Below are 60948 nucleotides of genomic sequence, written 5' to 3'. Positions count from 1 at the left end.
AATGTCTCGACGTAATTTGGGCCAATATAGGTAAAAAAATGGGTGTATATTTAAACCTATTAAAATTATACCACCAAAAAAAAATGGATTTGGTTAACGTCCAAAAACTATAATGCGGGTTAAATACGATTATATAAACGTACCCGGGTTATAATATTTTTATATTAATGGACGAATAATACGTAAATATTTATAAAATTATAATTGGGTTTCGGTCCCGGGTGTTTATTTACGTTAAAAAAGGGGCCGCCTTAGGGGCCGTATAACGACGGTTACCGCAAGGCCAAAATACGCGGAACGTATTTTGGTTCGAAATTAACGGAATATTATTTATTAACGTATATAGGGTTTCAAATATTAACGCCGCGTTAAAAATAATATATAATACCGTGCCGAATGGATTCACGGTGTTAAACGGCGATTTTAACGTAACGGTTATTATATATTAACCGGGCCGCGTAAACGCACGCGGAAAAAATTAATTAACGGTATGGGCGTAAATCCAGGGGATAAATTTTACAGAAAATATCGGCATGTCCACCCACCGCGACGGGGGTTTATTAAATATGGTTTTTTCTAATTTTCCTAATACGGTAATTATGGTTAATAATAATTTTTATACAGGTTCCGACCACGAATTTTTTTATACCACGTTACGGACGTACGGCGCCCCCCGCCCGGAAGCGGTTAACGTTTCGGTTAAGGACGATCGGTTATTAAAATTCGCGGAATTATTTATTTTTAATATATAAAATATACCGAATTCGGGATTTGCGGCCGATAATTATATATTGGACGCGTGGGTAATTAAATTTATAATTTTATGGAAATAAATAACGTGGATCGTGGGTACGCCGGCGGGAAAAAAGGGCAATTCGGCTTTTTGGTGGACCGAAAATTACCAACGGTTTTGGGCCAAATTTTAACGGATTAAACGGAACGTTATAAATAAAATAAACGTTTTTACCGAGGAAAAAATTTACACGAAAAGAATACGGGCCGCAAAATGGAAATATTGGAAATATCGGATTAACCAATTACGCGACGATAAAAATTTGTAAAATATGGTGGATTGGTTGAAAACCGGACCACGTTTCCAATTCCCGCCGCTAATTATTAACGGCGAATAAATAAACGAATTTTTAATAAAAACGGAAATATTATAACGGGAAATGTTTGGCCAATTTTCGGCGGAAAATAATTTGCAGGGAAATTTTTTGGAAATCTGGTCGCCGGACGAGGTTAAAATCCTTTAAAACACCCAAATTAATACGGAAAAAACGGAACGTTTTTATATTGGGGTTACGAATATATTCCCGGATATCGACGGAATAACCGTCCGGTTATTAAAAACCGGATAAATTTCGTTGGCCGAACCGGTGTACAGGTTTTATTAACGTTGTTTAAAATTCGAATATTTTCCAACGTTTTGGAAAAAGGCCAAAATTATAATATTACCGAAAACGGGGAAAAAAACCGGAATAATGTTCGATTTTAGCGGTTTATAACCTTTTTTTTTTATATTGGAAAAGGTTTCGAAAAATTCGTTACACGCCGGATAATTTGGGCCATATATAATAACGGGTTTTTTAATTATATTTACGGCGGTGCCTTATCCAAACGATCGGCGACGGATTTGGTTTATATTTTCGCCCATAATATCGAATAGGTTTTAATTCGCGGGAAGAAAATTATTTTTATTATATACGACGTTTAAAACGTTTTCGACGCCCTTTTTTATAGGCGATTAATACGAAAAATGCGGAATTTCGGGTTTAGTAAAATATTTTTTAGGTTCGTAATTAATTTTTTAAACGGCCGCCAGGCCCAAATCCGGTTGGAGGGTATAATTACGGGTTTTAAACGGCTTGGATGCGGCACCCCGCAAAAATTTCCCTTTTTCCCGATTTTATATATGCTATATTTGGCGTATTTCGTTAAAAACGGTGCAAAATGGCGGTTGGTATACGTAAACGACGTATTTATATAAAAATCGTTATTTTCGTTGGAAAAAAGCGTACGTTGGTTGGAAAATAAATTCCGGGATATGCACGAAATTACGGCGGAAAAGAAAATCCATTTTATAGCGGAAAAAATAAAAATAATCCATATTATTAAAAAAAAACACGGTCGCAACCCGGAAATCCGGATTAATGGTAAAATGGTTACCCCGGTCCAATTACCGGGCGATTAACGCGGATAAAACGCCTTCAGGGCCGAACGCTACCCGGACATGCGTTGGTTTAATTTTTAATTTAACCGACGGTTAAACGGGCGCCGTTATATAGCCGAAAAAGCTGTTAAAATAATGGCGGTCGCTGTTTATTTTAAAAATTTTAAGGCAGTAAAATACGGACCGTTTACGGTTATATTTCGTAAAATAGCGGTGGTATACGTGGGTTTTTCGGCCATTTACGCAGCCGAGGTATAGTATAATCCAACGTACAGGCAAAAAGGATTTTTTAAAATATTAAACAAACCGTTAGTTTTAGCGGTACGGGTAATTTTTCCGGCGTATAAAACCATCCTTTCGTCCATTATTTTTAAAAACGTAGGATTATTTTCGGTTCGCGTCGCGTTAGTTTATATCCGTTTAAAATACGGCGTCCGATTAAAGTTCGCGGATAAAAGGCACCTTTTTATTAACCGTTTACGTAAAATATTTCGTGCCCGCAATTCGGGTTATTCGGCCACGATTTTATAAACGGTTATATAATTTTTTCCGCGGATCCGGAAATTAAAATTACGCGTATTTTGTAATGCCCCGGATTTTCGTATTAACCCCACCGGAGAAATCCCAAAAAAGGAAGCGGTCCGCCGCTTTATTAAATGGTTGGATATAATATTATTTAATAATATTATAATATATACGGATGGTTTGGAAAAATATAAGAATAATTACGTTTAAATAAAGTACGGATGGGCCGTTTTTAGGGCGGGTTTGGAATTTGCCGCAGATTTCGCATTTATTACGCCGGAAAACTATATTTTCGACGCCGAGGCGATTAGCGTTTTAAAAGGGTTATAAGCGGTAGTTAAAATCCAACCAAACGTCCGGATTTGGATTTATGTGGATAATATTTCGGTTATTTGGGGTTTTAAAAGCGATGCGCCGCGTTCGTCCCAATGGGTTTTTTTAAAATTTTATAATTTTATCGATTTATTCCGAAAATAAAATACCGAAATTCGGGTCCGTTAATATTTTGGATACTAGGAAATCCCGGAAAATAACCGGGTTAATAAATTAGCCAAAGCCGGTTCCGCCGGATTACCGGGTTTAAATTCGAAAATTTAATAAATTACGTATAACGGTGCCGGTACGGTTTTTAAAACTATTTTTTCGAATATAAAAAAAGATTGGTGGCGTAAAAAATTTTGTAAACGGTTTTTCGTATATAGGGAATAGAAATTCCAATATACACCGAAAAAAAAACCCGAAAAATTGCGTTTGCCAAGACCTTTATTGGGTTATTATTTGGCCATAAGGACCGGCTACGGCGATTTTAAAGTTTATTATAACCGTTTTAATTATTAGGATGTAAATATTTCGTATATTTGGTGTTGGAAACGGACCTTCCCTAAATACCCGGTATATTACCGCTTTTTGCGGGCGATGTGGAAAAATTAGCCGTGGTTTAATAACGACCGGCCGGTCGGACCGCCAAACCGCGTCCAACGCCGTAAATTCTTCCAAATAAATTTCGGGTAATCGAAAAATTTTAAAACGTTTTCGATAATTACCAATTATTTTAACGTTCGCCCCAAAACGGCCCGCCAACGTCCCGCGCGCCACGAACGCATTTTACGTTTAAAAATACCGATTGTAAACGATTCGAATTTAAACGAGGAATAAATTTATTGTTTTTTTATTTATATTTTACGGTATAAGCCGATAAACGAACCCTCCGTGCACCCCAGGTACGGGATCGCGTTAATAAACTAACCCCCCAAACAGGACCGGGCCCGAATCCGGTTAGGTACGATCCGCTTTTACCCTCCTTATTTACCCCCTGTATAAATAAAGAAGATAAAACGCGCGCCAAAATACCCCTCGGGAGGTTGCTAACGGCCGGTTAATACGCCGGGCCGAGCCCGGCGTTAAATAATATTATTATTACTACTACTATTACGCCTAAGGACATTAATTGTAAACGATTTAAATTCGGACGAGGAATAGACTTATTACCTTTTCACCCATACTTTACGGCACCAGCCGTCAGACAAACCCTCCGTACACCCTAGGTACGGTATCGCGTCAGTAAATTAACCCCCTGAGCAGGACCGGACCCGAACCCGGTCAAGCACGATCCGCCTCTGCCCTCCTTATTTTTCCCCTGCGTAAATAAAGAAGACAGAACGCGCGCCGAAATACCCCCCGGGAGGTTGCTAACGGCCGGCTAACAAGCCGGGCCGATCCCGGCGTTAATTAATACTACTACTACTACTAGTCACCCATGGACTTTTGGGGCTTTCTTTTTGAGAAAAGACGATAGAGAACAAAAACAAGCCGACAGTTACGACATCTGCGACATCTACAAATGATGATGCATACCAAAGTCCAGTCCTAGTCAAAGGATTAGCAGCCGCCACAACAGACAAATAATGAACAAACATACCACGTATGTGCTAGAAATGATGCCGATACCTACCTGCAGCCTGCAGAGCAGGGAATAGTCGACGTCGTCTTCGAACGTCTCTGCGCGCGGCGTCTGGGCCCAAGACCACACATGTCCTTGTTGTCGTTGCTGTTGCGCTGATGTTGGAGAAAAGCAGCAGTCGCTATCCAGCCCTATCCTGACGATAAAGCCTCCTATGGTCAACAGCGTGTAATAAACCGCCACCTTTTCTACCTTTCGGTACCCGCCCCGGCAATAGGGCCAAAAGATAAACATGCAAATAACGACCGACAGGCACGAGACCGTGAGGATTAAGATCTGCGGTCACGGGTTCGTCGTTTCGTCTCGGACCAGGCGCGTATGCCGTTGCGCATGGGAAGCACCTTGGTGCACCTTGGTGGCATCGAACATAGTTAAGACGGTAGACATCACGGCTACGACGATCAAGCTGCAGCTGAAGCTGACTCCGCGCAGCCCAAACTTGGCCATCCGGACTTCTACTTTTATCTTCTGCCTGCAGCAGAAATAGGAATATTAGCTTTCGATGCAACGATCAAAAAGTAAAGAAGGCATTAATCACGCCGTAAAAAGTCTTTGGCCTGCATCTTGGCTGTCCTAGACTCCATATCCTAGATTTTTCGTGCTGACATCTGTTTATACCGATCGAGTTACCACCGTCGCTTCGGTAGGGCTGCTTATGGTGTCGGCTTTTGGCGGTTGCTTTTGGGGGGGGGAGATAGGGAATTCAGGCGCTTTTTTATGTGGTCTCTTGTCCGAACTTTCGCCCAGACCAGCGTGTCCAAAACTGGGATTTATGGGACTCAAATGTGCAATACTAAAGAGACAAAATCCTTCAGCTGTTTCAAACAGCAGTAATTATTATAAAGAAGTTAATTGGTGTACATGACCTGATGGGTCGAATCACCCGTCCCATGCCGAAAATCACCCCAAGACTATTTATATTTCAGCTGGCAGCCCACCGGTGGGAGCTTTTCCCAGACGTCTGGAAACGTATAATTGTTTGTTATGGCCTATCGCTGTATAATTACCAGCGTACAGAACGTTTGCTGGCGTTAGCGTCGTCCGAACGGTAAAACGAGTTTATTTCCGAAATTGGAAACCCTGGATATACGAGTTGGAACCCTTTGGAGCACCTAATAGCATTTTTAATAGAGATTAAAGGAAATATTACGATTTATCCGATTTAAATGCGCATTATAGTAAAAATAATTAACCCCCCTGGTCGGCAAAATTTGATTATATAATTTAATATGGACGAAAGAAAATTATTTTTTATCGTTTTTTTAGTCGCGGCATCGTTTACTGTTTTTAAAGAAAAGTTAATTCGGGTGGTTATTATAAAACCCCAGTCCAAACAAATGTTCGAAATATTGGTTGCAAAGTTGGGCGGTTTACAAAATATTACGATCCGTCAGCTTCTTTTTTCACGAAACCTTCGTTTAGACGCTATTAACGACGTTACAATTGCTTAAAACCTGCAGTAATACGTTATTAAAGGTGAAATTTTGTTACTTTAGCCAGAGCATTTTTTCTTTTTTAAGCTGATGGGACAAAAGTGTTTTATCTATTAATTCGAAGAATGTTTTTGGAAAGGTGCTATTACAGATATAAAATTTCTTTAAATCCTCGTCGCGGGATATAGTGGATGAGAGTGATGAAAATTATAGTGTTAAATTTGAGTTAATTTACACCATGGGAGAGCAAAGATTTATTGCATTTAGCCTTGGAAAATGGTTATTTGTCCACCAAATTCTTAATATTGTCCGGTAAATCTGCCCTTCTATCGCCAAAACGATGCCAAAATCGATTAACCATTTTAATCGGTAAAACCGGGATCTTTCCCTTTTGTTCGCGTTTTGGGAAATAATGGTTAGTATTTATTTGTGTGCGTAATCGCCCAGAGAATTTGCGCTATTGGTCTGCCTAATCTGCCCGTTATTCGCCAAAACGAAGCATTTAAGGCGGCGGTATATACCTATATAACGTTGCGTACCCCCTGTTCGGCACCCCCCCTGTTCGGCACCCAAAAATAACAACACTTTTATTTTTATCCTCCAACTTCTATTATAAATATCTCGATGAATCTTTCACTTTTGGATTTACTTTTTTCTAATCTTGATTCTCCATTTTCCAATGAAGCAATATACTGAAAAACAGCTTATATTTGCAATTAACGACGTCAATAATGGCAATCCAATTGCAAAAACCTCCCGAAAATGGGGAATACCTAGGTCTACACTTCAAAGTCGACTTAAAGGTTCTCAAGCTTATAAAAAAGCACAAAGCCCTTTTCAAAGGCTTTCTACGGAACAGGAAAAGCATTTGGCTGATTGGGTACTTACCCAAACAGCTTTAGGGCTTCCGCCAACGCATTAAGAATTACGCTTTTTTGCCGAACGAATTCTTCAAGCCGCCGGAGAGACAAAAGGCCTTGGAAAACGTTGGATAACTCGTTTTTTGGCTCGTTATCCAATCCTTAAGACCCAAAGGCCCCGTCGAATAAATAACGCCCGGGTTAATGGCGCTACTACGGAGGTAATTAAATCTTGGTGGCTTTATATTACGAACCCGGTTATTAACGTTATTAAACCGGAAAACCGTTGGAATATGGACGAAACCGGTATAATGGAAGGTAAAGGATCTAACGGCCTGGTATTAGGGCTTAACGGGATCCGGCCGTTGCAACGGAAAGAGCCCGGAACGCGGGGTTGGACGATTATAATCGAATGTATATCGGCTACGGGCGTTGCCCTCCCTCCCCTTGTTATATTTAAGGGAAAAAACGTACAATAACAATGGTTTCCGACGGATTTAAGCCTTTTCGATAATTGGAAATTTTACGCAACCGAAAACGGGTGGACAAATAACGAAACGGCTATCGAATGGTTAAAAAAAGTGTTTATTCCGTATACCCAACTTTTAACCCCTGAAAAGCGGTTATTAGTTTTGGATGGCCATGGATCACATATAACGGACGAATTTATGCTTTTTTGCTTGCAAAACAATATTTAATTCCTATATTTACCCCCTTATTCGTCACACGTTCTCCAACCATTGGATTTATCGGTTTTTGGGCCGTTAAAAGAAGCTTATCGACGTCAACTTGGATTTGTTAGCCAATTTTGCTGTTCAACAATTATTGGAAAACGAAATTTCCTACTTTGTTATCGAAAAGCCAGATTAAAAGCATTTATAGCAAAAACCATTCAATCTGGTTGGCGTACAACGGGGTTATGGCCGGTAAACTTGGTTAAACCACTTTTAAGCCCTTTTTTGTTAGAAAATAGCAATGCCAACGTTATAAAAGATAAAAACAACGGTTTGCAAAGGGATAAAACACCGGAAAGCCCAGCCCAAAAAATTAACGACCCGTCTTTACTTATTTGGAAAACCCCTAAAACGACCCGAGATGTCCGATTTCAACTGCAAAAACTTTCCCAATCCAACAAAACCAACGCTACTTCACGTCTTTTATTTGCAAAAGTCCAAAAAAGCTTCGAAGCTAAAGATACCCTTTTGGCTAGCGCCCAGCAAAAAATCAGCTTATTGGAAGCACAACTGGAGGCAATACGGCCGGTTAAAAGGAGGAGGGTGGTTCCGGATCCAAACGAGCTTTTGGTTAACAAACAGAACATTATTGGATTGCAGGAAAAGGATATAGAAAATTTGGAACCTTTAGCTGATGAAGAAGAGGTTAATGAACCGGAGAAGCGTGAAAACGATTGTATTTTTGTCCGTTGATAATTTTATATTTAAATCAGCTTATAAAAGTAGGCATTTCGTTGTTAGATTTTCAGGGTGCCGAACAGGGGGGGTGCCGAACAGGGGGTACGCAACGTTATATAGGTATATACCGCCGCCTTAAATGCTTCGTTTTGGCGAATAACGGGCAGATTAGGCAGACCAATAGCGCAAATTCTCTGGGCGATTACGCACACAAATAAATACTAACCATTATTTCCCAAAACGCGAACAAAAGGGAANTAGTGGGCCATTAATAACGCCTGTAGCGCAAACTCTATCATCGTTATAAATAACTTCCAGGAAGTTTAATTAATTACGATAAATTTAGTAATCAACCTCTTACAAGCATCCTCCACCATTCATGGGTCAGACCCACCTTTGTTAGCGATTCACACCCAAACACACCAATAAGCTTAACAGCTGAAGAATTTTCGCCCTCCGGGCGCCGGTCGTCATGGCCTCACCAGAGGTCTCAAACCGCCGCGCGCGCCCGCAGAGCACGCCGCAGGCTTTGCCGCAGGGCCAGGCCGAGTCGGGACACGTATCTCTCGACACGCGCACCGCTAACGCGCCTCAGCCGGCTGGCCGCGGAAGGTACTCCAGCCTCCCGGCCCTGGCCATCAAAACACTGCAGCAGGAGTTGGAAAACGTGGAAACAGTCGGCAGCTGGCTCGAAGAGGTCTTTGCAGCCAAGCTCGAAAGTTTACAGGCCCCGGAGGACGCCGCGCTTAGGAGAATTGTTTTTGAACTTGACGACGTGATTAGCGGCTGGTTCCTCAGTCGCACCCTCCCTGAAAAAGAGCGTTCGCGCTCCCCGTCGCGTTCGCCGACCAGCTCCAGCGAAAGGCGCAGCATTTTAATTACAAGGACGGGTACGGCGTCGTCGGCCTTTAAAGGCAAAGGCACGCCCACTAACAAATCGGTCACATGGGCCGAGCGAGCCGCCACGCCACCAGCGGCGGCCCCAACGCAAATTTTAACCCCGGCCACGCGCTCGTACCCGATACGTACGACGCCCGGCAATGCACCTGACAGCTCCGCAACTCCCTCCCAATCGGGCCGGGACCGCTCCCAAGCCCCGAAACTTTTGACAGAACAGCCGTCCAACCGCATCCTGATCCGCGTAAATGACAAATTGCGGATGGTGACGAGGGAGCCATACGCGGTAACGACCAAACTGGCCGAACTGGTCTCGGTGCCATACAGTGAAATCCCAAACGCCAAGCGTACCCCCACGGGCTGGGGTGTTACGGTGGCCTTTGAGGAAATACGGCAAAAACTCCTTAACCCCAGCGCGGTTAAGGCTATTATGGACGCATTGGACGCGCGGGAAGTTACTGTCCCGACAACCTGGCATATATACGCCGTTTCTGGAGTGCCCCGAACGTTCAATTGCCTGGACGGAAGAAAGGACGTATATGAGGTAATTCAGGAGGAGATTACCGTGGCAGCAGGCCAGTAGCCAGTCAATTGGTATATTTCCAAACATGGTTACGACCCACATACGGCTGAGGGCACGTGGATAGTGTCCTTCCTTTAACCCGTAAAGCCCTTTCAGCTTTTTGGAGTGTCGAAACGTGCGCGGAAGGTTGAAAAATCACGCAAAATTACACACCACCACGACGGTTGCCAGGGATATTGCGAAATACGTCGCTGCGTACGGCAAGCGCGTTGCGGCATATGTGGTGAAGCAAAACATGCGACAGAGGAAGAGCCGTGCAAGGCAGCCCCCAAATGCGTCAATTGCCACGGCCATTTCCCATCCGGACATGAGAACTGCCCTGCCCGACCTTTGGTGGTAAATGGGAAGCTTGAACGACCTTTACAGCGTAAACTAAAGGGGATCCGCAGAATCGGACGTGCCAACCGTGCCGCGATTATCAACGACCGGGCTGAGGCGGCCCGCCGAGAGCCAGCACCTGCAATCCCGGTCCTAAACACCTCATCGCAGCATTCGCAAACCTCGAGCTCCCGATCGAGCATTTCAAATAAAAGAGCGCGGCCATGCGAGGCGGCAGGGGCGGACATCCGCAACTTCCTGCAGGCTGAACAGGAACGTGTGTACGACGAAATCGTTTGGGCAGCCGAAATGGAGGAAGACGCAGCGGCTGCCGAAATCTGCCCCGCTGATGTGATAGACTTGGAAGCAACCCATCGATCGATATGACGAAATACCCGCTCGGCAATATGCAGCGGGAATGCCTCGACGTAGTTTGGGCCAACGTAGGTAAAAGGATGGGTGTGCATCTGAGCCTATTGGAGTTGTGCCACCAGAGAAAGGTGGACCTGGTTAACGTTCAAGAGCCATGGTGCGGGCTAAATACGACTACACAAACGCACCCGGGCTATGATGTTTTTGCGCCAGTGGACGAATGGCACGCAAGCACTTACGAAGCCATGACTGGGCTCCGGCCTCGGGTGCTCACCTACGTCAAAAAGGGGGCAGCCCTAGGGGCCGCACAACGACGGTTACCCCAGGGCCAAAATACGCGGGACGCACTCTGGCTCGAAATTAACGGAATATTGTTTATTAACGTATATAGGGCTCCGGGTACTGAGGCCGCGCTGGAAATGGTATGCAATACCGTGCCAAATGGACCCACGGTGCTAGGCGGCGATTTTAACGTAACGGCTGCTGCATACCAGCCAGGCCGCACAGACGCACGCGGAGGGGATCAACTGACGGCATGGGCGCAAGCCCAGGGCATGCATTTTACAGGAAATATCGGCGTGCCCACCCACCGCGACGGGGGTTTACTGGATATGGTTTTTTCCAACCTCCCCAGCACGGTAACTGTGGTTGATAGCAGTCTTTACACAGGCTCCGACCACGAATTTCTTTATACCACGCTGCGGACGCGCGGCGTCCCCCGCCCGGAGGCGGTCAACGTTTCGGTTAGGGACGACCGGCTACCAAAGTTCGCGGAGCTACTTGCTTTTGGCATGCAAGATATGCCGGACCCGGGATCCGCGGCCGATGGCTACGCATTGGACGCGTGGGTAGCTGAATTTACAATTTTATGGGAGCAAGTGACGTGGGTCGTGGGTACGCCGGCGGGAAAAAGGGGCAGCTCGGCTCCCTGGTGGACCGAAAATTGCCAACGGCTTTGGGCCGAATTTCAGCGGGTTAAGCGGAGCGCTGTAAATAGGGCAAACGCCTTTGCCGAGGAGAAAGCTTACACGAAAGGGGTGCGGGCCGCGAAGCGGGAGTACTGGAGGCACCGGATTGACCAACTGCGCGACGATAAGGATTTGTGGAATATGGTGGGCTGGCTGGGAGCCGGACCACGCCTCCGGTCCCCGCCGCTGGTTATTAACGGCGAACAAGTGAGCGAGCCTTTGGCAAAAGCGGAAGCACTGCAACGGGAGGTGCTTGGCCGATTTTCGGCGGAGGATAACCTGCAGGGAGACCCCTTGGAGGCCTGGTCGCCGGACGAGGCTAAAATCCCTTGGGACACCCAGGTTAGTGCGGAAGAGGCGGAGCGCTCCTGCATTGGGGTTACGAGCACGTCCCCGGGCATCGACGGAATGACCGTCCGGCTACTAAAAGCCGGATGGGCTTCGTTGGCCGAGCCGGTGCGCAGGCTCTACCAACGTTGCCTGGAACTCGGACATTTCCCAGCGCCTTGGAAGAAGGCCGAAGTCGCGATGCTACCGAAAACGGGGAAGAAAGACCGGAGCAGCGTTCGATCCTGGCGGCCTATAGCCCTCCTTTCCTGCATCGGAAAAGGCCTCGAGAGGCTCGTTGCACGCCGGATAGCTTGGGCCATACACGACAACGGGCTCCTTAGCTGCACCCACGGCGGTGCCCTACCCAAGCGATCGGCGACGGATCTGGTTTGCGCCCTCGCCCACGATATCGAGCAGGCCCTAGCTCGCGGGGAGGAAGTTACCCTTGTCGCATGCGACGTCCAAGGCGCCTTCGACGCCCTCCTCCATGGGCGATTAATACGGAAAATGCGGAGCCTCGGGTTTAGTAAAATGCTCCTCAGGTTCGTGATTAACTTTTTAAGCGGCCGCCAGGCCCGAGTCCGGCTGGAGGGTACGACCACGGGCTTTAGGCGGCTTGAGTGCGGCACCCCGCAAGGGTCTCCCCTTTCCCCGATCCTATATATGCTATATTTGGCGTACCTCGTCAAAAACGGTGCGAAGTGGCGGCTGGCATTCGCAGACGACGTGCTTACATGGAAATCGTCACCCTCGTTGGAGGAGAACGTACGTTGGCTGGAAGATAAACTCCGGGATATGCACGAAATTGCGGCGGAAGAGAAGATCCATTTTGCAGCGGAAAAGACAGAGGTGATCCATATCACTAAGAAAAGGCACGGTCGCAACCCGGAAATCCGGATTAATGGTAGAACGGTTACCCCGGTCCAACTACCGGGCGGTCGACGCGGACAAAGCGCCTCCGGGGCCGAGCGCTACCCGGGCATGCGTTGGCTTGGTTTTTGGTTCAGCCGACGGCTAGACGGGCGCCGCCACGTGGCCGAAAGGGCTGCCAAAGCAATGGCGGTCGCTGCCCACCTCAAGAGCTTTGGGGCAGTAAGATACGGACCGCCTGCGGCTGCACTTCGCAAGGCAGCGGTGGCATGCGTGGGTTCCTCGGCCACCTACGCAGCCGAGGCATGGTACAACCCAGCGCACAAGCAAAGAGGACTCCTCAAAGCACTGAACAAACCGCTGGTTTTAGCGGCACGGGCAATCCTCCCGGCGTATAAAACCACCCCCTCGTCCACTGTTCTCAGGGACGCAGGACTACCCTCGGCCCGCGTCGCGCTGGCCTACACCCGCCTGAAATACGGCGCCCGACTAAGGCTCGCGGACAAGGGGCACCCCCTTGTCAGCCGCCTGCGTGAAACACCTCGTGCCCGCAACTCGGGCCATTCGGCCACAACCCTGCAAACGGCTGCACAACTTCTCCCGCGGATCCGGAGACTAGAGTTGCGCGCACCTCGCAATGCCCCGGATTCTCGCACTGACCCCACCGGAGGAGTCCCAAAAGAGGAAGCGGCCCGCCGTTTTATCGAATGGTTGGACATGGTATCACCTGACGATATCGTGGTATATACGGATGGTTCGGAAAAATACGAAAATAATTGCGTCCAAATAGGGTACGGATGGGCCGTTTTTAGGGCGGGCCTGGAATTTGCCGCAGGCTCCGCATTTATTACGCCGGAAAGCCACGTTTTCGACGCCGAGGCGATTGGCGCCTTAAGAGGGCTACAGGCGGTAGCTAAGGCCCAGCCAGGCGCCCGGATCTGGATTTGTGTAGACAGCACCTCGGTTATTTGGGGTTTTAGAGGCGACGCGCCGCGTTCGTCCCAATGGGCCTTTCTGGAATTCCATAACCTTGTCGATCTATTCCGAAAACAAGGTACCGAGGTTCGGGTCCGTTGGTGCCCTGGGCACCAGGGAATCCCGGGAAACGACCGGGCTGACGAGTTGGCCAAGGCCGGTTTTGCCGGACCGCCGGACCCAGACCCGAGGGCTTAGCAAACCACGTATAGCGGTGCCGGCACGGTTTTCAGAGCCATTTTTTCGAATATAGAGAAGGATTGGTGGCGTAAAGAATTTTGTAAACGGTCCCCCGCATATAGGGAATGGAAATTCCAATACACACCGAGAAAGGAGCCCGAGGAATTGCGTTTGCCAAGACCCCTACTGGGCCATTATTTGGCCATGAGGACCGGCCACGGCGATTTCAAAGCCTACTATGACCGTTTCAACCACCAGGATGCAAATACCTCGTGTGCCTGGTGCTGGAAGCGGACCTCCCCTGAACACCCGGTGCACTGCCGCTTTTCGCGGGCGGTGTGGAGAAACTGGCCGTGGCCTGACAACGACCGGCCGGTCGGGCCGCCAGACCGCGCCCAACGCCGCAAATTCTTCCAGACAAGCCTCGGGCAACCGAAAAGCTTTGAGGCGTTTTCGATAGCCACCAACTACTTCAGCGCCCGCCCCAGAGCGGCCCGCCAGCGCCCCGCGCGCCACGAACGCACTTTACGCCTAGGGACACCGATCGTAAGCGACTCGAACTTTGACGAGGAATAAATTTATTGCCTTTTCACCCACACCTCACGGCATAAGCCGTCAGACGAACCCTCCGTACACCTTAGGCACGGGGTCGCGTCAGTGAACTAACCCCCTAAGCCGGACCGGGCCCGAACCCGGTCAGGCACGATCCGCCTCTGCCCTCCTTGTTTTCCCCCTGTGTAAATAAAGAAGATAGAACGCGCGCCGAGATACCCCTCGGGAGGTTGCTAACGGCCGGCTAACAAGCCGGGCCGAGCACGGCGTTAACTAATACTACTACTACTACTATATAATCAACCTCTTATATTACTTGAAGTTTAAACTGAAGCCGTTGTGGCTTCATAAATAACTTACACTCCATCCAGCCAATGATTATCTTTTGGTTCAGCAACTGTTAACAGTATTCTTTTCCTATCTTTATCATATTTAAAAGCTATTACTACATCAAACATAAAATGCGCGCTTCTTCCACTTTTCTCGCCGTTATTTTGGCGTGGGCGTCGGCTGTTATAGCCGCCCCGTCCTCCAACCAGTATCAACCACCTTATCAACCTGAAAAGACAAAGCCTAAAGAAAAAGTCGCTGGTCCATTTGAATCAACCAAATTCCCTCCGCCTTTACCTGGCTTTAAAGCTCATCAAAGACCTTTTCAGCCGGACGACCAAAAATAATTTTGCCATTTCCCAAAACTTATTGTTTTGCCCCGATTTCCACCCCACAACGGAAGGGTAACTTTTGGTTTAGGAGCCGTTAAAAGGACAATTTTGCTTCCGCGGGGGTGAAAAACGTTATTCAGGGCCAGTAAAACTCTTGGTAAAAATAAAAATAGTTTGTTGTTTTTAGTTTTGATTCCATTAAAACAATTCTTTTGGGACTGCGAATATTATTTTAAACTTTGAAAGGTGAATGTTTTTCAAATCTGTTATATTACGAATTCGTGCCTATCATATAAATCCCGGTCAATCGATAACACGGAAGGTAGTAAAGGACCTATAACTATTATATATGTACAACATAGGAGGGATTGGACTCTATCGCTTCTTTACTTCTCCTCAACGATAATAATAGCTTTATTTGGGCGTTTGACGGTCTCCTCGCTATACGCCTACCCTATAATAGTATTAAATCCGTTGAAGATTTCTTAACAGCAGAAAAGGTTTTATGTGCTATACAGTCATGCCGTAATGGCCCAACCCTCCGTCTTAAATAAATAAATTCATAAAAAAGCTTTAAATCCGTAATAAACCGGGTATTTGTAAAGCCATTGTTAATTTTATCTGTCGCGAAATTTGGGATTAAATTATCCGTTTCTTTTCCCAGGTCCAATATGTACTGGTCAATTACTTTCTCTTCGCTGATCTCCAACTTTTGACCATTGGGTCGACGGTCGGCCAAAGACTTGACCCCGTTTATTCTGGTTTGAAGCGTCGATCGGCGCACATTATAAAGAAGTGCAACCTTCCTAATGCTTTTCTTTTTTATTTGATCGAAACCCGTCCAACGCTAGAATTATTTGCGCTTTACGATTTGGCATTTCGATGGTTGATTGTGCAAGAAACACGTTTTTTCAATGAAAGTATGGTGCTGGGCCGAGAAGTGGCCAGGGCACTGTCCTGGCCGGGGTACTGGACATCCACGCTGTATAAATACTTCACAATATATTTCGTGTCACGTTGTGAATAACTTATAATTGTGGGAAGTTTGGGATTCAATTTTAACAACCCGCCAACAATAATTTAAGTTACATATGTTTGCGACCCGAATTAACGGACGAATGTAAGACCCTTAGCACGGGGAGTACCTGGTCTCGGGTCGAGGTGCTTGCAGTCCACAAAACATTGAGCAAAGTCGTTATAAACATATGAAGCCTTATCTGCGTTTTTCCTTTTGCAATCTTCCAAGCAATCTTTCCACTCTTTTTCTTTTTTCTGATGTTCTTGTCTAGACAACGGTTTTTTTGAAACTGCAGGATTAAAAGCAGGCTGAGAACTGCTTGAAGCCGCAACATTAAATAGTAATATAAAAGCAGTAAAAGTCGTGAAGGGGCGCATTTTTGTATGGTGGGAGGATTCCAGTAGTTGAATTTTAAAATCAAATAAAAGTTGAAGGTAATGTGTGCATGTATAATGAGCAAGCAGTACTCTATCTCGGAAACTGAGACGGTAAATTCGACTTGGTTTATGTAAAACAAAAAAGTATAAGTTACGTTTGTTTGTTTGGAAATAAATATAGCAGACTTTTACTGACCAAAAGTAACTTCTTAATAAGTGAACGTTTTAAAAATAGTTGTAGCATAAAATAGATTATTAACCTAATTAAACCTTATTTGTACTATCAATAACTTATTTAACAGCTACTATTTTTAAAATTATCAGCATAATAGCCAGCATGAATGCTTTGAATAAATTCAGACTAATTGGTTATTAGCTTTTAGAATAAAACCCTTATCTCAGCGCATAATCAAACAGGTAGTAGAATGTTAAGATCAAGGTATCGGGGTAACCTGTTCTTGTGGTAAAGTACAGTGGCTGGAAGCAACTGAACGTTTAACTGGGTAACTGGGTATTTCTAATAACTGGGGATAGAATTATAATCGGTTTTAAGTGAATATTGAGTTTAATTAAAGTTTCATTGGTGCCAAGGGTTAGGGTTTTAATTAGCGTTCTTATTTATACTAAGCTATTTTGCTAGTTGTTTTGTCGTTCGAAGGGAATAAAATAGAAAAATAATAATCGAGGAAATAAAACCGTAAAAAAGAAAAAAGAAAAATATTTTTAACGGGGGTTGTTAATAAAAATGGTGAAAAATAAAAGCAAAAATAAAAGCGAAAAAACAGTGGAAATAAAAATAAAAGCAGGATAGAAATAAAACCTAACCCAAGATAAAGGTAAAAATAAAATAAAAATAATGACAAAACAAAAATAATAATAGAACAAAACAAATAAAACAAAACAAAACAAATTAAATAAAATATTACCCATTACGCACGAGGCCGGTCTTTAGCCTTTCTTCTTCCTTTACACTTAGCTTTAGATCTTCGAATAGGATCGTCCCTATATTGCAGCCTTGTCTCTTTGGGATTACTTTCGTGACACTAGATTACTTAGTAATAAATATAAAGTAACATTTTTATTATATATATTGATAATATTAATAAAAAAGCTTTCTGCCTACCTCCACGCTAGCTGTTAGCTTCTTAGCTTCCAAAGGTAATTTAATTCGTTAATCCTGATGCCTGTTTTTATGCAGACCTTCGCTCTGCTCGCAACATGGAGTGCCGCCGTCATTTCCGCCAGTTCCGTCCGCGTCTCCAAGTACGACCCACCCACCTGGAACGGACCACTGTCGATATACAAAACCCACGCCAAATATGGAGTCCCCATTTCACCGGAGCTTTCGGCCGCTGTGAGACGCGCTGGTTTCGACACCGAAAAGTTAAACAAACGGCAGCAGCGACAGCAACAGGGCAGCGCCACCGCCTACCCATACTATGGTGACACAGAGTGGTTAATGCAGGTAAAGGTGGGCACCCCGCCACAGTTCTTTAATGCCCAGGTGGACACGGGCTCGTCCGAGTTTTGGGTGTTTTCCGACCAGCATCCGACCGCCCGAGAAGCCGGCCATATCGTTTACAGCCCTTCGAGAAGCTTAACCGCGGCCTTTATCCCCGGCCTGTCGTGGAACCAAACGTACGCCAGCGGGAACAGCGCGTGGGGTAACCAGGTGTATAATAATGTTGTGCAATTGGGCGATGTTGTCGCCCAATCCCAGGCTGTCCTTCCTGCGACCGCCGCATCAGAGGGGTTTGTCAACTCAGCCTTCGAAAGTCTGTTGGGCCTCGATTTGTTAGAATACACCGCGACGCTACCGATTGAAGCCCGGGGGCCACCAAACTTTTTCGGGACGATAAAATCGTCGCTACCGTCGCCGCTATTTAGTATGGATCTTAAATATAAAAAACAAAGCCTTTTCGATTTTAGCGTCGTACCTTCTAATCGTTACCGCGGCCGGGTTAGCTGGGCGCCAATACACCCCGTCCGCGCTAAAGGTATTAATTATTCGCGGTGGAATATAACGGCGTTCGGGTATGGTATCGGCGACGCCAAAACGGTTCCCCTTAAACCCAGGACGATAACGGGCGTTGTAGATACGGGTACTACGCTGTTATACTTAAACAAACCCATCGTGGAAAAGTATTACAGCAAAGTGCCGGGCTCCCGATATAATCCTCTCAAGGCTGCCTGGTTTTACCCCTGCAAAATTAGCCATCTGCTTCCCGATTTTTCGTTTGGGGTCGGCCCGGTCGGTAAAGCCGTTACTATTACGATCCCGGGTAAATATTTTAATTGGTCGCCGAACGAAGTGGAGAACAATGAGTGTTTTGGTGGCCTCCAGGAGTCGATCGACTTTAAAGGGGGGAAAGCCTCTATATTTGGGACTGTGGCTATAAAGGCCGTGTATGTTATTTTTGAGGACCCTCGCCCGGCAGCAAATCCAAGGATTGGCTGGGCTGCCAAGGATGTTTAACTCTGGGGGTTAATAGATAAGCTCCGCTTAATACATGACAATTATAACCAGAACTTCTGTTGAGTTGTTAACAACAATGCCCTGCCTTGAACAAAACGAAGTGGTTTGGGTGAAGAATTATCGGAGGCCAATATACTAAAGTCAAGCTTTAATGGCAACCGATTAATGGCAGAGCAGATTCTTTGGAAATAATCGGGCATCCATATATCGTAGACATTTATGGTCGTAATAGGACTCACTGCCCTGCCGATAATTTGTATTGGTTCGGGGTTAGGGTTAATTATTTATACACTCTATCGCCAGTTAGACTGGGCTGCCAATATAGTAATAGTACAACAGTACATTTTCCCTGAAAACCCCTGCACGAACCTCAAATCTGCACAATGGGAATTTATAATAGTGGCAGAATACTTGATAGCATCTAATATACTCCTGTAATGCCCACGCTGTCAATATAAGTTAACAAACGAGTAATATTTCGGAACGATGGTTGGTACGAAATTTAATTCTATTTTAACCACAAATCGCTTGTATGGCAATGTTTGTCAACCTTGCGCAAGCCAAAATGGTCTCATACCTAAATCACCCGTTGTGCCAAGCAAATAATTTGCGGTGCCAAAGTGGGGTTTAAGCTCCCGCTTAATCCGCTTATTATTCCCCAGTCGAAATCACTACTTTAATTAACTCTGCAAGGCCAGCCAACCGAGTGGCGCGTTTGCTCCCCGCCTCGCTAATGGAGGGTTTCTGCATTTGGAATGCTCGACGGCGGTGGTAAATGCCTGGCGAAAACCTTTGCACTTTCATAGAACTGCCACCATGATTTGAGATTCCGTTAGGGCGTCCATCACGATGCAGGAGGCCCTCCATTACCGTGGCACGCTATTTTTGGGGTGGCAAAATGCGGGGTCCAGCGTTACATGGTGACGCGTGGCGAAATTAATTAACTAGAGGTTAATCATCGAACGACAACAACGCATTTCCACATGTCGTACGGCCTTCCCGTATAATTATCTGCCTGCTTCCATGTTTTAATAAAGCGGTCTGCAACGATAGGGTCTATGGGCTCGCTCGGCACTGGTGGCACGGGTGGTAACTCGTACTTTAGTACTCCCGGCCCTTGGCTGGTCGCGCGGTGAGCGTAGGTCGCATTTCCGTCCCTTTCCGGAGCAATTTGCGGGTATGTTTACACCTCCCGTGTTAGCCTGCTTCCGGGCATGGCTGTTGTGCTTCTTCCTGGTTCGTGCGCATAAGCAATACCTGGATCCGGGACTGGATAGAAGATGTTTTGTGCGCGCTGCGGCTCTGCGGGTGGACTTTGGTACCCGTTATGTTCCACAGACTGGAACACAATTTGCGGTGTTGTGGCTGTCGCGCGCTGGCCTTCTCCCGCTTGTTCCTCCTCATCTTGGAGGAATCGCACGAGTTTGTCGTTGATCCTTCTCCCTTGGATAAGTCCGCATACTTCTTCTAACAGATTTACGTATGCCTTGCGGATCTCGCGCGATACTTGGTCGAACTGGTAGCTTGTCCATCCCTCAAGCTCTTCTTGGAAGCGTTCGCGCAGCCGTTGCTTTGGGGTTATTTTTCCCGCTGCTTGTGCCTTGCGCACGCTGACTACTGCTTCATAGTATGACTGCATAAAGTATGTAGATTTGGTTCCAGTGGCTGCGTGAGGTCGGGTGGTGGTTGATCCCAGGCGTGCGAGTCGATATATCTTAGCCATTGTGTATCGCTGATCCCGCTCGCTTCGATCATTTTCATCCAGGCTGGCGTGCGCAGCAACCTAGCGATAGGTAGCTGTTGTTCCTCGAGTTCGTGATGATCCTCGTCGCGCGTCTCTGGTGTGTTGCTTGTTGATGCCATCTTTGCAGTGGTTGGTTGCTTGGATGGAAGCTGAATAGTCTTCGCACGACAGCGTGCAATCTAGTTCTTTAGTACAAGGGCGCTAGATTCGTCCGGTCCTTAAATCTCTGGTTTTTCCAATGGGAAAGCATCCAATCTAAATCTCGGGCAGTAGCATAAACCGGACTCCGGCGTTTAAACAACCAATGGGCTGGGCCTTCGTGCGCGCGGCTTATCTCTTCACGTAGCCAATCTGTGAGCGTCGTACGACTGGTTGCCGTACTTCTACTCACTGATCAGTGTTCGTAGGCTCGCAGGCCTACTAACAATGCATTGTGTGGTAGGCTTAATCAAATGGGTGAGAACGTTATACCTCTGCAATTCGGGTATATTCGGTCTGTCTTCTATCTAAGTCGTGCGACTACATTTCAGTATTCACCGCAAGGTGAAAAGTCTTTATGCGGTCCGTGCCCCTTGCTTGGTCACCCAATCGCCGGGGTCACAACTCCGGCCCGTCTTTACCTCCTTTCCGCCGCGCGCGCGAGTGAGGCTATTCCAACACTTTCAGAAATAACTGTTTAAAGGAAATGCCGCGTTCTATCCAAATTAAACTGCTCGTAACCGACAGTGTTTCAAACAAGGCATGGGCCGAAAACCTTCAATTTCCACCATTTAAATCCATGCATATTTCTCGCAAGATTCTCGATCTATGCAGCAAACGTAGTATTTTCTAGGCTTTTTATAGCAAAAGGTTGTGTACGGGTGAAGTGAGCATCCTGGCCCTTCTCCACCAGGCTCTTCGACGACGCGTTTGCAGTCTTCCTCGGCAAAGATTAAAGGTATAAAACCAGAAACCGCTAAAAGGGTGATTGGAATGTTCTTTAGGATATGCATCGCGTTAGTTGTAATACAGGAGGCTGAAAGAGATTGTTGTATGTTTTATTATAATTAGCACTGGAAGAGCTGATGGAGGAGGGTGGATTTAATATTCAGCCACCGATACCCATGCATGTTTAAAAAAGTAAAAGTAGTTCAATAACAGTTTTACAGTTTAACGGTTGATTAAAGTTTTAATTTGCTGGTACTGTTATGGCATTATTTAATAAAATGTCTTTCTGCATATATATTTATGCTCAAAAATATACCACGAGACCACGCAACAAAAAGCTCACTTGCCATCGTGTATGTTTACGTCGGCTTTTTACCAAACTTATAATCCGCGGGAGCTTGAAATATTTACTAAATGATAAGTTTATGGTTTTAATAAAAAAACCATCGCCAAAATCGGAGGCATTTACAAGGTTTAAAACACTGTCTTAACTGTTAACGGGGTAAGGGGTTCCCGGCACCGCTACATAATATTCTGTTATTATTTCCTAATCATTTATATCAAATTAAAACATTTATGCACTATTTTAATATCCCGTTTGTATTGGGTGCCTTTCTCCCTTTACATTTAGTTTTAGATCTTCAAATAAAATCACTCCTATATTGAAGCCTCGTCTTCTTGGGATTATTTGCGTGACGGTGTGGTAATTCACTGTATTTATTTAGCTACCATGTTTTAAAAGAAACATTTGCCTCTGTTTTATAATAATGTACCAGACATGCTATTCAAAAAAACGCTTTTGGAGTAACAGAACATAATCGGATTAAAAACGAAATGAGGAACAAAATTGTAAGATATGAAAAATGCCTATCAATTATTACCATAATCCCCGACCATGTCGCATTACTAACCGTTATCGTCATCGCTGGCACCATTTTAATCAGCGCCGTTGGCATTGTTTGCTAAGGGCGGCGAACCACGTGAGGTATTATCGAACCAAGTAAACCCCGAATGGAAAAAGACAATCCAGGTCCATAATACATACTTACCCTTGAATAAATGTGCCAGTGGGTCTATACTGGGGGAGGTATTCGAATTCCTGCATCTACACGTAAATTAAAAAGCCCCACCAAATATGTCGTTGAACTGTTTTATATCCTAATTATAATCAAACTATAAATTTCCAATTTATCTGAATTACACTAAATTTTCACCAGCATGTTCATTCAGGGGTATGTATATAATCCTGGGCTTAATATAGCTTAAACGCAATTAAAAATGCATGGCAAAGCCACCGCATTATAATTATTACAGCCAGGGTAAACATATCATAGAACGTAGCCCATTGGTGTTACGGCCAGGTTAAAAATAGCGCGAAAGCCAAAGTATTGGTACCTATCGACGAACATTTTACTCTGAAAGTAAAAAAAAAAACAACATCAAAATCTTGGTCAATAAATACAAGCATCCTCCACCATTCATGGGTCAGACCCACCTTTGTTAGCGATTCACACCCAAATACACCAATAAATTTAACAACTAAAGAATTTTCGCCCTCCGGGCGCCGGTCGTTATAGCCTCACTAAAGGTCTTAAACCGCCGCGCGCGCCCGCAAAATACGCCGCAGGCTTTACCGCCGGGCCAGGCCGAATCGGAATATATATTTTTCGACATGCGTACCGCTAATACGCCTAAACCGGCCGGCCGCGGAAGGTATTCCAATTTCCCGGCCCTGGTTATTAAAATATTGCAATAAAAATTGGAAAACGTGGAAATAATCGGTAATTGGCTCGAAAAGGTTTTTACAACCAAATTTGAAAATTTACAAGCCCCGGAAAACGCCGCGTTTAAAAAAATTGTTTTCGAATTTAATAATATAATTAACGGTTAGTTTTTTAATCGCATTTTCCCTAAAAAAAAACGTTCGCGCTCCCCGTCGCGTTCGCCGATTAATTTCAGCGAAAAACGCAGTATTTTAATTATAAAAACCGGCACGGCGTCGTCGGTTTTTAAAAACAAAAACACGCCTATTAACAAATCGGTTATATAGGCCGAACGAGCCGCCACGTCACCAACGGTGGCCCTAATGCGAATATTAACCCCGGTCACGCGTTCGTATCCGATACGTACGACGTCCGGTAATATATTTAATAATTTCGCAATTTCCTTTTAATCGGGCCGGAACCGTTCCCAAATTTTAAAACGTTTAATAAAATAACCGTTTAACCGTATTTTAATCCGCGTAAATAATAAATTACGGATAATAACGAGGGAATTATACGCGGTAATTACCAAATTGGCCGAATTAATCTCGGTACCATATAATAAAATCCCAAACGCCAAACGTACCCCCACGGGTTAGGGTATTACGGTAACTTTTAAGAAAATACGGTAAAAATTTCTTAACCCTAATGCGGTTAAGGTTATTATAAACGTATTGGACGCGCGGGAAATTATTATCCCGATAATTTGGTATATATACGCCGTTTTTAAAATACCCCGAACGTTTAATTATTTGGACGGAAAAAAGGACGTACATAATATAATCCAAAAAGAAATTACCGTAATAATAAACCAATAACCAATTAATTAATATATTTCCAAATATAAATACGACCCGTATACGGTTAAAAACACGTGGATAATATTTTTCCTTTAACCCGTAAAGTTTTTTTAGTTTTTTGGAATGTCGAAACGTGCGCGGAAAATTAAAAAATCACGCAAAATTATATACCACCACAACGGTTATTAGAAATATTGCAAAATACGTCGTTACGTACGGTAAACGCGTTACGGTATATATAATAAAATAAAATATACGATAAAGGAAAAGCCGTATAAAACAATCCCCAAATACGTTAATTACCACGGCCATTTCCCATCCGGATATAAAAATTGCCCTATCCAACCTTTAATGGTAAATGGGAAATTTAAACGACCTTTACAGCGTAAATTAAAAAGGATTTGCAAAATTGGACGTATTAACCGTACCGCGATTATTAACGACCGGGCTAAAGCGGCCCGCCGAAAACCAACACCTGCAATCCCGGTTTTAAACACTTTATCGCAATATTTGTAAACCTCGAATTTCCGATCGAATATTTTAAATAAAAAAACGCGGTTATACGAGGCGGTAAAAACGGATATCCGTAATTTCCTACAGGCTAAATAGGAACGTATACACGATAAAATTGTTTGGGCAGCCGAAATGGAAAAAAACGCAGCGGCTACCGAAATTTGCCCCGCTAATATAATAAACTTGGAAATAACCCATCGATCGATATAATAAAATATTCGTTCGGTAATATATAACGGAAATACCTCGACGTAATTTGGGCCAACGTAAATAAAAAAATGGGTATATATTTAAACCTATTAAAATTGTATTACCAAAAAAAAATGGACCTAATTAACGTTTAAAAGTTATAATACGGGTTAAATACGATTATATAAACGTATCCGGGCTTTAATATTTTTACGCCAATAAATAAATAATACGCCAATATTTACGAAATTATAATTGGGTTCCGGCCCCGGGTATTTATTTACGTTAAAAAGGGGGTAGCCTTAAAGGCCGTACAATAACGGTTACCGTAAGGCTAAAATACGCGGGATATATTTTGGCTCGAAATTAACGGAATATTATTTGTTAACGTATATAGGGTTCCGGGTATTAAAACCGCGTTGGAAATAATATATAATACCGTACCAAATAAACCCACGGTATTAAGCGGCGATTTTAATATAACGGTTATTATATATTAACCGGGCCGCGTAAACGTACGCGGAGGGAATTAATTAATAATATGGACGTAAATTTAAGGAATAAATTTTACAGGAAATATCGGCGTGCCCACCCACCGCGACGGGGGTTTATTGGATATAATTTTTTCCAATTTTCCTAATATAATAATTATAATTAATAGGAATTTTTACATAAATTCCAACCACGAATCCCTTTATATTACGCTACGGACGCGCGGCGCCCCCCGCCCGGAAACGGTTAACGTTTCGGTTAAAAACGACCGGCTACCAAAATTCGCGGAATTATTTACTTTTAGCATATAAAATATACCGGACCCGGGATCCGCGGCCGATAACTACGTATTAAACGCGTAAATAGCTAAATTTATAATTTTATAAAAATAAATAATATGGATCGTGGGTACGCCGGCGGAAAAAAGGGGCAATTCGGCTTTTTAATAAACCGAAAACTGCCAACGGCTTTGGACCGAATTTTAACGGGTTAAACGGAACGTTATAAATAAAACAAACGCCTTTACCGAGGAAAAAACTTATACGAAAAAAATACGGGCCGCGAAACGGAAATATTGGAAATACCGGATTAATTAACTACGCGACGATAAAAATTTGTAAAATATAATAAGCTGGTTGGAAACCGAACCACGTTTCCGATCCCCGTGTTACGATCAAGGTATCGGGTAACCTGTTCTTATGGTAAAGTACAGTGGGCTGAAGCAACTGAGCGTTTGACTGGGTGACTGGGTATTCTCAATGACTGGGGTGAAGTTATGATCGGTCTCAAGTAAGTATTGAGGTTAACTAGAGTTTGATTGCTGCTAAGCAATCCTAGAATCGAATCTATCTACATGGTAATGAGCGTGTCTTATATAGACTATGTTCCAAGTGGGATCATGGTGATCACCCAGTGATCCCAATGATCACTACTGTTGTGATCTCCCCTGATCACTTAAAGATCCAAATGATCACCTTTCCCTGGTAATCACGTGATGTCACGTGATTGGTCCCTTACGTAATTCTGTCTCCTGCCGGTCGGTGTTTCCTCTAACCGAGTGTCGTCAGGAGGGGTGTGACCCCACCTGGCCTTTCTGGTACCGGCCCAACTGTCTGGTCGTAACACCCCGCCGCTGATTATTAACGGCGAATAAATAAACGAACCTTTAACAAAAACGAAAATATTGTAACGGGAGGTATTTGGCCGATTTTCGGCGGAAAATAACCTGTAAAAAAACCCTTTGGAAACCTGGTCGCCGGACGAGGTTAAAATCCCTTAAAATACCCAAATTAGTACGGAAAAGGCGGAACGCTCCTGCATTGGGGTTACAAACACATTCCCGGGTATTAACGGAATAACCGTCCGGTTATTAAAAACCGGATAAGTTTCGTTGGCCGAACCGGTACGCAGGCTCTATTAACGTTGCCTGGAATTCGGACATTTCCCAACGCCTTGGAAAAAGGCCGAAATCGCAATATTACCGAAAACGGGGAAAAAAAACCGGAATAACGTTCGATCCTGGCGGCCTATAACCCTCCTCTTTTATATCGGAAAAGGCCTCGAAAAACTCGTTACACGCCGGATAATTTGGGCCATACACGATAACGGGCTTTTTAACTGCATTTACGGCGGTACCTTACCCAAACGATCGGCGACGGATTTGGTTTATACCTTCGCCTACGATATCGAACAGGCTTTAATTCGCGGGGAGGAAATTACCCTTATCGTATACGACGTCCAAAACGCCTTTAACGCCCTCCTCCATAAGCGATTAATACGGAAAATGCGGAATTTCGAATTTAGTAAAATACTCCTTAAATTCGTAATTAACTTTTTAAACGGCCGCCAGGCCCGAATCCGGCTGGAAGGTACGATTACGGGCTTTAGGCGGTTTGGGTACGGCACCCCGCAAAAATCTCCCCTTTCCCCGATCTTATATATATTATATTTGGCGTATTTCGTTAAAAACGGTACGAAATGGCGGCTGGTATACGCAAACGACGTACTTATATAAAAATCGTCACCCTTATTGGAAAAAAACGTACGTTGGTTGGAAAATAAACTCCGGAATATATACGAAATTACGGCGGAAAAAAAATCCATTTTACAACGGAAAAAATAAAGGTGATTTATATTACTAAAAAAAAGCACGGTCGCAATCCGGAAATCCGGATTAATGGTAAAACGGTTACCCCGGTCTAATTACCGGGCGGTCGACGCGGATAAAACGCCTCCGGGGCCGAACGTTACCCGGGTATACGTTAATTTAATTTTTAATTTAACCGACGGTTAAACGGGCGCCGCCATATAGCCGAAAAGGCTGCCAAAATAATGGCGGTTATTATTTATTTTAAAAACTTTGGGGCAATAAAATACGGACCGTTTACGGCTGTATTTCGCAAAGTAGCGGTAATATACGTAAATTTTTCGGCCACTTACGCAACCGAAATATAATATAACCCAACGTATAAACAAAAAAAATTCCTTAAAACATTAAACAAACCGCTAATTTTAACGGTACGGGTAATTCTTCCGACGTATAAAACCACCCTTTCGTCCATTATTTTTAAAAACGTAAAATTACTTTCGGCCCACATCGCGCTGGCTTATATTCGCCTAAAATACGGCGCCCGATTAAAGTTCGCAAATAAGGGGCACCTTTTTATTAACCGCCTGCGTAAAATACCTCGTACCCGTAATCCAGGCCATTTGGCCACGACCTTACAAACGGCTGTATAATTTTTTCCGCGAATCCGGAAATTAAAATTACGCGCACCTCGCAATACCCCGAATTTTCGTATTAACCCCACCGGAAAAATCCCAAAAAAAAAAACGGCCCGCCGCTTTATCGAATAATTAAATATAATATTACTTAGTAATATCGTAATATATACGGATAATTCGGAAAAATACGAAAATAATTACGTCCAAATAAAGGACGGATGGGCCGTTTTTAGGGCGGGTTTGAAATTTACCGCAAATTCTGTATTTATTACGCCGGAAAACCACGTTTTCGACGCCGAGGCGATTGGCGTTTTAAAAGGGTTATAAACGGTAGCCAAAACCCAGCCAAGCGCCCGAATTTGAATTTGTATGGACAATATTTCGATTATTTGGGGTTTTAAAAACGACGCGCCGCGTTCGTTCCAATAGGTTTTTTTAAAATTTTATAACTTTGTCGATTTATTCCGAAAATAAAATACCGAAATTCGGGTCCGTTAATACCCTGGGTATTAGGAAATTCCGGGAAATAACCGGGCTAACGAATTAGCCAAAACCGGTTCCGCCGAACCGCCGGACCCAAACCCGAAAACTTAGCAAACCACGTATAACGGTGCCGGTACGGTTTTTAAAACCATTTTTTCGAATATAAAAAAAAATTGGTAACGTAAAAAACTTTATAAACGGTCCCCCGTATATAAAAAATGGAAATTTTAATATATACCGAAAAAAAAGCCCGGAAAATTACGTTTGCCAAAACCCCTATTGGGCCATTATTTGGTTATAAAAACCGGTTACGGCGATTTTAAAACTTATTATAACTGTTTTAATTACCAGGATGTAAATACCTCGTATATTTGGTATTAGAAGCGGACCTCCCTTAAATACCCGGTATATTACCGTTTTTCGCGGACGGTGTAAAAAAATTGGCCGTAACCTAATAACAACCGGCCGGTCGGGCCGCCAAACCGCGCCCAACGCCGCAAATTCTTCCAAATAAACCTCGGATAACCGAAAAGTTTTAAAACGTTTTCGATAATTACCAATTATTTTAACGCCCGCCCCAAAACGGCCCGCCAACGTCCCGCGCGCCACGAACGCATTTTACGCCTAAGGATACCAATCGTAAACGATTCGAATTTAAACGAGGAATAAATTTATTGCTTTTTTATCTACACTTTACGGTATAAACCGACAAACGAACCTTCCGTATACCCCAGGTACGGGATCGCGTTAATAAATTAACCCCCCAAATAGGACCGGGCCCGAACCCGGTTAGGCACGATCCGCCTTTACCCTCCTTATTTACCCCCTGTGTAAATAAAAAAGATAAAACGCGCGCCGAAATACCCCTCGGGAGGTTGCTAACGGCCGGCTAACAAGCTGGGCCGAACCCGGCGTTAAATAATACTACTACTACTACTACTAGGCCTGGAAAACGACCAAAGCAACGGGGATAATAGCGGCAGTGAATCGCATTTTGGCTGTGTGAAGAATTGTTTGTTGGAGCGAGTAGAAATAGGTGCAAGGAGCTGAAGTTTAATATAGTTGGTTAAGTTGATGTGCAATAAATCATTCTTCAGCCGAAAGTAATAAGTTCAAAAGTGCGATTTATATATTGTTATACAATTAGGAAGAGCAAAAAATTCAACTAGGCAAATGCTTGATATGTCGAGCTGCAGTGTTGTAAGTAATTTTGCATTAAATTAAACTTTGTTTGTTAAAGCTTAATATATTAATAAAATCGACCAGTCTTCCATAAATAGGGGGTTCCGTAAAGCTTTGCTCGTGTAGTCATACTGTAAATGACTTTCTCGCTTGTCACATTTGCACCAAAAGTATGCTACCTGGGCAAAACCATAATAAAGGGCTTAAAACTGGCCCTTATTGCTTTACTGCATTAAAAAAGCCATTAATATGCTTTGTAAATCCAATTTAAAAATTTACAAAATGCTAATTATATCACTTGATTAATATAACGTTAGAATTAAAACGATAAAAATAAAAATCAAATAAAAATAAAAGCAAAAGCGAAAACTAAAACAGAAAGTGAAATAGAAAGTAAAAAAAGAAAAAGAAAAAAACCAAGAAATTTATGTACGAGGGCGGCTTTTGGCAATAGAAATTGCTGCTGTCGTTCTGGACCGTAACAGAATTAACGAAATTAATGTATCCAACCAATGGGCTGCAATAGGACCTATTAACTTTTGAAGTTGTTTACAAACCTGTTGTTACCGAGTGGCGTGGGCGACTGCCAACCGTGACTAGCTCCACCTCACGTGACAAGGCGCCAGGGTTCGTTTGTTGTTTGTTCGCTTAAGCGCGTGTACGCGATTGGCACTGCGTGCCTTTCTACTTAAACTAGGCTTTAAATCTTCGAATAGAATCGCCCCTATACTGCAGCCTTGTCTGTTTGGGATCGCTTTCGTAACACACTAACTCCGGATTTAAGCACGTCTCTTCAGCGCGTCGTTAACTGTAATTTCTCTCTTCTCTTCAGTTCAAAATTTTCGTCAATAGCGTCTAATATAAGAATGGTGGAGGATGTTATTATGGGATGTGCCCAACGTTAAAAAGAGTATTAAATTAAAATCACCAAGGTCTAAAAGTTTCCAAGGCCTTGGCATGCTATATCGTATTTGAATTTTATACCCAAAAACCACCCTAATCAAGCAGTTACTCCGTGGAGTATTTAAATGAAAGTTTATGCATTGACCTTAGAAATTTGGAGTTTCCACTCTTGGTTTTCAATTGTCCCTGTAAGCGTTTGACTTTCAATAACCCTGCAGTCGGCGCTTGTTTTAAAATCAAGCTCATAGGATGCGGTCTTGAAGCGGCCGGGCCGGCCAGGCAGAACATAGACCGCCGGTTGTAGTGAAAACCACGAGCTTATATAAAGTTAATTTTTGGCCAGTAGTTCGACCTTACAATAAGGTGTAGCGCTAGCGTGTAGGGCAAACAAGCCAAGTGAAACAGCAATTGTGTTAAACTGCATATTGACAATTGCGGTAATTTCGAATAAAAAGGTAAAATATATTGTAATAAAAAAGGAACGGTAGGAAAAGTAGGGGGAAAAGCCGGGGAGAAAGAATTGTTTGGTGGTTTAAAAATTGGGATTAGAATGGCGGTCAAGTCGAATATTTGTATTTACTTGCTGTATTTATTAATTAATTTAAAAGTAGCCGGTGCTAATTATAGCAAAAGAAGATTGTATATAATATTATATAACAAGAATATCAATTAGTCTTTTAGGTATAAACTGGGTCCAACGCAATAATAATGTAAGTTTATATAAATATAAACCTAAGTAATGGGTGCATTAATAGACTAGGATATATTTAAATACTATACGTTAATTACTTATACTTTTATATTAACGGTATATTAACGTGAATAATAACACTTCGCTTTGTAATATAAAATAAAAATAAAAAATAAAATTAATGCGTATAATTATTTTATAAATTAGTGTAAAAGCGCATTAAATAATTCCTAAATAAGTGAGAATATAATAAATAATATGGATAACAACGTGTTAAAAGGATAATTTGGATGTACAATACCCTGGCCACTTTTCCTATACAACACCATGCCTAACTCCAATTGCAACGTTTACATTGTTTATTTTACTTTGATGTAATCGGAAATATATAACGTGGTTCATCAGGACCCCGGACATATCAGGACCCCGGACATTTTTCCTGCACAATACTACTTCCAATTTCAATTGCAACGCCAGCGTTATTTAATTTACCTTAATGCAATCGGATATATGTACATTAAATATTTTTGCATCCTCCTAACAGGTGCGTGCATTATATCCAAGCTTACCGCAATTGCCGCAACGTCGTTTAATCGCCGGCTGCGCACTATTCCCCTCCCCATTTTCATCTTTTTTTTCGTATATTAAACCATCGGCACCATTTAATTAAAGCAAATTTTGACCCTTTTATATGGTAAATAACCCTTTTTCGCGGATACGTATTTTTTAAACCCTGCGCCGTTTGTTAAACGTTTCGTTGGCCTTCCGAAAACTGCGGTTCTCCGCTTCCAAAAATATGGTTCGATAAATAATCGATTCCAACCCTTTTACTAACTGTTTTACAATATTAAAAATAAACGTTGGCGAGTTTTCCTAATAACAGCTAATTCGACTTTTAACAAAAGTAAATTAATTAACGGTTTTTATCGGGTTGTGCGGTGTTTAAAAAACCCAAATGTCGGTATTGGAAAAATCAAGTTTTTTAAGTGACGGCGTCCGTAGCCTAACATCCAGTTTAAATATAACCATTTCCGGGCTATGGGGGATAATTTCCGCCCCTCGAAAACCCCCGGCCATATTTTCTTTTATTATTAACTTTTTGTAAACCGCTGCAAAAGCTAAAAAAAATTCGACTTTACTAATATTGGTAATGTGGGCCCGGATAAAATCGTTAATTTTTTAACCGTACGTCCGTTTAAAAACGTTAAACATTTCGACATTAAATGGCTGGGTTAAATAAAATAAATAAACAGGCAGGCAAAATGGAATAATATTGTAATTTTTGCAATAGCTTTCGAATTTAAAGGATTAATAATTGCCGTGCCCATCGAACATTAACATCCGATATACGCCTTTTATCCGCGATTTTGTATAGTTGTCGAAATATTAAACCCAATCGAGGCCAATCTCGTTATCGGTCCATCCATTAACGGTGGGTTTAAAACGCCACGTATCCGGAAAACCGCTTTTTATATACCAATTGGACAAATGGTAAACGCCTTTAACGATAATATACGGGGGAATATCGTAACCGTCGCCATTAATGTAACAAATTGCAGTTGCCCATTCTCGATTGCCAGGTTGTATTTTTTTCCTTTTTCCGCGTTTTTCGGACCCAATTACGACCATTTTAACGCAAATCTGGCCTATTATAAAGCCGGTTTCGTCGAAATTATACATATCGCAGTTTTGAATACTATATTTGGCCTTTATATTGGCCACTAATTAAAACCACGCGTTTAACGCGTTAGGATTTTCGCAAAAAGCTTTTTGGAAATCGTAAACGCGAAAAAAACGCGTTTTTAATTTTGTACGTCGTTGTACGAAGCGATAAACCCATTGTTTACCAACCGGTCGCGCGTTCCGCGCGGCGAAAAGATAATCGGCCATTGCGGCCATATTAGCGATCTGGGTTAGAAACCCTCGGAAATCCAGGTCCAATATATATTGGATAATTATTTCCTTTTCCTTTTCCGTTAATTTTTAATTACCTAACCGATAATTGGCCAAAAAAGCGATGCCGTTTATTTTGTCGTGTAATGTCGATTTTGGGATATTATATATTAATGCAATTTTTCGTATGCTTTTTTTTTTGCTTGATCGGAACTTATTTAAAGTAAAAATAATTTGCGTTTCGCAATTTGATGATTTTATTATTGTTGGGGGAAAGAACACGTGTGGAAAATAAAGGATGAAACTGGGTTGAAAAATGTCCGGGGTCCTGATATGTCCGGGGTCCTAATGAACCACGTTACTATAAATATTTCTGCATTTTCCTCACAAATACGTGTATTATATCTTATATTGCCACAATTATTACAGCGCCGGTTAATCGCCAATCGCGTATTATTTCCCTCCCCATTTTCACTTTCGTTATCCATTATTAAATTATTTGCGTTTGTTAATTGCAACGAAGTTTGAATTTTATATACGGTGTATAACATTTATTTACGGATACGTGTTTTTCTGGCCCTTCGTCGTTTTCTAAACGCCTTATTAGCTTTCCGAAAACTGCGATTCTCTGCTTTGAAAAACGTGGACCGATAAATAATTAATTTTAATTTTTTGCGCCAATTGCTTTATTACTTTAAAAATCGGTGAAAGAAAACTATTTTGGTAAAGGCCAATTCCAATTTTAACAAACGTTAATTAATAAATAACTTTTATCGGGTTGTGCGGCGTTTAAAAAACTTAAAATTATCACGGCCAGGCATACATTGGAGAACCTCAGTGTATTAAGCGTTATCGACGAAAATTCTAAATTAAAGAGAAAAGAGAAATTACAATCGACGACGCGCTCAAAAAACGCGTTTAAATCCGGAGGTAGTGGATCCTTGTCCGATCCCTGGCTCGGTGTGGAGCCGAGTCGTGATTCTAAGGGTAGGTCTAGGGGCCTAATCCTCACAGCGTGATCCGTTTTAAATAACATTTTATGGCAAACCCCCACCTGGAACCTTCAATTTCAGTGAGCAACGCAGTTCGACTAATGGCGAAATCCCGATTATATCCGACCCGCTGGCCCCAACGTTATATTGGGAAAAAACCCCGGACTTTTTACCGCTATCCTCAAAATATAAAAATAAATGGGTGTTTATTATAGGTGGTATGGCCCAGGCTCGGGAATAAATCAAAACACTAGGCTTCGGAAAAGTTCTAATATCCTCGGATTTTGTCAAAAAATCGGCAAACTTTCACGTTTAGCAAACATTAGCGAACATTTACAACGCCGTTGGTATACCAAGGTTTTTTACCGAATAATCATATCCCATTGCGGCAATCTTCGTCCTTAACGCGCCTGAAAATTAAATTTTCGATTTGCACATTTTTCTCGCTTTACTTTCCCCAAGGGATGGTAAATCAGGCTTTAATACAACCATCCGTGGCAATATTTAAAACTTCAACTATCGGTACAACGGCAATCCCAAACTATATTGCAAAAACAACCCCAAATTTGAACGTCCAACGTCAGGTGGTACCATTTTGGCAAAAGGGGTATTCTTGTGTGCACTTAAAGCTGTTTGGAAAGATAAAATAATTCGAATGGGTTTTAACCTGGGGTAAAACTAAGCAATACACAAAACCGGAACAGGCCGGTGGGGGGTGGTTTAATTTGTTTAAAATATATTACAATTCCAAATTTTATTATTTGCTTACATTTAAATTAGTGCTAAACCTGTAGCATATTGGTGCGTAGATTTTAAAAGGATAAATTGGGGTATTATTCCGGTATTTAACTGGGTTGGAATCCTTTCCAAAAAATGTGGTTATTTTGGGGTGTCCAATTATATAATTCGCCCGACAAATATTTCATATAAAAAGTTTGATAAACTTTTATTAACCAAATTCGGGCCAGCGAGGCTTAATTATAAAGTAAATTAGGGCTCCACGACACAGGTAACTTGTGCAAAGGGAAAAAATCCCTGGTCGCTATATCACGTTTTTCTAATTTCTGAAAGTATTGAAACGCAAAATACTTACACGTGGCCTTTTAAGTTAAAAAAATATGGCCGCCGTCGTTAATTAAATACGCCACAAGGTTGCAAATATTAATAATAGCCATATTCCGGGCCCTGGATATCCGGAAAATCGCCAAAAATTAATATACGCAATTTAAAAAAAACGTTAACACGGAACGCATTTTGGACATACCCAACGAAAAACCATAATTTTTAATTGCTTTAGCGAAATAGGGCATATTATTTTCGTAAATTCCAAAAATTGCAATCCGTTAAACGAAATTTTTACATCCATTATTTTAACCAGGTTTCACTTTGGTATAGGATAAATTGGGCCATCTTAACACGTAATTAATTGTTTTTTAACAGGGTTCGTGCCCAATAACTTTACACAGTTTAAATACAATGTTCGTGTAATTATTAACGTTAAAATATATTTTTAAATTTTTATTTAATATATTTTATATATAAAATTTATTGTAAGGGTGTATGCAGTAATTGCGTATATATTATATATATTTGAAAAGTAAAAATGTAACAAAATTCGATTAATATAATTTAATAATTACCCAATTTTTTACTAGAAACCAGATTTAGCGCAAATTTTTGCAATCCTTTAATAGACAGCAAAACGTATTAAATTGTCCGTATAATTTATTCGCGGTTAAAACCAATACCGGACAATATTTTACAAATAACAGTAATTAACTCGCCATTAGCTTTTAAACCTCCAGGCCTAAACGTAATTTACAAAGTTATACGGTCCCAAATGCCCATCCCGCGGCTAACACGCGTAAACTTTTTCCGATATTATATAATTAGCAAATTCAAAACAACCAAACAAAGAAAACGCCTTTTTTATATTTTGGCCATTTTTTACTAACACATTTTGTCCGACGATGTGGACAAACCCACCAAATCCGGTGGCTCGTCAATTTCTAACAAAAATAAATAATGCAATTCCTTCCATCCATTTGTTAAAAAATAAAGGTTTAATACCAAAAATACCAAAGGTTATTATCAGTATATCGTCCTTAACGCTCGCTATAATGTTTGGTTGGAATTTCGTTTCGGAAGATAGTTAAATTAGCATTATAATCCCAAACAGCAGCGAGGCTATTTAGCCGCAAATCCTTAAAATAAGTCTTAAAACACCCAATTTGAAAGTTTTTATAATCGGCTGTTTGTTATCCAAGCTGCCCTTACAAATATAAACGCTCGGAACGTAAGCCGTTTAAATATCACCAATGTTAATAATTATCGTCGGGCAAAGTTTTCAATTACCCCTCCTCCCGTAATGCCTTAGGTTCGGCGCATGCAAAAAAGGTAACAAATTAGAATCCAAAGGTACGGCGTGAATATGCCTTTTATAATCAACTTTGTGGACCTCCGATCACTATTTAGCTTTACATTTAGCGTGCGTTAAAAGTTGGACACAATTGACGCTTGTTTCAGGTGAAGTCTACAGACTTCGAAACGGTTGAGCCGAAAAGGTGGCTAAGCCATTAAAACGAAAACCTATTATTGAACCCCATAAATTCAAAAAAAGAAAGAAACAAAAAGAAAAAAGAAAAACTCACTGTTAATTTGGAATTTCGTTAACATAATGGCCAAGTTCTGGGTTAGCCAATTTTGGAACGTCCGAAACTAGGATTTCAAAGAACAAAACTTGGATGACGGAGTGGCCGAAATTGGGCCAAGCTTTCCCGGTTTTTGGTTGGGGTAGCTTTACCCGAGGGACCAAAGGTGGGCTTGGCGACTGCGCCACACGCTCAGGCAAGATTCACCCTTCGCTCAGTTTTGGCAATAGCAGTTCAGGATTATAGACAAGAATGGAAATTCAAGAGGGCAATTCATGGGTATGACAATGTTCTGTTGATGCTTTCAGATCCAGTCAATTTTCAATGTTTACCTCCACCGTAGTTCGGATAACCTGGTAGGGTTTGAGGGGTAACGCAACGCCAGTAACATCCGAGACGCAGTGCTATCAGTCCAAGATTTATCTGGATCCGATAGGTCAACTACTGCATATGCCAACTCTACGTGCAGGGTATCAGGGCTCCATTATGGGTTGATAGGGTTGCCCTCTGCCTTTGCATATACAAACGGGATTTATATCGTGCTGTCGTACATTTATTCGACACTTGGTCCTCTCTTCGCTGGTCCAATCCTTGCTTCCTTGTGAATGCAGACAATTTACTCAAGGATTGCTGCTCGAAATGGTTGTGTTTACTCCAATATACGATCACAGATGGGGGCTTGCAGTGCTTGCTGTCGGGTTCTATCTCATTACAAAGATACATGGCTACTCCAAGCTGAAGGCTTTTAAAGGCCCGGTTGGTGTCGGTTTCTTCAACCACTGGAACAGCTGGGCTTTATTTAGCAGGAGATCCCACCTCAAGTACAAAGAAGCGTGTGAGGAATATGGTGAGATTTCCCAAGAACACACGTGGAACAGATTATACAAAGACAGCTAACAACAACCACAGGCTCCATCGTCCGCATCGGCCCAAATGACCTTCTGACCTCGTCCCCAGAACTCCTCATGCATATGAGCGGTGTGCGGTCGCCATATTTCCGGACGTCATGGTTCTACAAAAGCTCGAGACCCCGACCGGGAATGGACAACGTGTTTAGCTCGTCCGGCCCTGAAGGAGAGGCCACTCATACCAGGAAGCGTCAGCAGTTGGCTCCCGGATACGCTGGCAAGGAGAGCCCACTGATGGAAAGCACAGTCGACGAGCAGGTGAAGAACCTGATGACACTGCTCAGGGAGCGGTACAAGTCATCCGAGGCCCACGTCAAGCCCGTCAACGTGGGCTACAAGTTTTCATTCTTTACTCTGGACGTCATCTCGGCCCTGTCGCTCGGCAAGGCGTTTGGAGACCTCGTCAACGACCAGGACATGCACGGCTACATGCAGGCGGCCGAGGAGGCGTTCGGATACCTGAACGCGATGGCGGCCTCCCCATTCGGGATGTTGATGCAGATCCCGCTCTTCCACAACCTCTTCGGTCCGCACGAGTCGGACCCCAAGGGTCTCGGCAAGATCGTGTCACTGGCCCGCCAGAACCTCAAGTAGCGACTGCAGCACGATACTAAGGAAAAGTCCGACATGGTGGCTTCGTTTGTCCGTCACGGGCTCAGCTTTGAGGAGATGGTCACTGAGGGCCTGTTTCAGATCGTGGCGGGGAGTGACACCACGGCTGCTGCACTGAAAGGGGTGCTGCTTTTCCTGCTGAGTGATTGCCGTGTGTACAAAAAGCTGCAAACCGAGGTAGATGCTGCGGCCGAGAGGCTAGGACTGCGTCCGGATCAGGTCATTCTCGACCACGACGCTAGGCAGCTTCCCTACCTGCAGGCGGTCATCAAAGAGGGGATGCGATGCCACCCGCCGGTGGCGCTACCAATACCAAAGATGGTACCTCCAGGAGGAGATACGGTTGTTGTTGACGGAAAGGAGGTGTTTCTGCCAGGGGGTACACACATCTCGTACTGCGCATGGGCCCTACATATGCGCAAGGACATTTACGGGGACGATGCGACCTGCTACAGGCCTGAGAGGTGGCTTATAGAGGAGGATCCGGACAAGCTGGCGAGGATGCAAAAGGCACACGAGCTGAACTTTGGATACGGCAAGTATCAATGCCTTGGGAAGCAGTTGGCTTTAATGGAGTTGAACAAGGCCATGTTTCAGGTATGTGGACTCTTGCAGTCTGTTTGCCGCTTTGCTGACAGTATGGTCAACAGCTGTTATGGAATTTCGATTTGGGATTGACAAATCCAAACATGGGGTGGAGGAAGGCGAACTTTTTAGGAATTTTCAGCCCTGGTGAGCTGCTTGTTACCGTCAACGAGCGCGGTGGGAGGGTTTGATCTAAAGTTGCATTTGATGAAGATTTCATGCAGAAGCAAAGAAAAACTTGGTGAATCAACAAAGGCATAAGAGGATATTGAAATGCCACTAGAATATAGGATTATCTATAGGGTAGATGGTGTATAAACGGACATTGAATTTCCTCTTTCCTGGAAGTGTATAAGATTGTAGGGCTATATAGCGGGTCAATGCTTGCCGGACTTGTGGCTTGCCATAATACGTTTAGATTGAAACTAGTCACATGGATTTGGCAGGTAAAGGCTGCAATGGAGGACCGCAATATTTAATGTAACATCCATGGTATTGAGATCAAGTCAATTTCCTTGACTGGGCTGTTGATACAAACATTTGCTTGATCACTAACGTGTCAGTTCGTGAAACTGCGCTCTCTGTAACCATCACAATTACGGTCTTCTTTGGCTATGCTAGCCCATGAGGAAAGGTATCGACATTTCATAGGATTGTACAAAACATTCAACGTTAGAGTAACAAGAGTTTGTACATTCAGTAAAAAAGTGCCTAGGACTACCGGGTTCTAATGGAAGATATATAATGGTTTAAAGTGTACTATAGCAGGTACCATCAGATAATTAGTTCGAAACCTTAATCGCATGGAATTTATTCACAATTGCGTAACAAAACTTTCTTTGAGAGAACAGGGGTATCAAGCAGCCCAAACCTTGTCAGACACCTAGTTTCTCTTAAACATTTCCCTGAAAATATGGTCGGCTTTAAGGTCAGATTCTAAAAGGGTCCAAATCATTAAAGCCGTAATATGGAATCTAAATATAGAGTATGAGTATTCTTCACGGTGGCTGGGAGAACTTTTTTTTTTCATCCCTCAAAACAGTTTCAATAACTCTAGGAAACCCTCCTGGACGTGATTAGATCTGGTATTTTTAATAGGTTAACTTTTCAGCCAGAGCTCTCGAGACATCTTAGGTAATTCCCCTCGCCGCTTGGAATCTTGACGACTATGGGAGCTAATTTGAATGATAGTTATTATAACAAAGAAAATGCAGAAAACGCTTTTCATCTCCGCCGCCCTGGCTATTCTCCAAGTCCAAGCAGATGAAACGGAAAAAGAGTGTCAGGTCGCTATTTACAGGAAGGGCAGCGACGAAATATTCAGCCACCGAATAGTGCCACTCTTGCCACACCTATCCGCCATCATTACTTTGAGAGCTCGTGGCGTCGAGTACGAGGTTGAAGTACAATATAAAAAATGTCGCTCATTTGTTAGAAAAGAACCTAAGTTACCTGATGATTTGGATTTGCGGTTTGACCTTTTTAGACACGACCCTCACAGATGCTGAAGTCCTGGGGCCGAGACTTTAAAGTAGGCAGAGGATACGTTTGTATTTATTTAAATTTTCAACGTGGTCAAAGATGGAGAAGATGGGTGATAATTTAGAATATCATGAGCTTAAACACTTGTTGGACGGCGCCTGTTTCTGGTGTCAAGATATAAAAATCAATGATATCGTTTTTTCCAGATATTTTGTCAAGGATATGCCGATTGCGGCTTGATCTTTGGTCATGATGGTGGACAAAAATGGCAAAAGTTCATACTATCCATGCAACGAGGTCATTTACGAGTAACTTATCCACTCGAATCGTCAACCACTGCCGGCCGAACAGAAATGTACAGGCTAGACTGCTTTTATCCTGAAGAGGAGAACCCTGGCACCGTGGGTCAATATGGCCAAATCGGATTCCCGCCAATGACGGTGCCAAGATCCACTATTTTGCCTCCCGATTTGGTTATACATGATCGGGAAACAAGATCCGAGACGGAAATGGCAGACATAATATTCCGTCGGTGATGAATAAAGAATGTCGTGTCTGGATTTCGAGCTTCCACTTCCAACTTCACCTCAACCCTTCTAGTCTGGTCACCGAACAATTGTCGCCAAAGCCATCGCCGCCATGTTATTGACCACCGTCCTCCTGGCCCTTACAGGCCTGGGCAGCGCCGCTTCACTGCAGCGTGTCAACAACTTTGGAGCCAACCCGGCCAACGTCAAGATGTTTATCTATGTGCCGGATCGAGTGGCCACCAACCCGGCAATTGTCGTCGCTGTCCACCATTGCCAAGGCACCGCCAATTCCTTTTACGGTAGCACCCCTTACGCCCGTCTGGCCGATCAAAAAGGCTTCATTGTCATCTATCCAGAGTCGCCATACCAAGGAACCTGCTTTGATGTTTCGTCACGCAAGACTTTGATTCACGATGGGGGTGGTGATTCAAACAGCATCGCCAACATGGTCAAATACGCCATTACTCAGTACAAGGCGGATGCGAAAAAGGTGCACCTGGTTGGGGCTAGTAGCGGAGCCATGATGGCTGTAAGTCTCTTTTATTATTTTTAAATGTCTCTGAAAACAAATTCAAACTGACAAAAAACAGAACGTCATGGCTGCAACCTATCCCGAGCTATTCCAAACCGTTATTGCACACTCTGGAGTCCCTGCCGGTTGTTTCATGTCGGCCTCTGGCCAGGTCAACGGGTGGAACAGCAGCTGCGCCAACGGCCAAGTCCGACCTTCTCAGGCCGTCTGGACCAAGATGGCAAAGGACATGTATCCTGGCTATAACGGCGCGAGGCCGAGGATGATGATCATGCACGGTGGAACCGACACGACCCTTCATTGGAACAACTATGAGGAGGCCCTCAAGCAGTGGCGAGGTGTATTGGGGGTATCGGATTCTGCCACCAGGACGATACAGAATTCGCCAGAGAGCGGGTACACGACTACGTTTTATGGAGGGGATGCGCAACTGACGGCCAAGGTGAAGGGGGTGTGGAATCCCAAGTATGGTCATGACATTCCAATTATTGGGGGCGATGATATGGCTTTTATGGGGTTGTAGATGGTGAGGTGAGGGCAGGTAGATGAAAGAGTATTCTAGTTACTATCTAGGAATATTAAAGGGTTTGGTGTAGCATTTGGAAGCGATAGTAGCAAGTATTAACCAAGCCAAGGTAGCTCTATTGAAACTAGACTGCTATCAAAGAGGTCTTATCCCATGTTCATGCAACCGCCTTGACCTTCGCCGGTCGCCTCATCCAGTGGAAAAACTGCTCCGTTCCTTGCTGCCCAGGCGGCACAGTGATCAAGACATCCTCGAGGATTTTAAAGTCATAATTTTCATACAAGAATCTTCCCATCCTTGATGCCTCCACAACCGATTCCACTCCGAGCCTGTCGGCCTCGTCGACACCGTACTTCATCAACATCCTTCCGACACCGCGTCGATGGTGGACCGGATCAACAACCATGATGTCGAGGGCTGTTTGGAAACGCAACGCAAACTGCATGTCAGCAAATCAACAGGACCTAATCATCCAACAGATCCTACTCACAAACAATGTCACCTCCAGACTCCCTCACCGCATCCCACCGCCTTCGTGTAAACTCCCACCAGAAATAGTCAGAAAGCTCCTTGGCCTTGTCGTCCTTCCAATAGTTGCCCTTTGGCCCATCCTTTGGCCCGACATTGGTCGGCAACCGTTCATAGACGTCCCACTTTGCGAATCCAAGGATCTCGCCCGTGTCCGTATCCGTCACCTTGCACAGGCGCGCCCCAGGCTTGTTGAGCGCACCGGCTAACCTCTCGGCACCTGCTTTTCGGCCCTCGGGAGTGGTGTGGTCCGGGAATACGGCTTCAAAATAGCCATGCTCGGTTCCAAAGGCTCGAGAGACGATCTCGAAGCACCGTGGCACGTCGGCGGGTTCGCAAAAGCCGAATTGTAGAGGCATTTTGGTGGTGTTCGCTGCGGGAAAAGGTAGCGAATGTTGCTTTTTTGAGGGGTAGCGCGAGTTTTAAAGGAGGATAAGCGAGAGGGAAAAAAAGAATAGACCTGAAAGTCAAAGCTGAAATTCGGGAGGGTCTGCTTTATGTACGATTGGTTCTAGAGACCCTGCACATTGCTTTTTGTGAACCTCCCACGTCGGCCTATAAGAGAGCTGCAGCAATGTTTAGGTACGTCGGTACCTCCGTTTGGTCCAACTATTACCGGCTGATTTGGACGAATAGTCAAAAGACTTGGCATCAAAACGCTCCGGTAATGACAGACCGGACGAACATTGTATAACGGTAGGACAGCAAAGTAACCGAACCCTATGATCCATGTGTTGGGTGCTCTTTTGCTTTCTGAAACATTGGACAAAACGAATGGCACGGCCAGTCGGCAGCTGTAGCTTCTCATTGTGAGAGCTCAGTTGGGACGAAATGTTTTCCTCCGGAATGTCTTGCAACAATCATCCGGCTAATATGGAACCGCTGAATTAAGACAAACGTTGTTGCACTTGTGTCACCGTGCCCAAGTTTATGCATCGCTCACGCCTCTTCTCAACCCCTTGCAGTTGAATGCAGATCCGTGGTGGCAATGTGACAGTCAAGGTGTGTAACACTCGGTAAGGTCCTGTACCTTCACAAAGCTCACTCCTATGGCTGTGGTTTGGATCGCTGAGCGTGCGCAAGCAAACCAAGGGGCACTGTCCGATTGCATTGTGATGCTCTCGAATACAACCATTAGTAGCCAAGATATCGCAGTCGACGGTAAAAGCTGAATGCTGGCCTTAGCAGTCAAGCCAGTCGGAATGCAAATAGTGATCAAATGCCGATACTGCACCTCATTCCCTCACTCGCTGGAGAAGGATTACTTCGCTACTAGTCAGAACAGCATTGAACACATCGACGCAATGATATTGACCCGAAATGCACCTAAACTCATTAAATCCCGGGCTCGACCAGCACCCAGGTAGGTCCTGGAGCGCTGAGAGGGGCTCCATGCTGTCTTCAAGCGTTTCGACGCATTGGCAGTACTGCCGAGCCATGAAGGGGTGTCCATTCAACGTGGACAACATGAAGATTCCAAAGGTTTTCCCCACACTAGGCGCCACGCTGGGTCTCATCCTGGCATTTGTCCGCGCCGACAACCACTTTGTCCAGACCCTTTACTCTACCGATCCTGCTCCCATGGTCCACAACGGTAGCATCTACGTCTTTACCGGCCACGACAAAAATGGTGCAACGACATACAACATGCGCGACAGGCGTCTGTACTCATCCAAGGACCTCGCCAACTGGCAAGACCACGGAGTCGTAGCAGATATGGCCACGTTTAGCTGGGCCAATGCAAACACCTGGGCTCCTCGGGCAGTAGCCAGAACTGGCAGTTTTACCTATACGTACCGATCCAGCGCAACACGGGCTCCATGGCCATTGGTGTTGCGGTTGCAGACAGTATTACTGGACCTTACAAGGATGCACTGGGCAAGCCGCTTGTGGAAAACAACGAAATCGATCCGACTGTATTCATCGACGATGACGGCCAAGCTTATCTGTATTGAGGAAACCCAAACCTCTCCTATATCAGGTTTAACTCAGACATAATATCCTACAGTGGAGGAATCAACCGGGTTACTCTCTCTACGGCTGGTTTTGGCCAGCGAACCGGCAATACGCAACGACCTACAACCTTTGAAGAAGGGCCATGGCTTGACAAACGTGGCAGCACCTACTACATAATCTATGCCGCCAACTGCTGCTCCAAAGACATCCGCTACTCGACCGGGCCTAGTGCAACCGGTCATGATGCCCTCCCAGGGCAAGAGCTTCACCAACCACCCCGGGATTATCGACTTTATGGGTTCCTCTTACTTCTTCTATCACAACGGTGCCCTTGCCGGCGGAAGCGGTTACCAGCGTTCTGTCGCCGTCGAGAAGTTCAACTACAACGCCGATGGCACCATCCCAACAATCCAAATGACCACCGCCGGTCCCCCACAAGTTGGGACATTGAACCCCTACGTGCGCCAAGAGGCAGAAACCATTGCATATTCGTCGGGTCTACATAAACAACGGCGACTACATCAAAGTCAAGGCTGTTGCCTTTGGAGCGGGTCCCAAAACCTTCCGAGCACGCGTGGCCTCAGCCAACAGCGGTGGCAAGGTTGAACTTCGCCTGGGTAGCAACTCGGGCACGTTAATTGGAAGCTGTACGGTAGCCGGCACAGGCAGTTGGCAAACCTGGACTACCGTGGCATGCCCAGTGAACGGGGCGACGAACACTCAAGATCTGCTCCTTCGCTTTACCGGCAACGGCTCCGACAACCTCTTCAACTTCAATTGGTGGCAGTTAAACTCTGCATCGGGCAGTCCGCCAGAGGTGACCACCCCTGGCGTTCCTGCAACCACGACTCGGCCTCTGACCACGACCAGCAATCCTTCGCCCCAATGTGCGCAATTATATGGATAATGCGGTGGAAAGGGATGGGCTGGTGCAAAGTGTTGCGCTCCGGGGACACGCAAGATGTCTAAAGAATGGTACTCGCGAGGCTTGTGACGTAGTGGTCGATAAGGGTGAATATTTGACCCTGTCGGTGTCAGAAGCTTTATGGCAATGTCTGGATGAGAAGAATTCCTACCTTTATGTTAGTATATTGACTCTATTGGAAGCAAGTTTACTCTTACATGACTGATAAATTAAATACAACCACGTAGAACACCGCAAACAGTAAGAGGTCAACATTAATTAGAATAACCCCAAAGATCAGACTCAATGACAGCCTCATGGAAAGTAATCCAAGACGGAAAAGAAACGATAGAATCTTGACTATTCTGGAAAATATTTGACGCTATTTAAACAGCTATTTTTGGTTACATACGCCAAAAGTTTTTTCGATTCAAGCTCTTTGTATCCTTGAAAGTTTGTATAAACAATATGTTAATAAACCAGATGCCCAGGATACCAAATGAATGCCAGCTGTGTGCAGATATAATCCAGGCATCTGATCCCGGGAACTGTAATCTGGCTTTAGTCTCAGTGCTCAGACTAGACCCCCCTGCGTTGCAGGGTGGACCGGGCGCTCCATGTACCTTTTAGCCACATGGCTTTTCGGCCAATCAAATTGGCCAAAAAGATCGCGCCCGTTCTCCAGAGTGATCTTTGGTTGGACCCACAGGTACAAGCAAAGCCACGATTGAGCCACGCTCAATTGTGGAGCTCGCGTTCAGGGGTAAGCCCTGAGACTAATCTGGCTTCTTATCTCGCCGTCGCAGCGAATTAGACACGCGGGGATAACACCTGATTGAATTAGTCTCAGGGCTCATCCCTGAACGCGAGCTCCACTAATTGAACCGTGGTTTAATTCGTGGTTTTACTTGTACCTGTGGGTTTAACCAAAAGTCACTTTGGTTCAGGTTTAAGGATAATTTGTCGATTTTCGTCGCGTGTAAAAGCAATTTCGCCATTTTAAACAATATTATTCACCAATAATTTATAATAACGTAAAATATTAAAGAATTAGCATATTATTAAAAATAAAAATTAATAGGTTTTTAAAATATATATAAAAAAATCCCAATATATTTGTTTAATTAAAAATTCGATATAAGTTTTTTTTTATCCGCGTGTAAAAATTGGCCATTTTTAATCCGTAAATAATGTAAATATTAACCCTTTTTTTCCACCATAATTATATAAAATCCGTTAAAATTAATACATGGAAAATCGTAAGAACGAAATTAATATTTATATATAAATATATTTATTAGTAAATAATTTTTTTTTTAATTTTAAACTCTTGGCGCAATAAAATAACGTATTTACGGTATAATTCCAATTAAAAAAAGTTATTATTCTTCCGAATCTTTCTTCATATCGACGAAATTATATATATACCGTTTTTAATAATAATTAAGCGACGGGATAAAATTAAAATAAACGCCGTTATAACCAGTAAAAATTAATTTACCGGTGAAAGAAAAGTTAAAATAACCGAAATAAAAAATATAATCCAAAATTTCAAAAGACGGCGGGTAATAATTTTAGTAATAATAATATAAATAATAATTTTGCTTTTGAAAACATTGAAAATATTAAATATAAAGGTAAAAATTAAGTTAAAACCAGGCCGAAAGGGAAAAAGGTAAAAGGAAATACGTAATATAACGATTAAATAAAGAAAATATAAAGTATTAATTAAAAAGAATATTAACAGAAATATAAATATATTATTATTAATTTATATTACTTTAATAACCGTATAAAGTTTTCCGTAAGTGGGAGAATTTAACGTAAATTATATTTAATTAAAGATGGCGTCGTTATATTTACATAATAAATTAAATTAATACTAAAGTTGGTAAATGAAATTATTAACGGCTTTAAATAATAAAGGAGGGACGAATAAACCCCAAAATAACTTTTTCAAAGCTAAATTTAAACTATATACTTATTTTCGCTATTTTTAAATTATAAGTGGTTAAAATAATTAAACTTCAAATTATTTGACGCGTGAAAAAAGTTACCCGTACTAAAATACTAATTTATAACTTTAATTAATATATTAAACTGCAAATTTTTTAAATGGTGGCAAGGGTTAATTATACGCAACGGATTTACTTACTTAAAATAATAAAAGGCCTTTAAATAATATATACCTACATTTAATAATCCGGACTTTTTATTTAGGATTATTTTATTTTTTAATAATTAAATATATTCTTTTATATTATATTAGAAATAATATTTTAGAAACAATTGTAAAAGTTGGGGAGAATTTAATATTCGTATTATAATTTAAAAAAAGGGTGTTTTTAAATTTACTTCTTACGGCCAAGTATATATTAAAAAAAGCTTAATATATTAAACCTTATTAATAAGAATATTAAATTAAAATAAAAGTATTTATAACACGTTTATAAATTCGAGTTTAATAACTTTTTACACGTTTGAAATTTGGCACGGTTAATGGGGTAAATTAATTATTTTAAAAGTAGGTTTGGCGGTTTTATTTTTATATACAGGTTTTAAATTACCGATTTAAATATTGCCACCGACTTTATAATATTTAAAACAAATTATTTTCATTGTAAAATATTTTAAAATTAAAATTAATATTTGTATTATTAAAAATAAGTTAATTTAATTAAATAACCTGTATTTTAAAGTATAAATTCACCCCTAAAAATATAATATTATTATTAAGAGGGAGAATGGGGTTAATAAGTTATTTTTAATGCAAATTAAATTTATTTACAAATAATATAAAATTATAAAACGTTTAAAGAATATAAGGGATTAATTTTAACTAATTTAATTAGGTTAATTAATTTAATTAATTAAAAACTTAAACTTTAACCTAAAATTATTATTTGTAAAATTGTAATAAATATAAAATTACTTTTTATAAACAGGAATTTAAAACTTTAAAAACTTAACATATTTATTACAACTTATTAAAAGGATGTAAATTTCTCCCAACTTAAACAAAACTTTCGTAATTATTCCGCATTTTAACGCGTATAAAAGGAAGCGAGAGCGAAAATATTTAAAACATTTAATTTACCAGAAAAAGCGCCTTTTAAATATTATTTCGTAATATAATTAACTTAAATTTAACTAAGTAAATAGGAATTATATGGGTAAAGTTGGGGTAAAGCGGCCTTTATTATTAATAATTGCATAAATAATACAAATTATAACCCTTAGGCTTAAACACCGTTATAATTAAAAATTTTGCTGTTTTACTAATATTTTAATGCAAATAATAACTTTAATTATATATAATGCGCATAAGTAATAAACATTACAAATATTTTAACTTAATTAATATATTATTTAACATGTGGGTTTGTATTCTTTTTTTAATACGGTTAAACAAGGTACCAAAATAAAACTTGCTTAAAAATTTAATAGTGAAAGGGTTAATATATTAGCTGAAGTTTAAATAACAAAGAAATTGTAAATATAATAATTTTGCCTTTTAGCTACTTTGGACAAATATCAGGTTAAAATTATCGCTTTTTGTTCTCTAAAGTTATAACGATTATAATCTTTATGAAATTCATATCTCGATCCCCATTTTCACTATGCGTTATTCACTTATTTTAAAATCTCTCGGCGCCGCACTCGCTGCTCCTACGGAACCTTTATTACAAAAAATGGCAAATTCCTCCAACGCTACTATAGCGGTTAAGGTAATTAAAACTAATAACGGTTAAGGCCTGTTAAAACCCGCCCATGGGGGCCCGCGCCGGCCCAAACAGGTGGGTCGGGGGGCCCGCGGGTAAACTGTAATATTTATGGGGGGGCCCAACCCGGCCCAAATTTAAACGCGGGTTTTTTTGGCAGCCCGCGGGCCCCCGTGCGTAAACCCGTAAATACGTAAATATTTTAAAATTAACATTTGTAAAATTCCGAAGAAAATTACACCAAAATAAACGTAATATAAAATAATAAACTTTCCAATATAATTATTATTATTATTATTATTATTATTATTATTATTATTATTATTATTATTATTATTATTATTATTATTATTATTATTATTATTATTTATCTCGTTTATATACGAGTAAAACTTATTTATTATAAAAGTAATATCTTTGGCCAAGAGACATTTCTTTGTATTTGGGTCCCATATTTTATATATTTTAATATTGGGTGTAAAACCTACTAAAATACCTATTTTATTGCGAGGTTCTAATTTTTCTTTATATTGGTTATTATTATAATAAATAACATATCCCCAGGGTTTTATATAATTATTTATATTATTTGCATTATTAAAATTATTATTATTATTTTTATCGTTATTTTTATCGTTATTTTTATCGTTATTTTTATCGTTATTTTTATCGTTATTTTTATCGTTATTTTTATCGTTATTTTTATCGTTATTATTATCGTTATTTATATTATTAAATATATTAAATGGCGTTTTTATATTTAAAACCGTATACGGTGTATTATTATATAAGTATACGGCTAATAATAACGCTTTACCCCATAAATAATTCGGAGCTTTATTATTATATAATATTATTCGTATTTTATTAAATAGGGTTAAGTTTATACAATTTATTAACCCATTGGGTGTTTTTATATAAACCGGTGTAAAATGGTATATAATACCGTTATTTTGTAACGTTTTATTAAAATCGTCATTTATATATTCGCCTCCGTTATCGGTAAAAAATTCTTTTATATTTTTTTTACCATTTTTATTAACGGTATTATTATTTATTTCCTTTATATATATATTAAAAGCAGTTAATATATTTGCTTTTATTTTTAATAATAGAACGCGTAAAAAACGCGATTTTTTATCCAAAAACGTTATATAATATTTATAATTAATATATATAGGTGGTTTTATTAATCCCCCTAAATTGGAATATATTTTATCCAATATATTATAATTTATAATATTGGTAAATATTTTATTTATACTCCGGTTTATTTTTATTTTTAAACAAATTTCGCATATATATTTATTATATTTTTGCATATCGTTTTTGGTTATTTTTATATTATTTATTTTTATTAATTATAAAATTGGTTTTAAACTAATATACCCGCATTTAACGTGTATTTTATATATTATATTGGAGGTTATATTTTCCTCCGTATATAAAATTATATTAAAATTATTATCCAAAATTTGGATTGGAAGGTTATATAATCCGTTTATTTTAATACCTTCCGTTATTATTTTATTATTTTTATTTTTTATTTTTATTTTATTATTTATAAAGGTTATAATATATTTATACAATTGTACAACGGATAATATATTTATTCCAAAATTTGGTATATAATATACGTTATTTATATATTTAATTATACCCGTATTGGTATATATTATTTTTATAATGCTTATTTTATTTATTATTAACTGTGAATTATTACCCCATTTAACCGTTGTATTAACGGCCTTTATATTTATTAAATAATTTAAATTGCAATATATATGGATAATGGCTGCATTATCGAGTATAAAAATGGAGGATTTTTTATTTGTAATTAAAACGTTTTTAACATTTAAATTAAAATTCTAATAAATTGCATTAGGTACAGAAATTATCGTATAATAGGCATTTATAATAAGCCCATCTCGACGTCTCCGGCCTAGATTTATTAATTTATCGTTAATATTTAATTCGTTATAATTATTATTTATAATAATATTATTATTTTTATTATTATTGGGTATATAATTTACGTTATTCTAATCTTCGTTTTTAAAGGTTATAAGGTCGTCCAACGTTATAATCGGTTTTTTATTATAACCTTTTTTCCAATTCGGAGATTTAACTATATTAATAAATTCGTCCTTATCCTTATTTTTTTTTATTTTTATCTCCCTTTCCATGATCGATAAACTTCCAACCTTTAAAAGCCTTTTTAGGGTGTAAAAATATACAATTGGATATAATATAGCCGTTTAATTTACAATGTTTATACCGTTTTGGTTCGTTTTTATTTTTCCAATTGGATTTTTTATTAACCCTATTTTTATCGTTTTTGGGCTTATATTTTTATTTATTTTGGTTACGTATAACTAACGTTATTTTATTTTTCTACCCCCGGTATTTATCCAAAATATTAGCAAATAAATTATTTATTATATATTTGTTTGGATTATTACGTAAAGTTTGGATTATATTTTGGATAAAAAAATTCCAATTTTCATCCAAATTATTTAATATTTAGGTTATTATAATTTTATTTTGGGTTATTAAACTTTTAAATTTTAAATTAATATACAATTGTTTTATTTTATTTAAATATTTTTCGATATTATTAAAAACGTTAAACGTAACCGTAAAAAATTGCTTTATTAAAAAATAATCCGAAATAAAACCTTTTGGATTATATAATTTTTTTAATTTATTCCAAATTTCGTATACCGTAACGTAATTTTTAATATGTAAAAAGGGCCTATTTTTGCACAATATTTTTATAATGGCCAAAATTTATATATTTTTTATATCCGTTAATTGGAAACGGGTATTAATACCTTCGTCGATATTATCCAAATTAATACCGTTATTATCGGTATTATTTCCAATTATATTTTTAAAACCTTTATACTCCAAAGCGGCTTTGGTACGAATAGCCCAAATAAGGTAATTTTTGTTAACAGGAGCCGATTTTATAAGGCTACCCTGTACCCAAAATAAATAAATAAACAAAATAAATAAATAAAACGCATGCACGCACAAAGCTTTAAATATTACGTCTTTTTTACAATAAAGCAAATAAGACAAATAAGTAATATAGCTTAGTGGTATAATTCATATAATAATAAATATAACAATAATATAGAGTGTATGAGTTCGATTCCCAGTATTGTCGCATTTTCTTATAAGTGCAATAAGTGTAATAAGTAATCCAGGTGAACGGTTCCAGCCAGCCCTGCGTGGCAGAACCGGTTACGTGGTTCTACCCCGCACTTCCGGCAATCCGGATCGAAGAGATTATGCCATGGAATCGGTACACGTATCCAATTCTAATACTCTATATAACAACGAACATAACAACGATCTTACAATCAATTATACAATTAACTATACAAACAATATAAATTTCTACTATCCGCTAGCAGACGGTTATCTGCCATTTTACGGTTTAATTATCCCTATAAGTAATTTCTAACCTTAAAACCTTAAAGCTACCTCGTAACCTCCCTTAGAATTTTCGGTACCGGTAAATTAAACCATGGGAAGTTTATTAAAAACGGCCATTTTATACTTTTTTTCGAATATTTCGGTAACGGTTGGGTTTAAAATCGAATAAATGGTATTATTAAATAAGTCGTAAAAAGATTATCGAATAATATAAAATTTATATTAGTATCGTTACGATTGGGGGTAAAATCGATGGTTAAAAATAAAATAATACAGCAGGTAAAAGTTAAAAATGGCTTTTAACAAATACGTCGAAATGGTATCGTATAAATAATTACACCGTTATATAAATTTCGAATAGGGTTATTAATAGGTATATTAATCGGATTAATCGGAAATAAATTCGTGGTATAATCGATATATAAAATCGTTTTTCGTTATGGGATTAAATAAATTATTCCGGGTTTATAACCTTTAAAAAAAGTTACGAAATAATTTTAAGGTTTTAAGGTTGGAAATTATTTGTAGGGATAATTCAACCGTAAAATGGCAGATAACCGTTTATTAGCGGATAGTAAAAATTTGTATTGTTTATATAATTAATTGCACAATTAATTGTAAAATCGTTATTATATTTGTTATTATGGGTAGAGTATTGGAATTGGATACGTGTACCGATTTTATAGTATAATTTCTTCGATCCGGATTACGGGAAATACGGGGTAAAACCACGTGACCGGTTTTGGCCACGCAGGGTTGGCTGGAACCGTTTATTTGGATTATTTATTATAATTATTACATTTATAAAAAAATGCGATAATATTGGAAATCGAATTTATATATTTTATATTATTATTATATTTATTATTATATAAATTATACTATTAAACTATATTATTTATTTGTTTTATTTGTTTTATTGTAAGAAAGATGTAATATTTAAAATTTTGTACGTGTATACGTTTTATTTATTTATTTTGTTTATTTATTTATTTTGGGTATAGGGTAGCCTTATAAAATCGGCTCCTGTTAACATTTTTATTTTCGTATTTTAGAATTTATTATATTAATAATAAGGTTTAACGCCAAATCGACGTTTATTATTTATTATACCGGTATTTTTATTATACGTCGCGGTATAAATATTAAATTAACGTTACCGAATGGTATTATTATTTATCCCCGCGAAAAAATCCCTTTTTATTATATTATTACGGAAAAATTACAATTTGGCCATTAATTTAAAAATATAATAATAAATACGGAAATTATTTTAAAAAATATTTCCATTTTTTTTGTAGGCGAAAATATAAATAATATTAATACCGTTTTATTTGGAAATAATATAAACGGAAATAATATGGATTTAAAACGAAAAATTTTATTTTTTATAAATATAAAGTTAATCCGATTATTATAATTTTTAACGATAAATTACCTTTTTTAATTTATAATCTACGCCGAAAATAAGATCCGGAATGCGGATTTGACCAAATTAGGTAAAACTTTAACGTTAAAAAATGTGGAATTTAAAGCCAAACATTATAATATTCGATAAAGTTTTAAAAAAAACCTGTAAAAAAAATCCGTTTTAGATTAATTACCGTTAACATTTTAATTTAATATAACGGTAATAATTTTTTTAATTGGGTTTATTCGAAAATTTATATTAATTTTCGAACGTTGTTTTTTTTAATAGGGCCAAAATAATTTATTTTATATTAAGCAAATTCTTATTTATCGCCCGCGTGGTGGAAATTTGTATAAAAGAAGAAAAAGGTTAACGCGTTTTAATTATAACGCCAAATTTATAGGTTTAATTATAAATTATATTTATTATAATAATAATTATAGTTGCTTTTTTATTTTTTATTTATTTATAATAATTATTACAAATTCTAATTTTGGTTTTTTGTGTAACGATTATTATAATTTTAAATTTTATTATTAATCTTTTTAATTTAATTGCTATTATTTTAGAAAAAATTAATTTTGGCGTAATTATTATCCGGTTTGGTTTATTTTAAACCAAATATAATAAAATAATTATTAATTTTACCGAATCGAATTTTATTTTTAACGTTTACGTTTGAAATATTGATATTTCGAACGCCGGTTTTAATTTACATTATAATTATTATACCGGTATTATTATTTTTTTAATATGGAACGTTAATATTTAATTGCAAATTTGTAATTGGTTAATTTATTTGGGTTAATCCAAATTTATTATATGGAGGATTTTCGAAATACGAAATATTTTTTTCGATTAAATAAAGGACCGAATATTCCGAAAAATTACTTTTCCGAACTTTCTTTTTGAGGATTTTATTAATATATATTAAATATTATCAAAATATATTATACGTATATATTTGCCGGAAATTATCGTTTTTTTATTATAAAATAATTTTTAATATACGAAATAATAACGGCTATATTATCCTAATTATTTAATTATTTTATTTAAATAACGGAATTTTTACAACATTTTAACAATTTTCATTCCGTTAAAACGCGCCGTATTAGCGAATTTTATTTCCGTTTTATTTCCATATTTATTTTAAATATTTTTATCCCGTTTAACGAATAAACTTTAATCGAAAAAACCTCGGTATTTATTTTATTATTTGGTCCAATTTATATTAATTACTAATATTAAAATTAAAATAATAACCGTAATACGATTAACGATTATATTAATCGTATGTATTTATTTTATTTCGATTTTATCATTATAAATTAGGGGTTTAAAATTAAATTAATAAAATAAATTAAAAATAATAATAAATATTACGAAATTACTAAAAATATACGGATAATTGGGACGTTTATAAAAAATTTTAATATTTGGATAATTAAACGTCGGAAAACCAACGTGTTTTTTAAAAAGAATATTTAAAATAACGGCGAAAATAACCTTTTGGCCGTTATTATTCCACTTTTTTCGTCGGCCAAATTTGGTAATAATTATAATAAAATTAATTTCGATTTATTCAAAAAGCCTTATATACTTATTTTGGTCGAAAGTGAAAAAAAAGGCGAAAAAACGTCTGGTTCGTTTATCCGGACCCCTATTCGCAAAAAAAAACGTGGCTTTAAAAATTCCACTTTTAAAAAAAAATTGGCCGTTGTTAAACGTTTTTTGTTTTTTAATTTTTTTTTTATAATTTAATATTGGGGTTTATTAATGGAAAAATAAAATTTACATATATATATATTATTATAATAAAAATTATAAATAGGGTTTTTTTTTATTTGGTTTTATTTTTGGATTTATAATAGAAAAACTTAATAAAAGGGATAAAATTGGTGGAAAAACGGTTTATTATTTTATTGGGGGGTTTAAAAAAGGTAATATATATTTTGGCTATTATGGTTAAAATTATAATATAAATATATATCCTGGTATTTTATTTTATTTCGTTATTCGCGGAAAAGGTAATTTTCGGGTTTTTATTTACGTTTGTAAAGGGGTAGGCCAACGGCCCTATAATTGTTAAGTTCCCAAATGGAGTTATTATTAAAATTGAAAAATAAAGGTATAAAACCGTTATTTATTCGAATTAAAAGGGTATTTATATAAGGGAGGGTTATATATATTCCCGTCGTTTTAATACGTTATATAATATATATATTTAATATAAATCCGTTATATAATTCTTTTGGGCGTTTTTTTTATCGGGGCGGGTCGGCCCGGGTTTAAAATATCGCTCCCCGTAATTTCGTATTACCTTTTTTTTATTTCGATATTATATTAACCGGTTTCACCCAATTATTTGGGTTATTATTTTTATAATATTAATTGGGGCCGTGGTCCGTATTTTCCACCCGTTTTTTTTCGCGTGTTTTTTTTTATAAACCTTTTTTATTTTTTTTTATTCCGTTTTTATTTCGTTTTTATTTTATTTTTATTTTGTTTTTATTTTATTTTTAATCCGCGGTTATATTTAAATACGTTTTGGGTTGGTCCGGGGCGCGGGGTTCTTTTATTATTCCGTTTACGGTTTGGTAATAAGCAGATTTTTTTATTTACCCGCCCGTTATTTATTCTTTTTCGTATTTTTTATTTAGTATTATAATCGCGAATAAAATTTTTATTTTATTTATTTTTTCCGTATTTTCGTTTTTTTTTCGGTTAATTTTTTTCCACCATTTTTTTTTAAATTACGATTTTTTATTTTCGTATAATTTCGCCGTTATATTTATTTTTCGTAATTTATTTTTTGGTTCGGCGTTAATTCTTTTTTCGGTTTTAATTTAATTTTTATTTATTTTTTACACGTTTTTTCGTTTATATTTATTATTATACCGCCGTTTATTTTTATCGCGTTATATTTATTACCAAATTAAATGGTACGATAACCGGTATTTTTAAAAAAAAGGGTAAATTTTTTAAACGTTTTTTCGGTGTATTAAATAATTATAACGATTTTAATATTTTTATAATAAATTCGTACCGGTATTTGTTTTTCGTTTATTTTTTTCCGTTAATATTTCGTATAAAAATTCCGCCGCGTTATAAATATAATTATCGTTAAAAATAATTTTAACGACGAATTATTTATTACGTTTAAATAATAATTTCCGTTTTATTTTTTATATATTAATACGGCGAAAATTATTAATATTTTTAATTATATTTCCCGTTTTAATAATACGGTTTATAATAAATACCGTAAAAATAAAAAATCGGTTTACGATTATAATATAAAGGGGTAGGCCAACGGCCCTATAATTATTAAATTCCCAAATAAAATTATTATTAAAACTAAAGGGTAAAGGTATAAAACCGTTATTTGTTCGCGTTGGGAAGGTATTTATATAAGGGAAAATTACGTATATTCCCGTCGTTTTAATACGTTATATAATACGTATATTTAATATAAATCCGTTATATAACCTTTTTAAACGTCTTCCTTAATCGGGGCGGGTCGGCCCGGGTTTAAAATATCGCGTTCCGTGGTCCGTATTACCTTTCTTTTTACCTCGATATTATATTAACCGGTTTCGTCCAATTATTTGGGCTATTATTCCTATAATATTGGTTAAAACCGTAATCCGCATTCCTTACCCGCTTTTTTTCGTATATTTTCCTTTTTTATAAACCCTTTTTATCCTTTTTTTATTCCGTTTTTATTTTATTTTTATTTCGTTTTTATTTTGTTTTTATTTTATTTTTAATCCGCGATTATATTTAAATACGTTTTAAATTGGCCCGGGGCGCGGATTTTTTTTTATCGCCCCGTTTACGGTTTAATAATAAATAGGTTTTTTTATTTACCCGCCCGTTATTTATTTCTTTTTTGTATTTTTTATTCGGTATTATATCCGCGAATGAATTTTTTATTTGATTTATTTTTTCCGCGTTTTCGTTTTTTTTCGGTTAATTTTTCCTTTATTACCTTTTTTTTTTAAATTACGATTTTTTATTTTCGCGTAATTTCGCCGTTACGTTTCGTTTGTCGCAATTTATTTTTTAATACGTTATTAATCTTTTTTAGGTTTCGATTTAATTTTTGCCTATTTTTTGTACGTTTTTCGCCTATATCCGTTATTATACCGTTATTTATTTTTATCGCCTTATATTTATTATTAAATTAAATAATATAATAACCGGTATTTTTAAAAAAAAAACAAATTTTTTTAACGTTTTTTTAGTTTATCGGATAATTATAACGATTTTAATATTGCCGTAATAAATTTATACCGGTATTTTTTTTCCGTTTATTTTTTTCCGTTAATATATTATATAAAAATCCCGCCGTATTATAAACGTAATTATCGTTAAAAATAATTTTAACGATAAATTGTTTATTACGTTTAAATAATAATTTCCGTTTTATTTTCCATATATTAATACGGCGAAAATTATTAATATTTTCGATTACGTCCTCCGTTTTAATAATATAATTTATAATAAATATCGCAAAAATAAAAAATCGGCCTACGATTATAAAGAATCTTTATATATTAAAAACCCATTTTTCCGCCGTAAATTTTGTAAATTATAAAAAATTATATATTATAATTAATATATTACCGCCGTTATTATATTTTGCGAAAAAAAAACCGTATTATAAAATCGGGCCGTTACGTTCGTATAACGGACGAATTTTACGTTATTTATATAATATAGTTGAAAAAATACCATCGTTTACGTAATACCGAAAACGTAATTATTTCGAATAATAATTATAATAATAATAATAATAATAATAATAATAATAATAAAATTACGTAATAATTTACCCGTAAATTCGCCTAAGGTATAAATTATTTTAAAATAAATCCCGTTTTTTTTAATTTTTATTTAGCCGCGTTAACGTATCGGCGTTTAAAAACGCAATTAATAACGTTATTTTAAAAATTTTAAAATATACGCGCGTTACGTGCGTAAAATTATCGCCGTCCAACGCGAAATTAACGTAACCATTTTCGTTTTTACCGTTATTTAATAATAAAATTAAACGTCGGTTTTTATCCGGTAATTATAACCCGTTTTATATTTATTAATCCGTTTCCATAATTTTTTTTAACGTTACCGTTATATTAAAATTTCCAAATCCGTTAAAAGCGATTTCGGCCGTAATTTTTCCCGCCGTCCTAATATTAATACGTCCGGCGATTTTCGTCGTCGTAATTTTTATAACTAATTTAACGTTTTCCGTAACCGTTTTATCGCGGTTTTTTCCTATTTTTAACAAATTTCCGCCCCGAAAACGGGTTTTTTTAAAACGATTTTTTAAATAATTTTAAATTTAATTCGCCCCCGGATTATTATTCAAATAACCGGAAATTGGACCGAAGAATAAACGAATACGGCCGTTATTAATATATACCCGTAATAAAGTTTTTATAACAATTTAATTACCGGGTAAATAAATGGGTTTTTTTCCGTTCCGTAAATAAATAAATAAATGGAATTTATTTTTTTATTACATTTTGTACGTTTTTATATCGTCGCCAATTTTTAATAAAGGATTTTCCCCTGTTTTCGGACCAATATAATATATATTCGCCCCGCTAAAAGTTTAAAATTTTTTTTATTTTTTTTAATATTTATATTATAAAACGTATAATCCGTATAACCATAATATTATAAATATATTTTTAAATGTTTTAACCCTTTATAATAATTTATTGGAATTATTTACCCCCCGAATTATTATTTATATATATATTATTTTATTATATTTTAAATCGGTTAATAATTTATCCGTTTTTAAAATATTTTAGGGGTTTTTATATAAAATTATCGTAATTTATTTATTTAATTAATATTATACGGCCGTAACCTTTTTTTTACGGTTTTTTACGGATAAAATCTTTTTTATTTCCTATTCGTTTTTTTTATCTTTTTTTTTTCGTCCGCCACTATTACCGGCCCCGGTTTAATATTAATATATAATTAAAAAAAAAACGAATTGGTAATTACGCGTTCGATTAATTTTACGTAAAAAATCGGATAAATACCCCCCGGTACGTTTAACGTAATTATTATATATTTTTTATAAACGTAATCGAATTTATAATACGGGCGGTTATTATAAATATTACGGAAATTAAAATATATTTTATCGTTTATTTTAAATATTTTTATTGGGCGCCGAAACGAATTCGCCTTAATTTTTTATCGTTATTATATATATATTATAATAATTTGGGCAATATTTGTATTTTGGCGTAAATATTTAATAAAATAAATTACGCGTTTTTTTAAATTCGTAAAAAAAACGGGCGACGGGGGTTACCGAAACGAAATAATTTTAATATTAAATTTTAATAATAATTTATTCGGATTAATACCCGTAATTAAAAAATTCCTATTATTAAAAGCCAATTAGATTACGTCCAAATATTCGGGCCAATCTTTTTAATTAAACGTTACGTAAATTTGTAAATAATATTATATTTTTTAATTTGTTTATTTTATACCGCCGTCGGTTTCGGGGTAATATATTGTAAAAAATAATTATTTAATTTTTATTTATTTATATAATTCCGTTTAAAATCCGCCCATTTAATTTAACCCCTTATTTAAAATAATTTGGTCGAAAAAACCCCGGAATTATTATTATACCGTTTTAAATTTTATTACGTAATTTTTTATTTTTATCGAATATATTATTTTTAATTATATATATTTGGATATTTTATCGGTTATAATTATTAAATACCGGGGGGCGGTTTTATTATATTCGGATAAATTCGTTATAAAATTTATAAAAATTTATTCTTAATATTTATCTAACGTTAGTAAAAATTATGATAATTTTTATCGCAAATATTGGAAAATTTTAATTTTCGGTATATATTATAATTACGGAC

At 39.1% G+C, this 60948-nt stretch overlaps 11 protein-coding genes across 11 annotated transcripts; 7 read left to right on the top strand and 4 right to left on the bottom strand.

Moving 5' to 3' along the window:
- Positions 1-4514: 4514 nt before the first annotated feature.
- On the bottom strand, positions 4515-5105 carry PgNI_02682 (uncharacterized protein; the record flags this gene model as incomplete). The annotated part of the gene is made up of 3 exons (XM_031122743.1): positions 4515-4532; positions 4617-4934; positions 4968-5105. The coding sequence occupies 3 exons, from the start codon at positions 5103-5105 to the stop codon at positions 4515-4517; spliced, it is 474 nt and encodes a 157-aa protein (XP_030984474.1).
- Positions 5106-15934: 10829 nt separating this feature from the next.
- On the bottom strand, positions 15935-16275 carry PgNI_02681 (uncharacterized protein; the record flags this gene model as incomplete). Its single annotated transcript, XM_031122742.1, has 2 exons — positions 15935-16034; positions 16160-16275. 2 exons carry the CDS (start codon positions 16273-16275, stop codon positions 15935-15937), a joined length of 216 nt encoding a protein of 71 aa, XP_030984475.1.
- A 1370-nt stretch (positions 16276-17645) lies between these two features.
- On the top strand, positions 17646-18941 carry PgNI_02680 (uncharacterized protein; the record flags this gene model as incomplete). Its single annotated transcript, XM_031122741.1, has 1 exon — positions 17646-18941. The coding sequence occupies one exon, from the start codon at positions 17646-17648 to the stop codon at positions 18939-18941; it is 1296 nt and encodes a 431-aa protein (XP_030985697.1).
- A 651-nt stretch (positions 18942-19592) lies between these two features.
- PgNI_02679 (uncharacterized protein) lies at positions 19593-19745 on the bottom strand (the record flags this gene model as incomplete). Its single annotated transcript, XM_031122740.1, has 1 exon — positions 19593-19745. One exon carries the CDS (start codon positions 19743-19745, stop codon positions 19593-19595), a length of 153 nt encoding a protein of 50 aa, XP_030985478.1.
- Positions 19746-37527: 17782 nt separating this feature from the next.
- Positions 37528-38390, top strand: PgNI_02678 (uncharacterized protein; the record flags this gene model as incomplete). The annotated part of the gene is made up of 2 exons (XM_031122739.1): positions 37528-37735; positions 37798-38390. The coding sequence occupies 2 exons, from the start codon at positions 37528-37530 to the stop codon at positions 38388-38390; spliced, it is 801 nt and encodes a 266-aa protein (XP_030985477.1).
- Positions 38391-38423: 33 nt separating this feature from the next.
- Positions 38424-39184, top strand: PgNI_02677 (uncharacterized protein; the record flags this gene model as incomplete). The annotated part of the gene is made up of 2 exons (XM_031122738.1): positions 38424-39005; positions 39059-39184. The coding sequence occupies 2 exons, from the start codon at positions 38424-38426 to the stop codon at positions 39182-39184; spliced, it is 708 nt and encodes a 235-aa protein (XP_030985470.1).
- Positions 39185-40828: 1644 nt separating this feature from the next.
- Positions 40829-41075, top strand: PgNI_02676 (uncharacterized protein; the record flags this gene model as incomplete). The annotated part of the gene is given in 2 exon segments (XM_031122737.1): positions 40829-41007; positions 41021-41075. 2 exon segments carry the CDS (start codon positions 40829-40831, stop codon positions 41073-41075), a joined length of 234 nt encoding a protein of 77 aa, XP_030985469.1.
- Positions 41076-41114: 39 nt separating this feature from the next.
- Positions 41115-42060, top strand: PgNI_02675 (uncharacterized protein; the record flags this gene model as incomplete). The annotated part of the gene is made up of 2 exons (XM_031122736.1): positions 41115-41534; positions 41596-42060. 2 exons carry the CDS (start codon positions 41115-41117, stop codon positions 42058-42060), a joined length of 885 nt encoding a protein of 294 aa, XP_030985472.1.
- A 106-nt stretch (positions 42061-42166) lies between these two features.
- PgNI_02674 (uncharacterized protein) lies at positions 42167-43011 on the bottom strand. The gene is made up of 2 exons (XM_031122735.1): positions 42554-43011; positions 42167-42480 (listed from the first exon to the last, which is right to left on the bottom strand). Exons 1-2 carry the CDS (start codon positions 42948-42950, stop codon positions 42221-42223), a joined length of 657 nt encoding a protein of 218 aa, XP_030985471.1. The 5' UTR covers positions 42951-43011; the 3' UTR covers positions 42167-42220.
- Positions 43012-44058: 1047 nt separating this feature from the next.
- On the top strand, positions 44059-44546 carry PgNI_02673 (uncharacterized protein; the record flags this gene model as incomplete). The annotated part of the gene is made up of 2 exons (XM_031122734.1): positions 44059-44355; positions 44397-44546. 2 exons carry the CDS (start codon positions 44059-44061, stop codon positions 44544-44546), a joined length of 447 nt encoding a protein of 148 aa, XP_030985474.1.
- A 244-nt stretch (positions 44547-44790) lies between these two features.
- On the top strand, positions 44791-45454 carry PgNI_02672 (uncharacterized protein; the record flags this gene model as incomplete). Its single annotated transcript, XM_031122733.1, has 2 exons — positions 44791-45006; positions 45080-45454. 2 exons carry the CDS (start codon positions 44791-44793, stop codon positions 45452-45454), a joined length of 591 nt encoding a protein of 196 aa, XP_030985473.1.
- Between the last annotated feature and the right edge of the window lie 15494 nt (positions 45455-60948).

This window comes from Pyricularia grisea (genome assembly GCF_004355905.1).
Source record: "Pyricularia grisea strain NI907 chromosome Unknown Pyricularia_grisea_NI907_Scaffold_2, whole genome shotgun sequence".
Lineage (NCBI taxonomy): Eukaryota > Fungi > Ascomycota > Sordariomycetes > Magnaporthales > Pyriculariaceae > Pyricularia > Pyricularia grisea.
Note: the sequence above shows the minus strand (reverse complement) of the source record. Positions and strands in the feature narration are given on the sequence as shown.

Bases quoted from the DNA above. Each gene is read 5' to 3' on its own strand.
- PgNI_02674 (XM_031122735.1), bottom strand. From the start codon at position 42,950: ATGCCTCTACAATTCGGCTTTTGCGAACCCGCCGACGTGCCACGGTGC. The intron at 42,481-42,553 runs GTGAGTAGGATC...GTTTCCAAACAG, and splicing joins GTCTGGAGGTGACATTGTTT to CCCTCGACATCATGGTTGTT.